Raw genomic sequence first — 66,506 nt, 5'->3', positions numbered from 1 at the left:
CTACTGGGCTGTGGAGAGATCTCTCTTTAGCTCACGGGGCTAGGTCGCTGCAGAGAGACGTGGAAGTCCCGGGTTCGAGCCTCCAGTCGGGATGGGGCCGAACAGATGCGGCAAGGGCGCCCGCCTGAGCCCCCGTTGCGTTACAGTATTTTTTTTTTTAACGGAGAGCGACTTTAAAAAGGTTTCCGCAGCCACCTCGCACTCCGTGTTAGATTATAGGAGGAATGCGGCGGTAGCGAGCTCGCTTTTGGCATGGCCGAGTGGTTAAGGCGATGGACTCGAAATGCGTTGGGGCTTCCCCGCGCAGGTTCGGAACTTGCCGACTCCGGCGTCTGCCGCACGTCGCCTTGTGCCTGCGCGGCAAAGGCAAAGTGCCGCTTCTCCTTTCCCGGTACTATAAAAACGCTAAATCGCTTGGACCCGCTGCCATGGAAAGCAGTTCTTCAGATTACCACACATTCTGCGTTCGCACCTCTGGTGCTCTACTTATGCCTTTGAAAACCTAATGAATAAAGCTGAAAGAACCGACACGATATGTAGGTGCTCGTAAAGCACGCAGTAAAGAACTGTTAACAGCAAGGGTTTCAGTGGGTTAACTGAGGCGAAGGCGTGATCGCTAATTGTTGACTTTTTATTTGGTGTTAGAAACACTCTTACTGTGCATGACGTGCAACAAATGTAGCCACAGAAATTGCATCACGCTTTCATGTATGCTATTGCAGACACCAACGTTGCCTGGATAGAAAACCGAAATAGCCGTGGGTTTGCTTGCTGGTCTGAAGGATCTCTCTTCGAATCTCTATCATTTGTCAATGGAAGTAAAAGGCGCTGCAATCTCATACGTTCAGAATCAAACCCGCAGCTGTTCGACTTTATTTCTTGACTAATTACAACTGAGTGTCGCATGAGCAGTTACGTAAACTTGTCTGGTATATTTGAACACAAATGCCGTTCTTCAATTAAAACTAACAGTACATTGTCAGTGACATTCAGTTCTATACAAACAAGAGACAGACAAGAGAATATTTCTACCTTTCATGTGGACTACGTGTTGACTTACTGATCGGAATAATTGAAAAGTTCGGGTTCATAGCCGATGCAGTGCGTGCTAATTAGAACAACAGCAACGCTGAGCTCTCAGCACCGTACTGAGCCCAGGTGTTTTTCTAAAGCTGTCAGGTGCAGTTCATTTACATGAAGGAAATCTCTTATTGGGTACGATTACAATACAGTTAGTAGCACAGGCTACTTAGGGAGTAGCCTGAAGCGTTTAAAAACGACCCGAGCCAGGCAGAAGTCGAACCTACTATCTCCTGATCCGTAGTCAGACGTGTTATCCATTGCACCACTGACCCTGGTGCAACACTGCAGGACTGCAACCCGGTGAGCTCAGCACTGCAACTAGTAAAATACCCCCGGTCCATTCTTTTCCAAAAGTGAGAAACACCTGTTTTCTACATTTTCTGTTTTAAAACCATATCTCTTTAAACCAAACCAAGAGTTTGTCTTTTGCTCTGATATTCTGATTCATTTCGATTTCAAAGAAAAAAAAACTACCTTCCAAAGCATCATAAAATTGTCCCTTCTTCCAGACTCTACTTCTCTCTTGTAGTAGTACAGCAGACCTTTCCAGGTGAGCAGATCACAGAGTCCGAAATGAGCTTCCTCCATCAAGCAAAGTACCTGAACATGAATCTGTCATCATAAAAGCGCCCCTGTAATAAAGAAATTCAATCTGAAATCAAGAGGGCAGTTGCCTACTGAAATACAAGAAGTCATCAATTTTAACCTAGCAACACATTAAAGGCTGCATCTATACAAGTACGATTCTAGAAATGCTCACCAGATTACGTTTTAAGAAGGAACTGCGCTTCAGGTTCTGCCGAGATCTTAACTCGGATGGCAGGATTCAGAGTCCGGAGTGCGGACTGATTGCGCACGGAGGGTCCATATACTGTGGATCCCTCAGTGATCTTCCGCGTATTCAAACCACCAGCGTGTGACTCCCCTGTCCCCGTGAACTCATTGCTCTGCTCTCTCCTCTGTGCAGCCGAGCCCGATTCACGGTAAAGTGAAAAAAAATATGCCCTCAACGTGAGATTTACTCTGGAGCGAGGATAGATGTTACCTTTTTATCATTGAACAGGATGTATGTGATGTGGCGACTAGGTTCAATTTTGTATCCTCTTTAAAAGATTAAGGACTGGGGTGAGCGTGATTTACCACCCTTTCAGCTAAGAACCCGACGTGCGCACCGTTTAAGCTGCATAGACTCGGTCGTTTAACTCGTCTCCATTAGGAGGGTTAAGGTTAAAGAAAAAAAAAATTGCTGACTTCTTTTTTTTTGCCAGCTGCTAGCGCTGATTAGCAAGGTTTGTATTTCATGTTTTGCAAGTTGCATCCATTTTAAGAAAAACAAGTCGTGTTAAAGACAGGAAATGAATACTTGCATTTAATTAAGTCTAGCCGTAGGCGGTTGTCCATAATGACCAGTTCTGTTCGAGAAGACAGAACAAAAAAAGGCACTGCTGGGATTCAGACCCAGGGGCTCCTGTTTACTAGACAGCCGCTTTAACCAACTAAGCCACAGTGCCCCGGGAGTGCTGTCCTTTTGCAGCCACTTGGACACACCACTCAGACACATCTGCATTCGGTGTGTGCTCCGCCTGCTCGCTGAGCAAGTTGCCACCTTTACATACAATAGCAACATCGACACCAAGAGAAAGGATGACAAATGGCTTTTATCTGGAACTTTTCATGTCCAAGGAGCTCAATGTGCTTTCTGTGTACAACAGGGCCACTGAACTCCACGCTGGCCACTGAACCACAGCAGTGGGTTGCTGGCTTCACATCTCCCAAGGAAAATGTTGAAATCGCATGTGGAACAGGAAAATGACCCTCGAGTACGAGGGAAAAAAAAGAAAAAGATCATCTGGAGCGCGCCAACCCAGTTGGGACAGCCCAGTTTTGTTAACGAGGTGGCCGAGTGGTTAAGGCGATGGATTGCTAATCCATTGTGCTTTGCACGCATGGGTTCAAATCCCATCCTCGTTGGTTTCCATGTCTGTTTCCATTCTGTTTTTGATCCCTATTGCTCAATGCACAGTGAAAGCATTGCATACATGTGTCTGACAATGAGAAATGGGCCCCTGAGACAGTCATTTGCCTGTTTCACAAATGATCGTATTTTACTAGAGATTCTGTTTGGGATTCAGATGTGCATTCGGACAGCAATCCCTTTCAAGAAATGATACGTTCTGGATGAGGTCAAAGGTGCATCATTTGGACACTTTGTGGGCTTGAAATACAAAGAAAATCATGTTCTATGGTACAAGATAAATACAAAACTTAAGCTTTTATTATAATTAGATTTGTTTATAAAGCATAAGCAATCATTTATTACATTAATATATGTAAAAATAACATTTTAGCATCATACATTTAGTATATTTAGTCCCTAATGCTGAAAGAAATGATCATAGAACATGACTTCTAACTCTACCTGCGGTGTTTTTGATCCCTATTGCTCAATGCACAGTGAAAGCATTGCATACATGTGTCTGACAATGAGAAATGGGCCCCTGAGACAGTCATTTGCCTGTTTCACAAATGATCGTATTTTACTAGAGATTCTGTTTGGGATTCAGATGTGCATTCGGACAGCAATCCCTTTCAAGAAATGATACGTTCTGGATGAGGTCAAAGGTGCTGGAACACTGTATTTAGGATGTGTTTGCAGTTATTCTGTGTTTCTAGCTTCAACCCAGTGATATATATATATATGCTCACTGATTTTTTGGTACATGCCCAGGGCAATAATCATTATGAGGATTTATTTCCATATGTGCTAGAGGTAGTGTTGTGAAATTCTTCAACACACTGGATCGCAGGTTTAAACCTGCACTCTTACTCCTTAAATACCAACAAATGCAGATATGTAGCAATCATATTAATAATAATAATAATAATTGCTTACACTTATATAGCGCTTTTCTGGACACTCCACTCAAAGCGCTTTATATTGTAGCGGACACTCATTTGCCTGTTTCACAAATGATCGTATTTTACTAGAGATTCTGTTTGGGATACGGATGTGCATTCTGACAACAATCTCTTTCAAAAAATGATTTTACCTTATCGCAGCTTTGCCCCTCTTGCCTCTTTGGAAAATATCTCCATCTTGTGGTCGTTGCTGGTAATGTCTAGACAATATCTCCATCTTGTGGTCGTTGTTGGTAATGTCTAGACAATATCTCCATCATGTGGTCGTTGTTGGTAATGTCTTCTTATGCCCTTTTTTTATTTCAATTCTTTATTAGTTGATTCTAGAATCTCTACAATAGAGCTGAAAATATCAGTTTTGTAGCAGACAATATGACATTAGTTATAGTCCAATTAAGACTTTATTACCCTGTTCGTAACATAACAAATTAAAATTGATTAAAACTAAGTTTGGAACACCAGGGAACATAAAAAATGATTTTTAGGAAAACCATGAGGTTCTCTGTGTCCGATGCCTGCAAGGGGAGAAAGCTAGAATCCTTTGCTTTTTCAAAATTTGAAAATAAACATCATATAACAACAGCTTTCATTCCTAGGAGTGAAAAATAACCATTTTTGAAGACATATTAGTTTCTAAAACACTACAATAAAGTTAAAAACATCCGTTTTATATTACTTTTAGTATTTTTAGTGAAATTAGTCATTTATTGCACTATTTTTAATATAATCTCTAATTAAAAGTGAATAGAATTAAGTTTGGAGCAACAAGGAACACAAAAAAAAAAGATTTTAAGGAAAAAAATGATGTCTTCTGTGCCAGGTGCCTGCAAGGGGAGAAAGCTAGAATCCTACCCAGGCTCCTGGAGCTCTGTCCTGGCTAAAGGAGGGTGAATCCATCCCCTTCAAAGCTCCATGAAAAAATGATCATTTAAAATTTGAAAAAAAAAACATCATATAACAACAGTTTTCATTCATAGGAGTGAAAAACAACCATTTTTGAAGACATATTAGTTTCTAAAACACTACAATAAAGTTGAAAACATCCGTTTTATATTACATTAATTTTTGTGAAATTAGTCATTTATTGCACTATTTTTAATAAAATCTCTAATTAAATGTGATTAAAATTAAGTTTGGAACAACAAGGAACACAAAAAAAAAGATTTTAAGGAAAAAAATATTGTCTTCTGTGCCAGGTGCCTGCAAGGGGAGAAAGCTAGAATCCTACCCAGGCTCCTGGAGCTCTGTCCTGGCTAAAGGAGGGTGAATCCATTCCATTCAAAGCTCCATGAAAAAATGATATTTTTAAATTTGAAAAAAAAAAACATTGTAGAACAACATCTCTTGGTCCACAGAGTGCAAAAATCCAACTTTGAAGAAAATCCATTGACTGATCCACGAATCCTGAAGTTTCTTCGCATGATATCGGGCTTGAAACCACTTTCTGGAAAATGATGAAAAATGCCAAAAATGAAAAAAAAGTTATCAATTCTAGAGCCTAAGGGGAAAATAAGACAAATGTATATCTCCAAATAATTTTATGTGCTTCAGAAGAGCCCAGGAAAGTTTTTTGCATACATGAAACCACGCCCGTTTGCACGTAAGCAGACATGGTTGCACACACGACTGCATGAAAGCACGCGTGCATGCAAAATCATCCTGTTAAGCATTTGAAAAGCCGCACCACGGCGCACTTGAAATAGCTCTTACATTAGAGGTCGACGCAGGAATCGCCTTTTTATTTACGCTCTTACCAACGCGATGGAAAGCAAAACAAAGCAAAGCAGAGCAAAACAAAATGAACAAACGCAAAACCCTCACGTCCCGCACTTGCATATAACGCCGTTACGTGCCCAAGCGGTATTGTACGTCATCCTAGCACTGCACCCCGGGGCGTACGGTATATGGGAATGAGCACACGCCACGAATCGTCTCAAATCACTCCCTACAACTGTAAGGTGCCTTGAAGCGTGCACCCCCAACATTCTTCTTTGCGCATCTGTGAAAGGTAAACTCTTGAGCAAACTCTGAACCAGCTCTAAGGAAACTAATCCGATTAGACGTTACTTTGACTCATCCTTTAACAGTTTTCAGTCTCTGTCTTTAAACACCTTGCTCAGTCACATTCAAGCCACAAGTACTCTTCTCGGATGTTGCACAAACAAATCCTAATGTCTTGAAAGCATTGCAGCATGTTTGTGTCCCACTTCCCGTGGCTGCAGGACGACTGACACGAACGGACAAACACAATCTGTGGCGTTTAGCGTGACATAGTCTTGCAGGCATCGTGCTGTCTTACTGCAATACTATACCACTTGAGGAAACAGTCCATCTGGCCATGAAACTCATTTGAACGTCTAGCTACAGCAACTAACAATAACATGATTTATTCAGGATGTGTGGAATCAGCACGTCCCGGAGACAGCTTCTGAAATCGTGAGCATTCTCTGGTGGTGTCCTGGAGGGCTCCCCCGGGCATGTGTTGGTGGTATAGTGGTGAGCATAGCTACCTTCCAAGCAGGTGACCCGGGTTCGATTCCCGGCCAACGCAGTGGCAAGTGTTTTCAAATGCTGTCACAAGCCTTTGGTAAGCAAAGCGAAGCCTTTTGAAAGAGCTAAAGCACTGCAAAATGGAATTGAAGGAGAATCTTACAGGGGATTCTGAGCAGTGTCTAAATAAATAAATTCACAGCGTCCGCGGATGGCATTTTGCAGCTGGAAGTAGATGTCGACGCTTTTTTCACACAGCACCAAAAAAGCGTCTTTTTTGAAGGTACAGGCATTGAGCATTGGTGGTTCATTGTTAGAACTCTCGCCTGCCACGCAGGAGGCTTGGTTTCGATTCCTGGCCAATGCAGTGGCTTTTGCAGCGAAGAGCTCCATCACTTGCATCCCAACTTTTGCAACTCGCAACTGAAAACCCACTGAAGCTAAGCAGGTGTGAGCCAGGTCAGTACCTGGATGAGGGTGAGCTACAGGGAAAAACAAAGCTTCCAGCTGGAAGCGGTGTTAATGGGGCCAGCGGGGAGGCGCTCACCCTGAGGTCTGTGCGGGTCCCAATCTCCCAATATAGTGACGGAGAAGCTGTGTTGTAAAGGGGCGCTGTCTTTTGGATGAGATGTAAAACCGAGGTCATAGTGCTCTGTGGTCATTAGAAATGACCACCAAAACCTTTGACAAAAGCTCTTGGTAATTGATGGTCTTCAATAATGTTTCTCCTTTAGGTACATTTAAAATCAGCTGAATAATGCTGTGAAATCATGAAACTGCATGAGAAAGCCCGTACACTGAATTACACGGCTTTCTATTCAAAGGAGGACAAAAGAAATTCCCTGAGTTCGATTTTTTGCAGCACAGAGAGGGGCACTGTCACGAGGCCGGTTAGCTCAGTTGGTTAGAGCGTGGTGCTAATAATGCCAAGGTCGCGGGTTCGAGCCCCGTACGGGCCATGTCCTTTTCTCCTCTCTTACCAAAGCTGTTAGGTTCCTTTCCGTGGTGAGAGGGGTTGTCATGCAACACTGCCACATAGTGCCGACAGACAAGAGTGTTGCGGGAGAAGAGAAAAGTGTTTGAAGATTTAAGAGTGTCTTAGGTGGAGCCAAAATCAAGTGTCACAAATGCAAGTGGGAAGATTTCCAATGTTTAATATGGTCAAAATAAGCGGAAGTTACCAGCTGGTCCGGCACAGTCTGCCATGCTTTTGTCATATACTGTAAAGTGGTGTCGAACTGGAGCCTCACCATTTGCATATGTGAGGCTCCAGTTATACATCGATTGTCACATTAAATGACAAAAATGAAGAGAGGTAAAGCAGCTGGAGAGGTTTTCTTACAACTTCTGAGCTGACACAGTTTTGGAAAATGTTTCCTTCACGCTGCACTGTACAATATAGGCAGCCAAGAGTCTCCAAAACAAAACAGAATTGACAGATAGGAGAAAATTCCCACTCCTCCTGAAGTTCCCAAAATCCAGCACTGAGCGTAAACAAAGTGTCTAAGTAGTGTGGGAATGTTAAACCTAACCCTAGCTGGAGTTTGAGCAATCCAGCACTGAGAGTAAAAAGATGAGTCAAAGTAACGTCTAATCAGATTAGTTTCCTTAGAGCTGGTTCAGAGTTTGCTCAAGAGTTTACCTTTCACAGATGCGCAAAGAAGAATGTTGGGGGTGCAGGCTTCAAGGCGCCTTACAGCTGTAGGGAGTGATTCGAGACGATTCGTGGCGTGTGCTCGTTCCCATATACCTTACGCCCCGGGGTGCAGTGCTAGGATGACGTAGAATACCTCTTGGGCACGTAACGGCGTTATATGCAAGTGCGGGACGTGAGGGTTTTCGTTTGTTCGTTTTGTTTTGCTCTGCTTTGCTTTGTTTTGCTTTCCATCGCGTTGGTAAGAGCGTAAATAAAAAGGCGATTCCTGCATCTATCACTAATGTAAGAGCTATTTCAAGTGCGGCGTGGTGCGGCTTTTCAAATGCTCAACAGGATGACTTCGCTTGCACGTGTGCTTTCATGCAGTCGTGTGTGCAACCATGTCTGCTTATGTGCAAACGGGCGTGGTTTCATGTATGCAAAAAACTTTCCTGGGCTCTTCTGAAGCACATAAAATTATTTGGAGATATACATTTGTCTTGTTTTCCTCTTAGGCTCTAGAATTGATAACTTTTTTTTAGGATTCTAGCTTTCTCCCCTTGCAGGCATCGGGCACAGAGGACCTCATGGTTTTCCTGAAAATCTTTTTTTTTTGTGTTCCTTGTTGTTCCAAACTTAATTTTAATCACTTTTAATTAGATATTTTATTAAAAATAGTGCAAAAAATGACTAATTTCACTAAAAATAATGTAATATAAAACTGATGTTTTTAACTTTATTGTAGTGTTTTAGAAACTACTATGTCTTCAAAAATGGTTATTTTTCACTCCTAGGAATGAAAGCTGTTGTTATATGATGTTTATTTTCAAATTTTGAAAAAATCAAAGGATTCTAGCTTTCTCCCCTTGCAGGCATCGGACACAGAGAACCTCATGGTTTTCCTAAAAATCATTTGTTATGTTCCCTGGTGTTCCAAACTTAGTTTTAATCAATTTTAATTTGTTATTATGTTAAAAACAGGGTAATAAGTTTCTAATTGGACTATAAATAATGTCATATTGTCTGCTATAAAACTGATGTTTTCATCTCCATTGTAGAGATTCTAGAATCAACTAATAGAGAATTAAAATAAAAAAGGGCATAAGAAGACATTACCAACAACGACCACAAGATGGAGATGTTGTCTAGACATTACCAACAACGACCACAAGATGGAGATATTGTCCAAAGAGGCAAGAAGGGCAAAGCCGCGATAAGGAGATTGCTGTCAGAATGCACATCCGGATCCCAAACAGAATCTCTAGTAAATTATGATCATTTGTGAAACAGGCAAATGAGTGTCTGCTACAATATGATTGCTACATATCTGCATTTGTTGGTTTTTAAGGAGTAAGAGTGCAGGCGGTTTAAACCTGCGATCCAGTGTGTTGAAGTATTTCACAACACTACCCCTAGCACATCTGGAAATAAATCCTCATAATGATTATTGCCCTGGGCATGTACCAAAAAATCACTGAGCATATACATATATCGCTGTGTTGAAGCTAGAGACACAGAATAAGTGCAAACACATCCTAAATACAGTGTTCCTGCACCTTGACCTCATCCAGAATGTATCGTTTTTTGAAAGCGATTGCTGTCAGAATGCACAACTGAATCCCAAACAGAATCTATAGTCAAATATGATCATTTGTGAAACAGGCAAATGAGTCTCTCAGGTGCCCATTGCTCATTTTCAGACACATTTATGCAATACTTTCACCATGCGTTGAGCAATAGGGATTAAAGATACCAGAGGTAAGGTTTAAAAGTGATTCTGAGGTGCAACACATCAGCGATACAGCTAGGCATCTGAAATGCGGGGTTTGAGAGCCCTTCAGGGAACACCGTACCCTAAAGGTACCAGAAGTCCACTAGTATAAGCATTAAGTCACTGTCAGCCCTGTTGCAATGTGATTGCTACATATCTTCATTTCTTTGGTTTTTAAGGAGTAAGAGTGCAGGGGGTCTAAAACTGCGATCCAGTGTGTTGAAGTATTTCACAACACTACCTGTAGCCCGTCTGGAAATAAATCCTCATTCTGATTATTGACCTGGGCATGTACCAATAAATCACTGAGTATATATATATATCACTGTGTTGAAGCTAGAGACCTGTATGTAATAATATGATGCTAAAATGTTATTTTCACATGTAAGAAAACCGGCTCAGGGACGCCAAATATGTAATGTTGCCATAGCAAAATTAAATGTAGTGGCTCTCTGAAGGCACCAGTTCTGTAGGGTTTGGGCATTTACTGAGACAATTATTAATTGTAGCAGTAAATCACAAAGTTGATTCTTTTGATGGCTTTAGAATCCAACCATGTGACATAACTCAAACAACGCGCACACACAGGTACTAATACACGAGGATACATTTATTAATACATAAAATATGCATGTAAACCTAACAGATCTTATCGAGAGGGTTATCAGAATACAAAAGATATATATTCAGTCAGTTACGAAGTGTTACACATATCAAGAGGACATACGTTCAGTATATCATTCATTAAGACCGTTTCGTTAATGAACTTGGTTATAACTTCTACATTAGATACTCAAACAAGTACATAACTCTTAGGAATTAAATTGATATCAACTGGTTGGGATAACAATTGAATTCTCGAGCTGTAATGCAGTGAAGTTGAATACTCATCCAATCTTTGGGGATTCAGATCTTCCTGCGGGCACAAAGAAACAGTTGCAGGCTGTTGCTGTCCAATCCGCGCTCTCTGGCTCCGTGCCAGGCTGTGCTGTGCGGCTTGCGACGGTGCGCTGCTGATGCTCACTGTGGGCTTTAACTAGCAAAGTTTGTGCACAGGAGAAAAGATGACTGTGGGTCCCAGCAAGTCAGGAAGAGGACCGGTTCGTTTCTGATGAAGAGCTAGTTCTGAATAGTGATTCAGCTGTCCACAGTTCCGACCTGTTCACAAGGCAGGCCTGCTGCTGGTGCTAACCTCGGGTGGATCCTCTGGTTATTCTCTGGCAACCTCCGCTCTAGACTCTTAGAACAAAGGAAAGTTCTGGCACTCGGACACACTGGCCGTTCCGTGGTTGTCCGGGCTGAGTCTCAGGATGGTCAGGAGGCGTGCTGCGAGAATGTCCTGCCCTTGGGAGCCTTCTGCTCCTGGGCCGTCCTGCTCTGGAATTCTCCTTTGAATTCCCTTTAGAATTGTCCACAGAATCCTCTGAATCCTCCCTTCTGAATCTTACTGAATCTCACAGGCTCTCTGTGTTGCCTGTTTTTACCTGGAGGAACTTCAGCTCATTGATTGGCTGAAAGTTCCATAGGCATCAGAGTCCCACGTGGGTTACTCGGCCCTACCAGTCCCTGATTGATTGATCAAGGTGAGATATGAGTCACTTAGTCCTGACACTTAGTAATGCAGTCCAGATGTCCAACTGGCACTCCCTAGACAGATAGGCGCCAATGGATGACCATTGATCATGATAGCCAGGCTTAGCTAAGTGCATCCCCCTTTGGGAGCTGTCCTAGGACCTTAAATCACCCTGCAGAACAGTTTCTCTGTGGCTGCACCACAGAGATGAACAGAGAAATGGGGCCTCATTTGGGAAGGCTCAGAACACTTAATTCTGCCTTATTAATAAGCCTCGCCGCTACATATCCCCCCTTTTTGAAGGTCACGAGGTCCTGAGGCGTTGTTGCCTTCAAAACAAAACAGAGTTAAGTGATGTCCCTTGCCATTAGAACATTAATCTTAAATGTCCACATTACTCCTCGAGAATTCATACCGGAACCAGTGTTGGATACAAACAGGATGAATAACATCTGGAGTATGTATAAACACGGTAGGAGACATTATCTAGGTCTAGGAATTACACATCAGGAAGTTCACTGTCAATATCTGATACCTCTGTAGTAGATATTTGGGGAGAAATCACTTCCTTTCTTTTGACATGCTACCTTTGACTCATTCATGCTACCCAGATTACATTTTGATGCAAGAGTACAGCATTCAGAGTACACTGTCAGTCATGATCCAGCTTCCCAGCAGCAGTGTTAAAATATAACCAGTTCCTGTTCCCAGCCCCGCGATAAACCACAACACCTGTGTTGGGTATCTGCTAGGGTGGTTTGGAGGTTTGTTCCATTAAAGCAAACTAACTACCTGTACCTCTTCAGGGCTTACTGTTTCTTGGATTTCTATCCAATTCAATAGTGTGGCACCTGAAGGCATCCATGACCTCAAGTTTGGTCTTATGTTGTCTGGTTCCAGACCGTACAGTGTTAAGTTACCATGCTGTACTATGGCCTCCTCGGGAACTTGCAGGAAAACTGTTTGATTAGGTAGCTGCATTGTGGTAGCTGTATCATGCCTGTCACAAGTCATAGTGTCAGTTAAATGTGGTGTGCTGACCAGCCATTTACTTCCTACCTGCTCTTCATGGGGTTCATTAACCTCCCTCTGCTCGATAGTAGCTTTACACCCTTCATTGGTGAATCGTTTAGACACAGCCAATGGATAGCTTTGGTAGCCATACCCATCTCAAGATTTGGAACCAAATTCAATCTTGGATTGCCTTCTGGGTGAGCTATGAGCGATGGGGTTAATGTCACATACTCCTCTACTGAGAAGAGTGGAATCAAGTGGGTTGGGAATCGTGCCGTGGTTAGACTGGCTACAGTGGCACTAAGCTCCCTTAATAGGTCTTGTGTCAACATTCTGGCCTGTTGCACACAAGCATAAACCCACTGTATAACACCAACAATCATGTCCACTGGTTGGGGAATAAGGTTTAACCCTGTTGCATAGGAAATTGCCTGTAGGGTTTTCCCTAAGCTTTCCAACTTTTGCTGCTGTCGATACAGTCTGTCACTACCCTCCGGCATCTCTGACCCCTGCCTTCTTGGGGCAGTCAGGGTGAGAGTGCCAGTAGCACACAAACCTACCAGAAAAAAGCAAACGTGCAACAGTGGCGGCAGCAATCAGTCCTCCCAAAAGTCTTTTCGGGTGGCTGATCCCAGTCATCTCCTTCTGAATGACTGTCGCCTTTCTAAGCTGGCGCAGCGTGTACATGGTGTCTTTCTCAGTATGCCCTGTGGCATCTTGGGCACCAACATCCTGGAAATATGGGGAGATCTGACGCAGCTGCTGATGCTGCTCCTCCTTTTCCAGGGCATCTGCTTTTTCGATTTGTTCATGCCTGTGCTCTAGGAACCCTGCAGGGGGCGGTGCAGCGGTGGAGCATGCCTGACCCTCGGCTGAGTGGTCATCTGGAGCACCTGAGTGATCTGGGATTGTTACCCCATTCTCACTGTTCAGGTCCACCCTGCACACTTCCTGATTGAGGAATCCCTCTATCGGCATGTTTACAATCGTTCGCTGGGCTTGGGTGTAGGACACCTGCTCACTCCCCCCTTCCCTTGCTAGGGGTTCGGGGAGCTGCCCCAGTACTGGGATAGCTAGTTCACTGTCTTTGAACTTACTATCACTCACCAGGCCCATGTCAGTGCAGGCGGGGATTCTGACACCCCTCTTTGCGATGTCCTGCACTGGCAGGCGGGTGACTTGACCATCCAGCTCCAGTCTGGCTGAACCACTGTTGGTCAGACTCAGACTGACAGACTGAGCTGGTGGCTGTAAGAAACCCGGCTCGGCTTTCATTCCCTGTCCCTTCTGGGGGACTGGGTGTGTTGGCAACCCTGCCGTTGAGGCAGGAACAATCAGGTCAGTCTCACTCACTACCTGGTAGTTGTGAGAAATAATGTTACCTGACTGCAGGTTCCCTGGGTCACAGCAGAGGGAATCGGCATCTGGGATCAGGTGTGTCCACAGTGCAGTAGTCTCAGCGTCCAGCTGGGCCTCCTGTCTAACCTGTGAATGTTGCACCAGGGGCACCTGGCGGTGGCCCTGTGACAGCTGCTCAAGCAGATCCTCACTAATAGAGGACCTCTCAGGGCTAAGGGTGAGGGCTACATCACCAACCTGCTCTCCTGCCATCTGGATCCCTTCCACCACTGCAGGGTGGTGTTCCTGACCCCTCTTGGGTGCCAGGGTGCACAGGGAAAGCTCCTTTTCATCGCCAGGTGGGGAGATCTGCTCCTCTTTAGGGATGTAAAAGGTGTGTGCTTTACCTGGTGGATCAGGCGGCTGCTTGGAGCACCGCTCCTGTGGCATGGAGGCTGTTGGGACCTTGGCCGGGACACGACTTCCCTGTATATCCGGGGAACAAGGAAATATTTTTATTTCTTGTCCAGAGGGAACAGAAGGAATCTCCACATAGGCTTATGTGTTCGGTGGGCACTGTGTGAGCACAGTCTGCCTCTTGGCCCCCCTTTCCTTCTGTACAGAAGGCTTAGGAGCCTTGACCTGTTTCCACACTTTGCCTTTCTGGTGATCCACCAAAGGTTCCTCTCTGAGTCGCATGCCCTTTTCTTTTTCAACCCGTTTGAGCTTGCCGTGTGACATCAAACACCTTTCAACCTCAGTGTCAATCAGTGTCTCACTGTGTAAGACATCTCCCATGGCAGCTTTGAGGTAAAAGCTACTTGCTTTTCCTCTGTGTTTTACTGCCTGCTCTGTGACTTCAGGGGTGGAGTCAGCACTGACTTGGGAGTGGCTGAATTCATCCAGGCAGGAACCCTTCCGCTCAATCAGATAGACTGAGGGAGGGAGAGGGGGCGGGTCTCCGCCTCCTCCAGTGGAGAGTATCAGCTCATTCACGCTTCCGGCAGCCTTGGGGAGCGGTTGTCCCTGTCCTAATAAAGCTTGTTCAAGCCTGGCCAGGTGGGCGGCTACTGAATCCTTTTGTTCAGCTTTATCTAGCCCTTTCCCTCCCCCGGTGTTCTCATGGCACTTAGGACGCTGGGTGCAGTCCTGTGTGCATGCTTTGGAACGGGGCTTAGCCAGCTCAGGAGCCTGTGCTCCTTCGAGCAGGGGGGAATTAACCCTGCTGGCTCTGACGGCAAACACAGTCACTTTAACAGCTTTTTGCTCAGAGCGACTTTGGACATCATACTCCCAGGCTTTCTGCACGAATCTCTTAATATCAGTCATTTTCATGGTCTGTGCATCTGTATGCATTAAGATCATCTTTCTGACTGACGGGTGGAGATTCGCAATGAATAAACCCTTGAAATGTGTGTTCTCTTCGCAACCCTCATCATTTCGCCCTGCAAAATAAGTTCGTCTAAGTCTCTCGTAATATTCGCGAGGGGACTCTGCTCTCTCGTGCTTAATGTTAAGAGCGGCGGCTATCGCAGCAGTCGGGTCAATAAACGCACTTTATTCTTCAATAAGTGCTTGACAAAGCTTCTCAAAATCATTACAGACTTCTTTCTTCTGCCTAGCCATCCACTCATGTACAGCTCTGCTGGTAGTTTTCCTGACCAGAAACACTTTCTCCTGTTCTGTGGCGTTTGGCAGATACTGCAGGGTATACCTGAGGTCCTGAATATAACTCTCGATATTATTCTCTGACACTGCGGGGTCAAATCTCTCTATGTCCTTCGCTAGCTCTCTCAGAGAATGGAGATTTATCCTTCTAGCTTCTCCGCTGACGGAGATATGGAAGAGATCGTGGTCAGACCTGTCGCTGCTAGAGAGAGTGCTAAATAGCGACTCGAATTCAGACCTTTTAGCAACCATCGTTAAACTTAAAGAGTATTACTTTTAAGTACGAAATCATAGTTTTACCACAGAAAACCACAAGATCAAGTATGCAATCAACCCGGTAGATCGCAAAAGATCACAAAACAATCAAGCACTGCTTAAAGAGCAAGGGGAACTTTTTTTTCTTTCGGCTTTCAGCACACCGTATTGTTGTGTATGAAACCAGCGGCGTTTTATATTGAATTATTCCGCTTGGTTGACTCATTTCAGTCTTGCCACGCCCACCCAGGGACGCCAAATAATGTAAGAAAACCGGCTCAGGGACGCCAAATATGTAATGTTGCCATAGCAAAATTAAATGTAGTGGCTCTCTGAAGGCACCAGTTCTGTAGGGTTTGGGCATTTACTGAGACAATTATTAATTGTAGCAGTAAATCACAAAGTTGATTCTTTTGATGGCTTTAGAATCCAACCATGCGACATAACTCAAACAACGCGCACACACAGGTACTAATACACGAGGATACATTTATTAATACATAAAATATGCATGTAAACCTAACAGATCTTATCGAGAGCGTTATCAGAATACAAAAGATATATATTCAGTCAGTTACGAAGTGTTACACATATCAAGAGGACATACGTTCAGTATATATTTCATTAAGACCGTTTCGTTAATGAACTTGGTTATAACTTCTACATTAGATACTCAAACAAGTACATAACTCTTAGGAATTAAATTGATATCAACTGGTTGGGATAACAATTGAATTCTCGAGCTGTAATGCATTGAAGTTGAATACTCATCCAATCTTTGGGGATTCAGATCTTCCTGCGGGCACAAAGAAACAGTTGCAGGCTGTTGCTGTCCAATCCGCGCTCTCTGGCTCCGTGCCAGGCTGTGCTGTGCGGCTTGCGACGGTGCGCTGCTGATGCTCACTGACCGGCTAGTTAGTGTTGGCTTTAACTAGCAAAGTTTGTGCACAGGAGAAAAGATGACTGTGGGTCCGAGCAAGTCAGGAAGAGGACCGGTTCGTTTCTGATGAAGAGCTAGTTCTGAATAGTGATTCAGCTGTCCACAGTTCCGACCTGTTCACAAGGCAGGCCTGCTGCTGGTGCTAACCTCGGGTGGATCCTCTGGTTATTCTCTGGCAACCTCCGCTCTAGACTCTTAGAACAAAGGAAAGTTCTGGCACTCGGACACACTGGCCGTTCCGTGGTTGTCCGGGCTGAGTCTCAGGATGGTCAGGAGGCGTGCTGCGAGAATGTCCTGCCCTTGGGAGCCTTCTGCTCCTGGGCCGTCCTGCTCTGGAATTCTCCTTTGAATTCCCTTTAGAATTGTCCACAGAATCCTCTGAATCCTCCCTTCTGAATCTTACTGAATCTCACAGGCTCTCTGTGTTGCCTGTTTTTACCTGGAGGAACTTCAGCTCATTGATTGGCTGAAAGTTCCATAGGCATCAGAGTCCCACGTGGGTTACTCGGCCCTACCAGTCCCTGATTGATTGATCAAGGTGAGATATGAGTCACTTAGTCCTGACACTTAGTAATGCAGTCCAGATGTCCAACTGGCACTCCCTAGACAGATAGGCGCCAATGGATGACCATTGATCATGATAGCCAGGCTTAGCTAAGTGCATCCCCCTTTGGGAGCTGTCCTAGGACCTTAAATCACCCTGCAGAACAGTTTCTCTGTGGCTGCACCACAGAGATGAACAGAGAAATGGGGCCTCATTTGGGAAGGCTCAGAACACTTAATTCTGCCTTATTAATAAGCCTCGCCGCTACATATCCCCCCTTTTTGAAGGTCACGAGGTCCTGAGGCGTTGTTGCCTTCAAAACAAAACAGAGTTAAGTGATGTCCCTTGCCATTAGAACATTAATCTTAAATGTCCACATTACTCCTCGAGAATTCATACCGGAACCAGTGTTGGATACAAACAGGATGAATAACATCTGGAGTATGTATAAACACGGTAGGAGACATTATCTAGGTCTAGGAATTACACATCAGGAAGTTCACTGTCAATATCTGATACCTCTGTAGTAGATATTTGGGGAGAAATCACTTCCTTTCTTTTGACATGCTACCTTTGACTCATTCATGCTACCCAGATTACATTTTGATGCAAGAGTACAGCATTCAGAGTACACTGTCAGTCATGATCCAGCTTCCCAGCAGCAGTGTTAAAATATAACCAGTTCCTGTTCCCAGCCCCGCGATAAACCACAACACCTGTGTTGGGTATCTGCTAGGGTGGTTTGGAGGTTTGTTCCATTAAAGCAAACTAACTACCTGTACCTCTTCAGGGCTTACTGTTTCTTGGATTTCTATCCAATTCAATAGTGTGGCACCTGAAGGCATCCATGACCTCAAGTTTGGTCTTATGTTGTCTGGTTCCAGACCGTACAGTGTTAAGTTACCATGCTGTACTATGGCCTCCTCGGGAACTTGCAGGAAAACTGTTTGATTAGGTAGCTGCATTGTGGTAGCTGTATCATGCCTGTCACAAGTCATAGTGTCAGTTAAATGTGGTGTGCTGACCAGCCATTTACTTCCTACCTGCTCTTCATGGGGTTCATTAACCTCCCTCTGCTCGATAGTAGCTTTACACCCTTCATTGGTGAATCGTTTAGACACAGCCAATGGATAGCTTTGGTAGCCATACCCATCTCAAGATTTGGAACCAAATTCAATCTTGGATTGCCTTCTGGGTGAGCTATGAGCGATGGGGTTAATGTCACATACTCCTCTACTGAGAAGAGTGGAATCAAGTGGGTTGGGAATCGTGCCGTGGTTAGACTGGCTACAGTGGCACTAAGCTCCCTTAATAGGTCTTGTGTCAACATTCTGGCCTGTTGCACACAAGCATAAACCCACTGTATAACACCAACAATCATGTCCACTGGTTGGGGAATAAGGTTTAACCCTGTTGCATAGGAAATTGCCTGTAGGGTTTTCCCTAAGCTTTCCAACTTTTGCTGCTGTCGATACAGTCTGTCACTACCCTCCGGCATCTCTGACCCCTGCCTTCTTGGGGCAGTCAGGGTGAGAGTGCCAGTAGCACACAAACCTACCAGAAAAAAGCAAACGTGCAACAGTGGCGGCAGCAATCAGTCCTCCCAAAAGTCTTTTCGGGTGGCTGATCCCAGTCATCTCCTTCTGAATGACTGTCGCCTTTCTAAGCTGGCGCAGCGTGTACATGGTGTCTTTCTCAGTATGCCCTGTGGCATCTTGGGCACCAACATCCTGGAAATATGGGGAGATCTGACGCAGCTGCTGATGCTGCTCCTCCTTTTCCAGGGCATCTGCTTTTTCGATTTGTTCATGCCTGTGCTCTAGGAACCCTGCAGGGGGCGGTGCAGCGGTGGAGCATGCCTGACCCTCGGCTGAGTGGTCATCTGGAGCACCTGAGTGATCTGGGATTGTTACCCCATTCTCACTGTTCAGGTCCACCCTGCACACTTCCTGATTGAGGAATCCCTCTATCGGCATGTTTACAATCGTTCGCTGGGCTTGGGTGTAGGACACCTGCTCACTCCCCCCTTCCCTTGCTAGGGGTTCGGGGAGCTGCCCCAGTACTGGGATAGCTAGTTCACTGTCTTTGAACTTACTATCACTCACCAGGCCCATGTCAGTGCAGGCGGGGAATCTGACACCCCTCTTTGCGATGTCCTGCACTGGCAGGCGGGTGACTTGACCATCCAGCTCCAGTCTGGCTGAACCACTGTTGGTCAGACTCAGACTGACAGACTGAGCTGGTGGCTGTAAGAAACCCGGCTCGGCTTTCATTCCCTGTCCCTTCTGGGGGACTGTGTGTGTTGGCAACCCTGCCGTTGAGGCAGGAACAATCAGGTCAGTCTCACTCACTACCTGGTAGTTGTGAGAAATAATGTTACCTGACTGCAGGTTCCCTGGGTCACAGCAGAGGGAATCGGCATCTGGGATCAGGTGTGTCCACAGTGCAGTAGTCTCAGCGTCCAGCTGGGCCTCCTGTCTAACCTGTGAATGTTGCACCAGGGGCACCTGGCGGTGGCCCTGTGACAGCTGCTCAAGCAGATCCTCACTAATAGAGGACCTCTCAGGGCTAAGGGTGAGGGCTACATCACCAACCTGCTCTCCTGCCATCTGGATCCCTTCCACCACTGCAGGGTGGTGTTCCTGACCCCTCTTGGGTGCCAGGGTGCACAGGGAAAGCTCCTTTTCATCGCCAGGTGGGGAGATCTGCTCCTCTTTAGGGATGTAAAAGGTGTGTGCTTTACCTGGTGGATCAGGCGGCTGCTTGGAGCACCGCTCCTGTGGCATGGAGGCTGTTGGGACCTTGGCCGGGACACGACTTCCCTGTATATCCGGGGAACAAGGAAATATTTTTATTTCTTGTCCAGAGGGAACAGAAGGAATCTCCACATAGGCTTATGTGTTCGGTGGGCACTGTGTGAGCACAGTCTGCCTCTTGGCCCCCCTTTCCTTCTGTACAGAAGGCTTAGGAGCCTTGACCTGTTTCCACACTTTGCCTTTCTGGTGATCCACCAAAGGTTCCTCTCTGAGTCGCATGCCCTTTTCTTTTTCAACCCGTTTGAGCTTGCCGTGTGACATCAAACACCTTTCAACCTCAGTGTCAATCAGTGTCTCACTGTGTAAGACATCTCCCATGGCAGCTTTGAGGTAAAAGCTACTTGCTTTTCCTCTGTGTTTTACTGCCTGCTCTGTGACTTCAGGGGTGGAGTCAGCACTGACTTGGGAGTGGCTGAATTCATCCAGGCAGGAACCCTTCCGCTCAATCAGATAGACTGAGGGAGGGAGAGGGGGCGGGTCTCCGCCTCCTCCAGTGGAGAGTATCAGCTCATTCACGCTTCCGGCAGCCTTGGGGAGCGGTTGTCCCTGTCCTAATAAAGCTTGTTCAAGCCTGGCCAGGTGGGCGGCTACTGAATCCTTTTGTTCAGCTTTATCTAGCCCTTTCCCTCCCCCGGTGTTCTCATGGCACTTAGGACGCTGGGTGCAGTCCTGTGTGCATGCTTTGGAACGGGGCTTAGCCAGCTCAGGAGCCTGTGCTCCTTCGAGCAGGGGGGAATTAACCCTGCTGGCTCTGACGGCAAACACAGTCACTTTAACAGCTTTTTGCTCAGAGCGACTTTGGACATCATACTCCCAGGCTTTCTGCACGAATCTCTTAATATCAGTCATTTTCATGGTCTGTGCATCTGTATGCATTAAGATCATCTTTCTGACTGACGGGTGGAGATTCGCAATGAATAAACCCTTGAAATGTGTGTTCTCTTCGCAACCCTCATCATTTCGCCCTGCAAAATAAGTTCGTCTAAGTCTCTCGTAATATTCGCGAGGGGACTCTGCTCTCTCGTGCTTAATGTTAAGAGCGGCGGCTATCGCAGCAGTCGGGTCAATAAACGCACTTTATTCTTCAATAAGTGCTTGACAAAGCTTCTCAAAATCATTACAGACTTCTTTCTTCTGCCTAGCCATCCACTCATGTACAGCTCTGCTGGTAGTTTTCCTGACCAGAAACACTTTCTCCTGTTCTGTGGCGTTTGGCAGATACTGCAGGGTATACCTGAGGTCCTGAATATAACTCTCGATATTATTCTCTGACACTGCGGGGTCAAATCTCTCTATGTCCTTCGCTAGCTCTCTCAGAGAATGGAGATTTATCCTTCTAGCTTCTCCGCTGACGGAGATATGGAAGAGATCGTGGTCAGACCTGTCGCTGCTAGAGAGAGTGCTAAATAGCGACTCGAATTCAGACCTTTTAGCAACCATCGTTAAACTTAAAGAGTATTACTTTTAAGTACGAAATCATAGTTTTACCACAGAAAACCACAAGATCAAGTATGCAATCAACCCGGTAGATCGCAAAAGATCACAAAACAATCAAGCACTGCTTAAAGAGCAAGGGGAACTTTTTTTTCTTTCGGCTTTCAGCACACCGTATTGTTGTGTATGAAACCAGCGGCGTTTTATATTGAATTATTCCGCTTGGTTGACTCATTTCAGTCTTGCCACGCCCACCCAGGGACGCCAAATAATGTAAGAAAACCGGCTCAGGGACGCCAAATATGTAATGTTGCCATAGCAAAATTAAATGTAGTGGCTCTCTGAAGGCACCAGTTCTGTAGGGTTTGGGCATTTACTGAGACAATTATTAATTGTAGCAGTAAATCACAAAGTTGATTCTTTTGATGGCTTTAGAATCCAACCATGCGACATAACTCAAACAACGCGCACACACAGGTACTAATACACGAGGATACATTTATTAATACATAAAATATGCATGTAAACCTAACAGATCTTATCGAGAGCGTTATCAGAATACAAAAGATATATATTCAGTCAGTTACGAAGTGTTACACATATCAAGAGGACATACGTTCAGTATATATTTCATTAAGACCGTTTCGTTAATGAACTTGGTTATAACTTCTACATTAGATACTCAAACAAGTACATAACTCTTAGGAATTAAATTGATATCAACTGGTTGGGATAACAATTGAATTCTCGAGCTGTAATGCATTGAAGTTGAATACTCATCCAATCTTTGGGGATTCAGATCTTCCTGCAGGCACAAAGAAACAGTTGCAGGCTGTTGCTGTCCAATCCGCGCTCTCTGGCTCCGTGCCAGGCTGTGCTGTGCGGCTTGCGACGGTGCGCTGCTGATGCTCACTGACCGGCTAGTTAGTGTTGGCTTTAACTAGCAAAGTTTGTGCACAGGAGAAAAGATGACTGTGGGTCCGAGCAAGTCAGGAAGAGGACCGGTTCGTTTCTGATGAAGAGCTAGTTCTGAATAGTGATTCAGCTGTCCACAGTTCCGACCTGTTCACGAGGCCTGCTGCTGGTGCTAACCTCGGGTGGATCCTCTGGTTATTCTCTGGCAACCTCCGCTCTAGACTCTTAGAACAAAGGAAAGTTCTGGCACTCGGACACACTGGCCGTTCCGTGGTTGTCCGGGCTGAGTCTCAGGATGGTCAGGAGGCGCGCTGCGAGAATGTCCTGCCCTTGGGAGCCTTCTGCTCCTGGGCCGTCCTGCCCTGGAATTCTCCTTTGAATTCCCTTTAGAATTGTCCACAGAATCCTCTGAATCCTCCCTTCTGAATCTTACTGAATCTCACAGGCTCTCTGTGTTGCCTGTTTTTACCTGGAGGAACTTCAACTCATTGATTGGCTGAAAGTTCCATGGGCATCAGAGTCCCACGTGGGTTACTCGGCCCTACCAGTCCCTGATTGATTGATCAAGGTGAGATATGAGTCACTTAGTCCTGACACTTAGTAATGCAGTCCAGATGTCCAACTGGCACTCCCTAGACAGATAGGCGCCAATGGATGACCATTGATCATGATAGCCAGGCTAAGCTAAGTGCATCCCCCTTTGGGAGCTGTCCTAGGACCTTAAATCACCCTGCATGAATAGTCTCTCTGTGGCTGCACCAGAGAGATGAACAGAGAAATGGGGCCTCATTTGGGAAGGCTCAGAACACTTAATTCTGCCTTATTAATAAGCCTCGCCGCTACACACATATATTAATATAATAAATGATTGCTTATGCTTTATAAACAAATCTAATTAAAATAAAAGCTTAAGTTTTGTATTTATCTTGTACCATAGAACATGATTTTCTTTGTATTTCAATCCCACAAAGTGTCCAAATGACGCACTACATGATATAAGGAAGATTATCACATGCATATCGGTATTATCTTTCTTACGAAAATGCATTCCTTTCATTACCTTTTACTTTTTAAAATGAACTCAAATTGTGTATAATGTAATAATTTAAGTAGAATAGATTCTAATAATATAATGATCCAGTGTGTGGCACTACTTCACTGCTTCACTGCTCTATGCCGTCTGGAAATAAATCCTCAGACTGCTTACTGCCCTGGGCATGTACCAATGAATTACAGGAGCACATCTATTTCTCACTGCGTTGAAGCAGGAGACACACAGTCTCTGCAAACACATCCTAAATACAGTGTTCCAGCACCTTTGACCTCATCCAGAACGTATCATTTCTTGAAAGGGATTGCTGTCCGAATGCACATCTGAATCCCAAACAGAATCTCTAGTAAAATACGATCATTTGTGAAACAGGCAAATGACTGTCTCAGGGGCCCATTCCTCATTGTCAGACATATGTATGCAATGCTTTCACCGTGCATTGAGCAATAGGGATTAAAAACACAGCAGGTAAGGTTAGATGTCATGTTCTATGATCATTTCTTTCAGCATTAGGGACTAAATATACTAAACGTATGATACTAAAATGTTATTTTCACATATATTAATGTAATAAATGATTGCTTATGCTTTATAAATAAATCTAATTAAAATAAAAGCTTAAGTTTTGTATTTATCTTGTCCCATAGAACATGATTTTCTTTGTATTTCAAGCCCACAAAGTGTCCTTTGATCTCTATTCTGTGGTAATCCACGATGATCCCGTTCTTCAGGTGATTCATCATGTCCTCCCTCGCCTGTTGAGAGGCCACCTGATCTCTTCTGCCGTGGCGTGCTTCATACACGCCCTCTTGAAGTGAGCAGGAAGCTGATCAAAAGTATTCAGGCACATCTTGCACACCAGGGGAATCCTCGCGGGTTTCCTTTGAAAATAAATAATACCATCTGTGTATAGAAACAAGCTAAGACTGATTTCTTAAATTATCCTTAAAATTCTCTCTCATAGTTTGAGCATAATGATTTTATTGCATTTATATAAGAATTGCTCATTGCTCCAAAATAAATAATGGTCTCAGTCACAGACTTTCCAATAGAAGCCATTGTGGAGTTCAGCAACTGCAGGTCCTAGAAGTGGGGAAGGAATTTTAAAAGAGAAATTGAATTACAATACAGAAGGAATGGCTGAGGGTTCACTGAAATGTATAAATATACAAATTCCAAAGACTGAGTCCATATAGAAACAACTACTTTTCATTTTCAGTATAAGAAAAAAAAAACATTATCTTCCAAAGCATCATAAAATTGTCCCTTCTTCCAGACCCTACTTCTCTCTTGTAGTAGTACAGCAGACCTTTCCAGGTGAGCAGATCACAGAGTCCGAAATGAGCTTCCTCCATCAAGCAAAGTACCTGAACATGACTCTGTCTTCATAAAAGCGCCCCTGTAATAAAGAAATTAAATCCAAAATCAAGAGGGCAGTTGCCTACTGAAATACAAGAAGTCATCAATTTTAACCTAGCAACAAATTAAAGGCTGCATCTATACAAGTGCGATTCTAGAAATGCTCACCAGATTACGTTTTAAGAAGGAACTGCGCCTCAGGTTCCGCCGAGATCTTAACTCGGATGGCAGGATTCAGAGTCCGGAGTGTGGACTGATGGCGAACGGAGGGTCCACATACTGTGGATCCCTCAGTGATCTTCCGCGTATTCAAACCGCCAGCGTGTGACTCCCCTGTCCCTATGATCTCATTGCTCTGCTCTCTCCTCTGTGCAGCCGAGCCCGACTCACGGTAAAGTGAAAAAAAAGATGCCCTCAACGTGAGATTTACTCTGGAGCGAGGATAGATGTTACCTTTTTATCACTGAACAGGATGTATGTGATGTGGCGACTAGGTTCAATTTTGTATCCTCTTTAAAAGATTAAGGACTGGGGTGAGCGTGATTTACCACCCTTTCAGCTAAGAACCCGACTTGCGCACCGTTTAAGCTGCATAGACTCGGTCGTTTAACTCTTCTCCGTTAGCAGGGTTAAGGTTAAAGAAAAAAAAATAGCTGACTTCTTTTTTTTTTGCCAGCCGCTAGCGCTGATTAGCAAGGTTTGTATTTCATGTTTTGCAAGTTGCATCCATTTTAAGAAAAACAAGTCGCGTTAAAGACAGGAAATGAATACTTGCATTTAATTAAGTCTAGCCGTAGGCGGTTGTCTGTAAGGACCAGTTCTGTTTGAGAAGACACAACAAAGAAGGCACCACTGGGATTTGGACCCAGGATCTCCTGTTTACTAGACAGGCGCTTTAACCAACTAAGCCACGGTGCCCCAGGAGTGCTGTCCTTTTGCAGCCACTTGGACACACCACTCAGACACATCTGCATTCGGTGTGTGCTCCGCCTGCTTGCTGAGCAAGTTGCCACCTTTACATACAATAGCAACATCGACACCAAGAGAAAGGATGACAAATGGCTTTTATCTGGAACTTTTCATGTCCAAGGAGCTCAATGTGCTTTCTGTGTACAACAGGGCCACTGAACTCCACACTGGCCACTGAACCACAGCAGTGGCTTGCTGGCTTGACATCTCCCAAGGAAAATGTTGAAATCACATGTGGAACAGGAAAATGACCCTCGAGTACGTGGGGAAAAAAAGAAAAAGATCATCTGGAGCGCGCCAACCCATGTCCGGACAGCCCAGTTTCGTCGATAAGGTGGCTGAGTGGTTAAGGTGATGGACTGCTAATCCATTGTGCTCTGCAGGCATGGGTTCGAATCCCATTCTCATCGCTCTCCATGTCTGACATGTGTGCCTGTTTGACGTCGGCCCTCCTGTTGTTTGCTCCGGTGCTAGAGCCGTACATTTTCTAGCAGTGGCTGAACATGGTATAGTAGGCCAACGTCGGTATCGAGCAGTGACAGTAACAGTACTTACTGCACCCTATAAGAAATCGTTTGTCCCTGTTCAAAAGAGATTGTGCGATGTCCTGCGGCGTTCGTAAAGCAAACCTTTGACAGTTTGAAAAGAGGAATTTATTCTGCTTCCTGTGCGTGCAGTAGTTACAAAGTTGAACGTCTTTACACGATCTGCTGCAGTTTTCAGTGGGCGGGCTTTGTCAGATGGCTTGAAAAAACGCACTGTGTTTCGGCTCGGGAAACATCATGAGCAGTGTCCTGCATGTTTTCTGTGTATAGCTGTCTTTTAACGCATACAGAATTCATTCGAAATCATTGATTTCTCCAATTAACAAGGGTCCCTTAAAGGATGAGTCAAAGTAACGTCTAATCGGATTAGTTTCCTTAGAGCTGGTTCAGAGTTTGCTCAAGAGTTTACCTTTCACAGATGCGCAAAGAAGAATGTTGGGGGTGCACGCTTCAAGGCGCCTTACAGCTGTAGGGAGTGATTCGAGGCGATTCATGGCGTGTGCTCGTTCCCTTATACCGTACGCCCCGGGGTGCAGTGCTATGACGATTGCTGTAGTCGTGGCCGAGTGGTTAAGGCGATGAACTAGAAATCCATTGGGGTCTCTCCGCGCCTGTTCGAATCCTGCCGACTACATTGTCCGCCTCCAGTTGGTGTGTTCCGGCGCAAGCAAAGAAGCGCGCCTCTTTGCTGTTTCTGGTGGTTTTAAAACACCCAATCGCTTGTACCCGCTGCCTTAGAAATAAATTCTTCAGCGTCCGTGAATGGCATTTTGCAGCTGGAAGCAGATGTCGACGCGTTTTGCACAGAGCACCAAAAAAGCGTCTTTTTTGAAGGCCCAGGCACTAAGCATTGGTGGTTCAGTGGTAGAATTCTCGCCTGCCATGCGGGAGGCTCGGGTTCGATTCCCGGCCAATGCAGTGGCTTTTGAAGCGAACGGCTCCATCACTTGCATCCCCTTGCAACTTGCAACTGAAAACCCACTGAAGCTAAGCAGGTGTGAGCCAGGTCAGTACCCGGATGAGGATGAGCTACAGGGAAAAACAACGCTTTCAGCTGGAAGCGGTGTTAATGGTGCCGGCGGGGGGGGCGCTCACCCTGAGGTCTGTGCGGTTCCCAATTCCCCAGTATAGTGACGGAGATGCTGTGTTGTAAGAGGGCGCTGTCTTTTGGATGAGATGTAAAACCGAGATCACAGCGCTCTGTGGTCATTAAAAATGACCACCAAAACCTTTGACAAAAGCTCTTGGTAATTGATGGTCTTCAAAAATGCTTCTCCTTTAGGTACATTTTAAATCAGCTGAAAAATGCCGTGAAATGGGGGGGCACTTCACGCCAGTGTAGGATTTGGATTACAAGAACCATGAAACTGCACGAGAAAGGCCGTACACTGAATTACACGGCTTTCTATTCAAAGGAGGACAAAAGAAATTCCCTGAGTTTGATTTTTTGCAGCACAGAGAGAAGCATTGTTGTGAGGCCGGTTAGCTCAGTTGGTTAGAGCGTGGTGCTAATAACGCCAAGGTCACAGGTTCGAGTCCCATACGGGCCAGGTCCTTTTCTCCTCTCTTACCAAAGCTGTTAGGTTCCTTTCCGTGGTGAGAGGGGTTGTCATGCAACGCTGCCACATAGTGCCGACAGACAAGAGTGTTGCGGGAGAAGAGAAAAGTGTTTGAAGATTTAAGAGTGTCTTAGGTGGAGCCAAAATCAAGTGTCACAAATGCAAGTGGTTGGATTTCCAATGTTTAATATGGTAAAAATAAGCGGAAGTTATTTGCCGGTCCGGCACAGTCTGCCATGCTTTTGTCAGATACTGTAAAGTGGTGTCGAACTGGGTGTCGAACTGGAGCCTCACCATTTGCATATGTGAGGCTCCAGTTATACATCGAGTGTCACATTAAATGACAAAAATGAAGAGAGTTAAAGCAGCTGGAGAGGTTTTCTTATAACTTTTGAGCTGACACAGTTTTGGAAAATGTTTCCTTCACGCTGCACTGTACAACATAGGCAGCCAAGAGTCTCCAAAACAAAACAGAATTGACAGATAGGAGAAAATTCCCACCCGTCCTGAAGTTCCCAAAATCCAGCACTGAGCGTAAACAAAGTGTCTAACTAGTGTGGGAATGCTAACCCTAACCCTAGCTGGAGTTTGAGCAATCCAGCACTGAGCGTAAAAAGATGAGTCAAAGTAACGTCTAATCGGATTAGTTTCCTTAGAGCTGGTTCAGAGTTTGCTCAAGAGTTTACCTTTCACAGATGCGCAAAGAAGAATGTTGGGGGTGCACGCTTCAAGGCGCCTTACAGCTGTAGGGAGTGATTCGAGACGATTCGTGGCGTGTGCTCGTTCCCATATACCTTACGCCCCGGGGTGCAGTGCTAGGATGACGTACAATAACGCTTGGGCACATAACGGCGTTATATGCGAGTGCGGGACGTGAGGGTTTTCGTTTGTTCGTTTTGTTTTGCTCTGCTCTGCTTTGCTTTGTTTTGCTTTCCATCACGTTGGTAAGAGCGTAAATAAAAAGGCGATTCCTGCGTCTACCACTAATGTAAGAGCTATTTCAAGTGCGACGTGGTGCGGCTTTTCAAATGCTTGTGGGCATTTCTCTGTTGTTGATTCTTTTTTTGTGTGTAACAAAGTGGCATTTTCATGTCCGGACGGGGAGACTTTATCATTCCGACATGAAGCCACCCTTAAGTCCTCTGAGGCGTGTCTGTCTGCAAGGCTTGTATTTTGGAAATGTTTTTTTGAAACAGAGAACGACTTTGAAATAGGCTTCCGGATTGGGCACACCCGTACGGATTGGGCACGCCCGCAAGCCGAGAGCCACAGGCGATGAGCCCGGAGCTGAACGGGCCCCACTGGCTCGTTTGTAAGGCCAGGTGCATTGCCAACCACGACCGTCAGGGCAGAGGCTTTGAAGGCGGCCTGGGCTCCTGCAGCTGTGCAGCCACGCACTTTGGTTTCTCTTCATTTCGTACAAATCTTTCGCTTTTTACTAAAGATTTCCGTGGAGAGGAGCATGAATGAGCTCCATGCAATTTTTGTGCTTCCCTGCCTTCGGGTGGGGCGCAGCTGGGCTGGTCAAAGAGAGAAAACAACAACGCTCACAATCGCTCTTGTTATGGCGATTGTGGCCGTCTGCTCTGCGAGTCCTCGGTCTCCGCCCGTCTGATTGGCGCTCTCTTCTTTGGGGGGCGGGAAGTGTCCGGCCGCAGGGGATCTTCAGACCTCGCTTTGCATAGCGGCTTCCCAGAGTGCGTCGTTTCCGGCACAGTGTGGCCGGGTGTTTTCCGAGTTATCGCACGGATTGGGCAGGCCCGCAAGCCAAGAGCCGCAGGCGATGAGCCCGGAGCTGAACGGGCCCCACGGTGGAAAGAACGCATGGGTTCTAATCCCATTCTCGTTGCTCTCCATGTCTGACACGTGTGCCCGTTCGACGTTGGCCTTCCTGTCGTTTGCTCCGGTACTAGAGCCGTACATTTTCTAGCAGTGGCTGAACATGGTATAGTAGGTTAACGTCGGTATCGAGCAGTAACAGTAACAGTATTTACGTGCCGCTGCTGCCAAGTGGCTCTGGGTTGAGACTGCGTTTTCACTTACTTGCAACGCAAAAGGAGAAAGCGATTTTTGACAGTCTCTCGAGAGACTGCGCTAGGTGTTTAGGGATAGACTTTGTCAGTTCCCCCTGGGATGATGGCCTCTCAAATAGTTTGTGATTCCTATAGACGTTTATACAGTAGAAGCCTGCTTCGTGGCTTAAATCCAAGCTAAGGAAACGAGTTAGAGGTCTGATGCAGAACTGCAAATTCAATGAACAGGAACACTACAGTACATTGAACTGTATGTGTGAGGAAAGCTGCCCCCTTCTGTCCCTTGTCGACCGAACAGAGGACTGTAAAAGATACCGCCAAGAAACTTTAGGATGCCGGTTGGAATCCAGCTCCAAAGAAGCCCCTTTGGGTGTTATGTCATCAAAAAGTAAGGAACCCCCGCCACACACAGCTTCAAGTAGCGAGTCAGGCGCCTGGGCTTTCGCTTACGGCCACACCACCCTGAACACGCCCGATCTCGTCTGATCTCGGAAGCTAAGCAGCGTCGGGCCTGGTTAGTACTTGGATGGGAGACTGCCTGGGAATACCAGATGCTGTAACCTTTTGCTCTCCCGGCCAGCAGGGGTCGCCGTTGGTGCCGTAGGCTTTGGGAGGAAAACCTGCAGGATGGAAAGGTGATCTATAGCCTCATCTCTAGAGATGTTTTGTTGCTGTGGCATGTGTGTGACCCATATTCAAAAAAAAAAACCCGTCTGTAAAACGAATATCGAAGCTGCCTCTAAATCTGCAAATGAAGATGAGTCGATAAACCACTCGTTTTTCGTATAACTAGACATATATTCATTTGTTACCGATTTCATTCATTGAGCATGGATACAGTAGAGGTACAGCCATTCACTGTTTGACATGTCTGCACTGGTACAGAACCGAGCAATCAGAAAACGGGTGAAACTGTCTTTAGACTCAGCATACAGTACCGAGGCCCCCCATGACCAAATAAAGGCTAACCTCGATAATCAGCCTAAAGAACGCAGACTACAGCAAAACGACTGACTTTGAAAAGGGAATGAACGTCCGGAAGGAGTAGTGGAACTAGCTTGAGATGCTTCTCCGGACCCCTAACTAAAAGCCAGCGAGAACCAGCAGCGGCGTCCACTCCTGTCGAACCGGGATCCTTCCGCAGCCACGCAGCTCGTGGTGTCCTAACCCTCCCGTATCTGATTTTGGACCAAGCACATCAAGGGACAGCGCGAACGCAGTCCCCCACTACCAGAAATTATGCAGTCAAGATTCCCACATTTGGGGAATTCGCAGGGGTCAGCACAGCCGGAGTGCAATGGCCGAGCCTCGCCCTGGGTGAACCTCCTTCTTGATCAAGGTATCTCCCCTGCCAGGTAAATATGAGTTAAACAGGCCCCTGCAAGCGGCCCGCACCCACAGCACAAATCGCGCAGCCTAGGCCACCTCCTCGCCCCGCACGCCACCGCCTCCTGCTGGGCCCACTCTTTCACACACTCACACGCCACACTAACACTCAAAAGTGTGGGCAAAACGAGAAAACGAGCGCGCCGTTTCCTACACATCTGCAGTCGCCGTTGCGCATTCGCAGCATGTCCCGGGATGCAATTCGGCCTCATTTGCATAACTCCAGACCGGCAGATCGCCACGCAAGCTCGCGACGTGCGCCTGCCACACACCGAACAAACCTTTTCAGCAATTTCCAAAAAACGGGCCTGCTCGCCTGCCCACAAGGCTCCGTCTCTTACCTGCTCTCCAGAGCCTGCTGCCTTCTGTGCTTTTCTCTCGGCACCGCTGCAGTGCACACAACTCCTGCAGCGGGAGGGGGGGAGAAAGTTCCCACGCTCCGCCGCAGGGAAGGCTCGCTCCGTGCGCACACGTCCTTTCGATGCCAGTCCAACAAGTGCTCCGCATTAGCTGCGTCGGGGCTCCGGCGTGTCGCACCTCACCTCACCTCGCCCTACCCCCTCCTTGAATGTCTGCGCTGGGCATGCCCCGCTCTCCTCCGCCTTATCTTATCGCGTGTGAGCACCGACAATGGCCACAATGCCGGGGAATGGCACCTGTAAAGTGTTAATTGGGGCACAGGAACAGCCCGTCTCGTCTCGGGGGGGCCGGCTTCAGAGACAATACAGCAAACACAGCGGGGCGGGGGAAGAAGACGACACCACACATGCGGGTACATTCAGCTCCGGCGGGAACGAGACATTTGTCGGTCTTTTCAAGTGCCGAGAGCCGAGCAATCCTTCACTTGTATCGTTTCTCCCCGGTGACTAGATCTGGCCCTGCGACTCTCGACTGGGCTCACCCCCGGGGCAGCCCAGCAGGTGTGAGCCTGCCCGGCACCCGGATAGGAGATTCCACCCCGGAAAAGCTCCGGTTGCTGCTGCTCCTGCAAGAGGTGTGACTGGGACCAGAAGGGAGCGCTCACCCTGCGGGCTGTGTGGCTCTCTTACGCCCCAGCCTCCTGATGGCGACACTCTGCTGCACAAACAGAGGTCAAACCGAGGTCCCGACCCTCCTTGGCCATTAGGAAACCCCAGGGCGTCTCTCAAAAAGAGACGCCGGGGGTGTCCCTCTGGTGTTAGTGCTCCCCTTTACCCATCACTCGGGGTCTCCTCCTAATCCCCGTCTCACCTGTAACAATCAATGACGAGGCCCCCCTGTCCGTGAGATTTAGTACTCGCGCAAGAGACCGGGGGCAGAGCGCGAACGCGGTCCCCCGCCCCCCACAAAGTGCGCGCTCCGGGTCCTGCAACACAGCGGAAGGGCAGCGAGAAGGAGCCTCTTGCTCTGACGCCGCAAGGCCACAAGAGGGCGGAGGCGCCGCGCGCCCGGCCGACGTGTTGGACCGGTGCGCTTTACGTGCTGAAATAAACACGCGAAAGCCCCGAAATGTTTCCAGAGTGCTGTGCACTGGAGGTTTTTGTCTGGTGAAGACTTGCCTGGTGCTCCTCCGTGCAGATTGTTTGTCCTCCTCCAGTGCGGGACGAGCCAACACAAGGGAGCGCATTCGCCAACATCCAGGCACGCAATGCGATTTGGAAAGCAGCTCCTTTCCAAAGAGTTGCACACGAACGATCCTTCAGTCCCGCTCGGGGGGCACGGAACCCCCGCCACACACAGCTTCAAGTAGCGAGTCAGGCGCCTGGACTTTCGCTTACGGCCACACCACCCTGAACACGCCCGATCTCGTCTGATCTCGGAAGCTAAGCAGCGTCGGGCCTGGTTAGTACTTGGATGGGAGACTGCCTGGGAATACCAGGTGCTGTAAGCTTTTGCTCTCCCGGCCAGCAGGGGTCGCCGTTGGTGCCGTAGGCTTTGGGAGGAAAACCTGCAGGATGGAAAGGTGATCTATAGCCTCATCTCTAGAGATGTTTTGTTGCTGTGGCATGTGTGTGACCCATATTCAAAAAAAAAAACCCGTCTGTAAAACGAATATCGAAGCTGCCTCTAAATCTGAAAATGAAGATGAGTCGATAAACCACTCGTTTTTCGTATAACTAGACATATATTCATTTGTTACCGATTTCATTCATTGAGCACGGATACAATAGAGGTACAGCCATTCACTGTTTGACATGTCTGCACTGGTACAGAACCGAGCAATCAGAAAACGGGTGAAACTGTCTTTAGACTCAGCATACAGTACCGAGGCCCCCCATGACCAAATAAAGGCTAACCTCGATAATCAGCCTAAAGAACGCAGACTACAGCAAAACGACTGACTTTGAAAAGGGAATGAACGTCCGGAAGGAGTAGTGGAACTAGCTTGAGATGCTTCTCCGGACCCCTAACTAAAAGCCAGCGAGAACCAGCAGCGGCGTCCACTCCTGTCGAACCGGGATCCTTCCGCAGCCACGCAGCTCGTGGTGTCCTAACCCTCCCGTATCTGATTTTGGACCAAGCACATCAGGGGAGAACGCGAACGCAGTCCCCCACTTCTAGAAATTATGCAGTTGAGATTCCCACATTTGGGGAATTCGCAGGGGTCAACACAGCCGGAGTGCAATGGCCGAGCCTCGCCCTGGGTGAACCTCCTTCTTGATCAAGGTATCTCCCCTGCCAGGTAAGTATGAGTTAAACAGGCCCCTGCAAGCGGCCCGCACCCACAGCACAAATCGCGCAGCCTAGGCCACCTCCTCGCCCCGCACGCCACCGCCTCCTGCTGGGCCCACTCTTTCACACACTCACACGCCACACTAACACTCAAAAGTGTGGGCAAAACGAGAAAACGAGCGCGCCGTTTCCTACACATCTGCAGTCGCCGTTGCGCATTCGCAGCATGTCCCGGGATGCAATTCGGCCTCATTTGCATAACTCCAGACCGGCAGATCGCCACGCAAGCTCGCGACGTGCGCCTGCCACACACCGAACAAACCTTTTCAGCAATTTCCAAAAAACGGGCCTGCTCGCCTGCCCACAAGGCTCCGTCTCTTACCTGTTCTCCAGAGCCTGCTGCCTTCTGTGCTTTTCTCTCGGCACCGCTGCAGTGCACACAACTCCTGCAGCGGGAGGGGGGGAGAAAGTTCCCGCGCTCCGCCGCAGGGAAGGCTCGCTCCGTGCGCACACGTCCTTTCGATGCCAGTCCAACAAGTGCTCCGCATTAGCTGCGTCGGGGCTCCGGCGTGTCGCACCTCACCTCACCTCGCACTGCCCCCTCCTTGAATGTCTGCCGCTGGGCATGCCCCGCTCTCCTCCGCCTTATCTTATCGCGTGTGAGCACCGACAATGGCCACAATGCCGGGGAATGGCACCTGTAAAGTGTTAATTGGGGCACAGGAACAGCCCGTCTCGTCTCGGGGGGGCCGGCTTCAGAGACAATACAGCAAACACAGCGGGGCGGGGGAAGAAGACGACACCACACATGCGGGTACATTCAGCTCCGGCGGGAACGAGACATTTGTCGGTCTTTTCAAGTGCCGAGAGCCGAGCAATCCTTCACTTGTATCGTTTCTCCCCGGTGACTAGATCTGGCCCTGCGACTCTCGACTGGGCTCACCCCCGGGGCAGCCCAGCAGGTGTGAGCCTGGCCGGCACCCGGATGGGAGATTCCACCCCGGAAAAGCTCCGGTTGCTGCTGCTCCTGCAAGAGGTGTGACTGGGACCAGTAGGGAGCGCTCACCCTGCGGGCTGTGTGGCTCTCTTACGCCCCAGCCTCCTGATGGCGACACTGCTGCACAAACAGGCGCCGTCCTTCGGGGGAGGCGTCAAACCGAGGTCCCGACCCTCCTTGGCCATTAGGAAACCCCAGGGCGTCTCTCAAAAAGAGACGCCGGGGGTGTCCCTCTGGTGTTAGTGCTCCCCTTTACCCATCAGTCGGGGTCTCCTCCTAATCCCCGTCTCACCTGTAACAATCAATGACGAGGCCCCCCTGTCCGTGAGATTTAGTACTCGCGCAAGAGACCGGGGGCAGAGCGCGAACGCGGTCCCCCGCCCCCCACAAAGTGCGCGCTCCGGGTTCCCTCTCGGGGCCCTGCAACACAGCGGAAGGGCAGCGAGAAGGAGCCTCTTGCTCTGACGCCGCAAGGCCACAAGAGGGCGGAGGCGCCGCGCGCCCGGCCGACGTGTTGGACCGGTGCGCTTTACGTGCTGAAATAAACACGCGAAAGCCCCGAAATGTTTCCAGAGTGCTGTGCACTGGAGGTTTTTGTCTGGTGAAGACTTGCCTGGTGCTCCTCCGTGCAGATTGTTTGTCCTCCTCCAGTGCGGGACGAGCCAACACAAGGGAGCGCATTCGCCAACATCCAGGCATGCAATGCGATTTGGAAAGCAGCTCCTTTCCAAAGAGTTGCACACGAACGATCCTTCAGTCCCGCTCGGGGGGCACGGAACCCCCGCCACACACAGCTTCAAGTAGCGAGTCAGGCGCCGGGGCTTTCGCTTACGGCCACACCACCCTGAACACGCCCGATCTCATCTGATCTCGGAAGCTAAGCAGTGTCGGGCCTGGTTAGTACTTGGATGGGAGACTGCCTGGGAATACCAGGTGCTGTAAGCTTTTGCTCTCCCGGCCAGCAGGGGTCGCCGTTGGTGCCGTAGGCTTTGGGAGGAAAACCTGCAGGATGGAAAGGTGATCTATAGCCTCATCTCTAGAGATGTTTTGTTGCTGTGGCATGTGTGTGACCCATATTCCAAAAAAAAAACCCGTCTGTAAAACGAATATCGAAGCTGCCTCTAAATCTGCAAATGAAGATGAGTCGATAAACCACTCGTTTTTCGTATAACTAGACATATATTCATTTGTTACCGATTTCATTCATTGAGCACGGATACAATAGAGGTACAGCCATTCACTGTTTGACATGTCTGCACTGGTACAGAACCGAGCAATCAGAAAACGGGTGAAACTGTCTTTAGACTCAGCATACAGTACCGAGGCCCCCCATGACCAAATAAAGGCTAACCTCGATAATCAGCCTAAAGAACGCAGACTATAGCAAAACGACTGACTTTGAAAAGGGAATGAACGTCCGGAAGGAGTAGTGGAACTAGCTTGAGATGCTTCTCCGGACCCCTAACTAAAAGCCAGCGAGAACCAGCAGCGGCGTCGACTCCTTTCGAACCGGGATCCTTCCGCAGCCACGCAGCTCGTGGTGTCCTAACCCTCCCGTATCTGATTTTGGACCAAGCACATCAGGGGAGAGCGCGAACGCAGTCCCCCACTACCAGAAATTATGCAGTCGAGATTCCCACATTTGGGGAATTCGCAGGGGTCAGCACAGCCGGAGTGCAATGGCCGAGCCTCGCCCTGGGTGAACCGATTTCGATTTTTAAGAACTTTATTTTCTTTTCACAAAAAAATACAGGACATCACAAATCAGAAAGCTTTACATTCATATACATACTTAAAACAGTATATATGATCATATATGATCTCATTACATTTTGACATGGTAACAGTTACATAGCAACAATTTTCTTTTTTTCTGGTGCAAATCACATTCTTTACTTAAACTTGATAATGTTTTTCACAGTTTCTTGAGATATTGACCTATGCTCTCTATTTCCCACAGATTTTCTGCTTCCTCCCTCCCTTCTCTCCACAGATCTCTGAGGTAATAGTTCTCTCGGGTGATGAACAGGGCCAGGCTACCTGCTGCCTTGACTGGGATCTCGATGCCTTTGAACAGCCCCATGTTCCTCACTCTCCACAGGGCAACTTTCCCACTGTTCACCACGGCCCAGATCCTGTCAAACACGTCAGGAGGAAGTTTGACAGGAGAGATGCCGTATATGACGAAAGCAGCGGTCAGGGTAAATTGGGGCGAGAGAGCCAGCAACCAATCTTCAAACTGTGCCCAGAAGGCCTTAGCAAAAAAGCAGGACCACAGGAGATGGGATACAGTCTCCTCCTCGCCGCAGCCCACCCTAACGCAGCGAGGGCTGGGGGTGAGGCCCCTACGGTACAAGAAAGTTCGTACCGGTAAGCACTGGTGGACGACACTCCAGGCTAAATCTCTGTGAATGTTGCACAGAAACTTAGAGGATGTGTGTTTCCACACCTTCCTTGTTTGGGCTGATGTTAAAATGCCCACATGGGTCTGCCTATTGTTCTGGGGTGCAACGAAATCTTCCAGTTTTTGGACGCTGACATCTCGGAGGGGAATATGGCCAATTGGGTGAGATCTTAGAAAACTTTTAACTGTCCCATAAATTGCAGGGCATGTGTCAGAGAGTGGGACGTCCAGCTTGGGTCTGACACCCCACACTCTGAACACCTCCCTACCTACCCAGAGCCTGGAAAAATAAGTCCAGGTACGCGCTGCAAGTGCTGTTGCAAAGCCTCTCAGCACAGAGGCCAGGAAAATGCACAGCAGCTTCGTAGCAATATCTGGGACAGACTTCCCCCCTGAGGGTAGCGGCCTGTACATTATTTCCCTTCTGAGTCTTTCCTGCTTCCCACCCCATAGAAATTGAAACATCAATCTCCTCATCACCGCCGCAACACGGTGTGGGATTGGGAAGGTAGAAGCCAGAAAATTCAAGACAGGCAAGAGCTCGGCTTTGATGACCAGCACCTTCCCTGTCATGGTGAGGTCTCGGTCCTTCCATTGCATCAGTTTTTTGTTTAAGATTGGCAATTTGTTCTGCCAATTTACTGTTCCCATCTCTTCTCCAAAATACACCCCCAGGACCTTAATTCTCTTCTCTTGCAGCCTGAGATCATGTCCTTCTTTTGGCTCCCTCCAGTTCTGATAAAAAATCTCACTCTTAGATTTGTTAATTTTTGCGGAGGAAGCCAAAGAGAAACGATCACAGCACTGCAGAGCTCTGCTAATTGAGGCATTGTCAGAGAGGAGCAGGGTGACGTCATCCATGTATAGAGATGTCTTTACCTCTCCTCCCCCACTTCCAGGCACTGGTATCCCATTAATGGCCTGATCCTGGCGCAAGGCACAGGCTAAGGGCTCCATAGCCAAAACGCATAACAAGGGGGATAATGGGCAGCCCTGCCTCACCCCTGAACAGACTTCAAAGGGGCGTGATCTATTGCCATTAACCATGACTCTGCTGTTGCTACCTGTGTACAGCAGGTTAATCCACTTTCTCATGATGGGGCCAAACTTCATGTGCTCAAGTCCCGATGTTAAGTACTGCCGGTTTAGGCGGTCAAAGGCCTTTTCTAGGTCTACACCTAAAATGCAAAGAGGGAGGGAGCGATCCTCAGAGTACAGACAGACATCCCTCAACAAGGCCAGGTTGTCGCTCATCAGGCGTCCTGCTATCCCACAAGTCTGTTCTTTCCCTACCAGTGAGGCCACTACATTTTGTAGGTGCAGGAAAAGGGCTTTGGACAGGATCTTAGTGTCCACGCCTAACAGGCTGAGGGGTCTCCAGTTCTTTATGTCATTTTTTGCTCCTTTCTTAAACAAGAGAGAGATAGTGCCTTCTCTTAAGGAGTCAGGCAGCAATTCTGTCTTATATCTTTCCTCGAATAGGACCAGTAGCGGATCCTGAAGCAGATCCCAAAAGGTGCAATAAAATTATTTAGGGAGCCCGTCAGCACCTGGAGTTTTCCCCTTCTGTAAGCTCTCCATAGCCTGTCTCAGCTCTTCTACTGTCAAATCCCTCTCAAGTACTTCCCTATCTTCTTCACTCAAAACGTTTTCTAGCTTTGAGGTAAAAAAATGAATTTCTTCATCCTTTACCTCTGTAGAGCTGTACAGTCTTGAGTAGAAGGCCTTGGTGCAGGAGAGGATAGCACTCGGCTCTGTTCTCTCTCGTCCCTCCTCATCAACTACACTTTCCATGACAGACTTGGAGCCTACCACTTTCCTGAAAAAGAAGCGAGTACACTTCTCATTTTCTTCCAAGAACTGCACTCTGCCTCTTAACAGCACTCCTCGACTACTTTCTTCGGCTATGCTCCGGATGTCCTTTTTTAAAAGGGTGATATCCTCGAGCACATCGAAGCCACTGTGCAGCATCGTGTAGAGACGCTGCAGCTGCCTCTGTTTCCTGGCTAGCACTCCTCTCCGTCTGGCAGCAGCCTTCCTTCCCTCAGCCATGAAAAAGGTCTTTGTCCTCATCTTCACCTCCTCCCACCACTCTCCTACTGACCCGTACAGACACTGCAAGGACAGCCACTGTGATAGTTTCTCCTTGTAGCGGGATACTACCCCCTCGTTCTCTAGCAGCTTTGTGTTGAGTTTCCAGAGGCCTGGGCCAAAGACAGTCCCGCCCTGGAGTTCCACTCTACACCCTAAAGCCTGATGATCTGAGAAGAAGACAGGCTGAAGAGTGACCCCAACAACTTTCACTCTCTCTGAGACAAAGCAATAGTCAATTCTGGAGCTGCTATTCCTCCCTGACCATGCATATCCTGCTGTTGTGGGATATATACATCTATATGTGTCTGAGAGTTTAAAGTCTTGAACTAAGTTTTGCAGGGCCAGTGAGCTGGAATCCAATTTTATCGGAGAGCTAGACTGCCTGTCTGTGTGCTCTAAGATACAATTAAAATCCCCTCCCACTATCACGTCTGTGCTACTTAACAATAGGGGAGAGAGTGCCTTGAGTAGCTCCACCCTTCCTCCCACGTCAGTAGGACAATACACATTGATTAGCCGCAGGTTAACGGTCCCCCATTCCACATCCACACACAGCAACCTGCCATCTATGACCCTCTGAATACTTTTCAATTTGAAAGCCCATCCTTTGAAAAGAATGGCCACGCCAGAGGCTCTGTTGTTATTGTCCCCTGACCAAACAGAAGGCCCTTTATCCCACCTATCTTCAAAGCTTTTATACCTCTCTTGATAGGCTAAAGCACACTCCTGCAACATCAACACATCTCCCTCTCTCTGCTGGAGGTAATCAAAGACACACTGACATTTAACTCCGTCATTGATACCTCTGGTGTTAAGAGAAATTATGTTTAGAGCCATATTACATAAGAAAGTGGAACCAGTCTTTACAAAACACATTTCTCTTCGGTCTCACCTGTTACCTTCTTCTTTTTCTTTTTCTTCTTACCAATTTCCTGCCAGCCATCCTCTGAATGAGCCTTCATCAGGGTGGCAGCAGTAAAAGCATTCACGGAGTCCATTTCAAGGAAGGGGGTAGAGGGAGGGGTGGAGGGGTTCCAGCTGTCCCCATCGCCATTCTCTCCTTCCTCCTCGCTCGGGGAGAAAACAGAGTCATTTTTCCTTTTCCTCAAGTCCAGCTCCTGGGAGCACTGAGGGGAAAGGGGTGCAGCCGATGCACCAGTCTCCTCTTCCCCCTCACCCACCAGCTGTTGCAGATCCTCCGTGATGGACTGGATGGAGGAGAGGAGGGCATCTGTAGCACTTGCAGAGTCTGAGAAAAGCAGCTCCGCTGAATCCTGGGTATCGTCGCTGGACCCGCTCCACCGGGGGGCCCCACACTGGCCCTCGTTCTGAGGAGCAGGAGTGGGGGAGGGGTCCTCGCTGTTCTCGGGGGTTTTCAAACCCTCGTGCTTGTCTGGTGCAGTCTGCGGTTGTGGGAGCGTAGTGGATTTCTCTTCCACCGGCCCCGGAGCCACAGCAGGACTGATCCTGGCTGGAGGCTGAGACTCTTTGTCCAACAAGGGTTCTTTGTTTGACTTGTTGTTTGCTTTGGCTTTTCGGGCCGGTTTGGCTGAAACAAGCACTGCCTCATCCTTTCTCATTTTGAGTTTATTGGCGTAGGCGTGAGGGCAGTTCTTAAAAACGTGTCCTTCCGAGCCACATAAATTGCACTTTGGCAGCATTGAACAGTCAGAGGCTAAATGTCCCTGTTTGCCACAGGTCTTGCAGCATTTCACAGTGCAGGAAGATGCCAGGTGTCCCACAGCACCACAGCGCCGACACACCTTTGGTTGTCCCACATAAAAAACATAGCCATTGCAGGCGCCCAGCCGGATTGTAGAGGGCAGGTGCCTTAAGCCTCCATTTACATTGTCCGGTAGTAAGCGAACCTCGAATTTCCTTGCTCCTGTTTTTATACCGTCAACATCTCTAACCTCAGTTCCATGGTGGACGGTGCAGTACTGGTTAAGCCAGGTGTGAATGTCCTCCGTCTTTGCCAGTTCCGAGAACATAACAACATGCACCGTTTTCCTCTCTCTCTGTGTCAGAGGCTGCAAGTTGATCTTCTCAAGTGCAGGAACTTTCCCTCTTTTTGCCTCAAACACATCCACGCATTGTTCAAACAGAGGATAGGTACCAAATACAACCTCAAATGCTTTCTGACCTGGGAGAGCAAAGATGAAATCCAAGTGCCGAGGTTCAAAGCCAAGTTCCTTCTGTAACACTTTTCTGCTGAACTGCATACGATCCATGAACAGGTCATCCAAAAGCTCAAAACGTACAGCATTCTTGCGGGATCCAAAGGTTGCCATCTCAAACTGCAAAACAAACACTGCTTCCACAAAACAAGAAAACAATCCAACTACTCCAACTACAGGCTGATCAAGGTATCTCCCCTGCCAGGTAAGCCGAGAGCCGCAGGCGATGAGCCCGGAGCTGAACGGGCCCCACTGGCTCGTTTGTAAGGCCAGGTGCATTGCCAACCACGACCGGCAGGGCAGAGGCCTTGAAGGCAGCCTGGGCTCCTGCAGCTGTCCAGCCACGCACTCTGGTTTCTCTTCATCTCGTACAAATCTTTTGCCTTTTACTAAAGATTTCCATGAAGAGGAGCATGAATGAGTTCCATACAATTTTTGTGCTTTCCTGCCTTCGGGTGGGGCGCAGCTGGGCTGGTCAAAGAGAGAAAACAAAACCGCTCACAATCACTCTTATTACTGCGACTGTGGCCGTCTGCTCTGCGAGTCCTCGGTCTCCGCCTGTCTGATTGGTGCTCTTTTCTTTGGGGGGCGGGAAGTGTCCGGCCGCAAATATGAAGCGTTACAGCAACGACATGCCATGAGACGATTGATAACGATTTCCATAGGATCCACGCGGTTGCCTGGCAACCGTCAGCTTTGCGCAGTGGCAGTATCGTAGCCTGTGAGGTTTAGCCGATGCGCGATTATTGCTAGTTGAAAACTTTTCCCAATACCCCGCTTCCGCCGGTTTGCAATACAATCGGCGAAAGCAATGCTTGACAGTCTCGTCAGAGACTGAGCAAGGTGTTTAAAGACAGATTTTGTCATGGTAACATCATGGTAGAAAGAAACAAGCTTGTTACGTCTCAACAGAAACACTCTTTAGCTCTTTCAGCGTTATGCAGAGAACAGCGTCTGTCGAGATCACTTTTGAGTCAGCGCGAAACGCCGTGTGCTGTCAGTTTGATTTCATATTGCTCGTAGCGGCGCCCGGCTTTTGTCTGTCAAACGTTAGGTTGCCCTTCTTCATGCTGCATCGTCGGCATGAGTGGAGCTTTTTAAACGTCTGTATTTACTGCGCCTCATAAGAAATCGTTTGTCCCCGTTCAAAACAGATTGTGCGATGTCCTGCAGTGTTCGCAAAGCAAACCTTTGACAGTTTGAAAGAGGAATTTATTCTGCTTCCTGTGCGTGCAGTAGTTACAAAGTTGAACGTCTTTATACGATCTGCCGCAGATCTTACAAACGAGCCAGTGGGGCCCGTTCAGCTCCGGGCTCATCGCCTGCGGCTCACGGCTTGCGAGCGTGCCCAATCCGTGCGATAACTCGGAAAACACCCGGCCACACTGTGCCGGAAACGACGCACTCTGGGAAGCCGCTATGCAAAGCGAGGTCCCAAGATCCCCTGCGGCCGGACACTTCCTGCCCCCCAAAGAAAAGAGCGCCAATCAGACGGCCGGAGATCGAGGACTCGCGGAGCAGACGGCCACAATCACCATTACAAGAGCGATTGCGAACGTGCTTGTTTTCTCTCTTTGACCAGCCCAGCTGCCCGCGACCCGAAAGCAGGAAATCACAAAAATTGCAGGGAACTCATTCGTGCTCCTCTCCACGGAAATCTTTAGTAAAAGGCGAAAGAGTTGTACGAGATGAAGAGAAACCAGAGTGCATGGCTGCACAGCTGCAGGAGCCCAGGCCGCCTTCAAGGCCTCTGCCCTGCCGGTCGTGGTTGGCAATACACCTGGCCTTACAAACGAGCCAGTGGGGCCCGTTCAGCTCCGGGCTCATCGCCTGCGGCTCACGGTTTGCGAGCGTGCCCAATCCGTGCGATAACTCGGAAAACACCCGGCCACACTGTGCCGGAAACGACGCACTCTGGGAAGCCGCTATGCAGGCAAGGTCCCAAGATCCCCTGCGGCCGGACACTTGCCGCCCACCAAAGAAAAGAGCGCCAATCAGACGGCCGGAGACCAAGGACTCGCGGAGCAGACGGCCACAATCACCATTACAAGAGCGATTGCGAACGTGCTTGTTTTCTCTCTTTGACCAACCCAGCTGCGCCCCACCCGAAGGCAGAGAAGCACAAAAATTGCATGGAACTCATTCATGCGCCTCTCCACGGAAATCTTTAGTAAAAGGCGAAAGATTCGTATGAGATGAAGAGAAACCAGAGTGCGTGGCTGCACAGCTGCAGGAGCCCAGGCCGCCCTCAAAGCCTCTGCGCTGCCGGTCATGGTTGGCAATGCACCTGGCCTTACAAACTAGCCAGTGGGGCCCGTTCAGCTCCGGGCTCATCGCCTGCGGCTCTCAGCTTGCGGCCGTGCCCAATCCGTGCGATAAGTCGGAAAACACCCAGCCACACTGTGCCGGAAACGACGCACTCTGGGAAGCCGCTATGAAAAGCGAGGTCCCAAGATCCCCTGCGGCCGGACACTTCCCGCCCCCCAAAGAAAAGAGCGCCAATCAGACGGCCGGAGACCGAGGACTCGCGGAGCAGACGGCCACAATCACCATTACAAGAGCGATTGCAAACGTGCTTGTTTTCTCTCTTTGACCAGCCCAGCTGCCCGCCACCCGAAAGCAGGGAAGCACAAAAACTGCAGGGAACTCATTCGTGCTCCTCTCCATGGAAATTTTTAGTAAAAGGCGAAAGATTTGTACGAGATGAAGAGAAACCAGAGTGCGTGGCTGCACAGCTGCAGGAGCCCAGGCCGCCTTCAAGGCCTCTGCCCTGCCGGTCGTGGTTGGCAATACACCTGGCCTTACAAACGAGCCAGTGGGGCCCGTTCAGCTCCGGGCTCATCGCCTGCGGCTCACGGCTTGCGAGCGTGCCCAATCCGTGCGATAACTCGGAAAACACCCGGCCACACTGTGCCGGAAACGACGCACTCTGGGAAGCCGCTATGCAAAGCGAGGTCCCAAGATCCCCTGCGGCCGGACACTTCCCGCCCCCCAAAGAAAAGAGCGCCAATCAGACGGCCGGAGACCGAGGACTCGCGGAGCAGACGGCCACAATCGCCATAACAAGACCGATTGCGAGCGTTTTTGTTTTCTCTCTTTGACCAGCCCAGCTGCGCCCCACCCGAAAGCAGAGAAGCACAAATATTGCATGGAACTCATTCATGCTTCTCTCCGCGGGAATCTTTAGTAAAAGGCGAAAGATTTGTACGAAATGAAGAGAAACCAGAGTGCGTGGCTGCACAGCTGCAGGAGCCCAGTCCGCCTTCAAAGCCTCTGCGCTGCCGGTCGTGGTTTGCAATGCACCTGGCCTTACAAACGAGCCAGTGGGGCCCGTTCAGCTCCGGGCTCATCGCCTGCGGCTCACGGCTTGCGAGCGTGCCCAATCCGTGCGATAACTCGGAAAACACCCGGCCACACTGTGCCGGAAACGACGCACTCTGGGAAGCCGCTATGCAAAGCGAGGTCCCAAGATCCCCTGCGGCCGGACACTTCCCACCCCCCAAAGAAAAGAGCGCCAATCAGACGGCCGGAGACCGAGGACTCGCGGAGCAGACTGCCACAATCGCCATAACAAGACCGATTGCGAGCGTTTTTGTTTTCTCTCTTTGACCAGCCAGGCTGCGCCCCACCCGAAGGCAGGGAAGCACAAAAATTGCATGGAACTCATTCATGCTCCTCTCCACGGAAATTTTTAGCAAAAGGCGAAAGATTTGTACGAGATGAAGAGAAACCAGAGTGCGTGGCTGCACAGCTGCAGGAGCCCAGGCCGCCTTCAAAGCCTCTGCGCTGCCGGTCATGGTTGGCAATACACCTGGCCTTACAAACGAGCCAGTGGGGCCCGTTCAGCTCCGGGCTCATCGCCTGCGGCTCTCAGCTTGCGGCCGTGCCCAATCTGTGCGATAAGTCGGAAAACACCCAGCCACACTGTGCCGGAAACGACGCACTGTAAGGCACCTTGAAGCGTGCACCCCCAACATTCTTCTTTGCACATCTGTGAAAGGTAAACTCTTGAGCAAACTCTGAACCAGCTCTAAGGAAACTAATCCGATTAGACGTTACTTTGACTCATCCTTTAAGGGACCCTTGATAATTGGAGAAATCAATGATTTCGAATGAATTCTGTATGCGTCAAAAGACAGCTATACACAGAAAACATGCAGGACACTGCTCATGATGTTTCCCGAGCCGAAACACAGTGCGTTTTTCCAAGCCATCTGACAAAGCCCGCCCACTGAAAACTGCAGCAGATCGTGTAAAGACGTTCAACTTTGTAACTACTGCACGCACAGGAAGCAGAATAAATTCCTCTTTTCAAACTGTCAAAGGTTTGCTTTGCGAACGCTGCAGGACATCGCAAAATCTCTTTTGAACGGGGACAAACGATTTCTTATGGGGCGCAGTAAGTACAGACGTTTAAAAAGCTCCACTCATGCCGACGATGCAGCATGAAGAAGCGCAACCTAACGTTTGACAGACAAAAGCCGGGCGCCGCTACGAGCAATATGAAATCAAACTGACAGCACACGGCGTTTCGCGCTGACTCAAAAGTGATCTCGACAGACGCTGTTCTCTGCATAACACTGAAAGAGCTAAAGAGCGTTTCTGTTGAGACGTAACCCAGTGGGCAAAAGACGTATAATATACGTCTATTAAACGCATACCTTAGACGTCTAAATGTGGTCTGCAATTCGTCTAGAATGAAATTCTAATATATGTCTATTGTTATACGTCAATTATACGTCTATGATTAGATGTTCATTATACGTAAATGGTTGGAGTTCTATTATACGGATAAATTTAGAGGACTATTATACATATATGGTAGGAGTTCCGGATAACTTTAGAGGACTATTCTACGTATATGGTTGGAGGTCTATTATACGGATAACTTTAGAGGTCTATTATACGTATATGGGTAGAGGTCTATTATACGGATAACTTTAGAGGTCTATTATATGTATATGGTTAGAGGTCTATTATACGGATAACTTTAGAGGTCTATTATACGTATATGGGTAGAGGTCTATTATACATCAAAGTTAGGTTTTACAGGTGTAGAAACTAGTAAATCAACCCAATGATTTGGTTTAGAAATTTATTCTGAAAATACACATTCACACCTGAAAAATATGTATTTCAAATTATACATTGTATACAATCAATCAACAATCAACATATGGGCAATAATCATAAAAAACACAACTAGTCTTAAACTTCAGCTACAAATTCTGGTAATATGGCAATATACAGTATAGTAACGGCAAACACAAACTAATTACATTAACACACTAACTCAAAACCACATTTTGATTCAAATATACATTTTAAAATGTACAACTTCTATATTTCCAAGAAAAAAAATATTACAATGGAAGTTAAGACGATTTTTGTCCACTATTTGCAAACCCTGTGTAATTGTCCTAACAGTTAGAACCAAAAACCTAGTATTTTCAGTGTCCAGATCTCCTGGCCCCCTGCCTTGCATATGCATTCTTCAAGTAACACATTGCGTGCTCCTTTATTTCTTTTTCTGCTGATTTAGGGCGGGACTTCAGCACCGCAGCTAGGAGAAAATTATATAATATTACTTCCCAAATTAATGATGATTAATATCTTCTTTAGTATAATCTAAAAAATGAACGGTTTACTAAGCTCAAAGCTGAAATAAATGTATAAAATTTGGCTTGCATCATAGAAGTTGAGCAATAAAGTCTGTCCTAATTAAAGAGTACCCAAAGTTTGAAAGTACAACATAGAATAAGAATAGAGAAACGGCAAAACGATTTAGTGTCATCTTCCCCATTCACACCATTCCCCATTTCGAATGAATTCTGTATGCGTTAAAAGACAGCTATACACAGAAAACATGCAGGACACTGCTCACGATGTTTGCCGAGCCGAAACACAGTGCGTTTTTCCAAGCCATTTGACAACGCCCGCCCACTGAAAACTGCAGCAGATCGTGTAAAGACGTTCAACTTTGTAACTACTGCACGCACAGGAAGCAGAATAAATTCCTCTTTTCAAACTGTCAAAGGTTTGCTTTGCGAACGCTGCAGGACATCGCACAACCTCTTTTGAACGGGGACAAACGATTTCTTATGGGGCGCAGTAAGTACAGACGTTTAAAAAGCTCCACTATTTTTATGTGCCATTTTTTGCTTATTCACTTACTATTTTAATCAAAATAATATTAAGAAAGATCTGTATGTATTCAGATAGTATTATTATTGTTCATACTTACTCGTCAAAAGAGGATTGCTGAGATGTTTGAAAAACGTGTCCAAAATGGTGACCAACGAATACTAGCAATGCATTGTGGTATATAACCGGAAAATATGCTGGGTTCGATATTTTCTCAACGTATGCGTTTATTAATGTTGTCGATATTATGGTTGAAATTTAACATTGATAATACATCGCGGCTATGTGCCCCCTGCTATGAGCTGATGTGCAATTTTAACGCATGCAGTTAGTAAGGATCGGTCACTGTTGTATGGTATTATATACAGTATAATGACATTATGGAATAGGATGGGGACAGGCCTGGCATCACGGGGGGAGGGAGGAATGTCGCCCCTTCAGTTTTGGGCAAAAAGATGTACCTAACTTACCTAGGAGTATACGGCACTCTGCACAGTGTACGAAGTAATTTTCGCAGTAATTAATTTATTATATTTACTATATTTATTATACACGTGTAAATTAATTACTGCGAAAATAATTTACTTCGTACACTGTGCAGAGTGCCGTATACTCCTAGTTGCGGCACACACGATACATACAGTAAAAAGCCTCAGGCACTGTGTTAGATGTGTTTTCGACGTTATATATGCGTTTATTAATGTCGTCGATTTTACGGTTGCAATTCGACTTTGATTATACGTCGAGGCGACGTATATATACGTATAGCCGTATTTTCGCCGTGAATATACGTATATTCGACGAATCAGTGCCCACTGGGTAAACTCTTCAGCAAACTCTGAACCAGCTCTAAGGAAACTAATCCGATTAGACGTTACTTTGACTCATGTTTTTACGCTAGGGTTAGGGTTAGCATTCCCACGCTACTTAGACACTTTGTTTACGCTCAGTGCTTGATTTTGGGAACTTCAGGACGAGTGGGAATTTTCTCCTATCTGTCAATTCTGTTTTGTTTTGGAGACTCTTGGCTGCCTATGTTGTACAGTGCAGCGTGAAGGAAACATTTTCCAAAACTGTCAGCTCAAAAGTTGTAAGAAAACCTCTCCAGCTGCTTTAACTCTCTTCATTTTTGTCATTTAATGTGACACTCGATGTATAACTGGAGCCTCACATATGCAAATGGTGAGGCTCCAGTTCGACACCCAGTTCAATACCACTTTACAGTAAATGACAAAAGCATGGCAGACTGTGCCGGACCGGCAGATTACTTCCGCTTATTTTTACCACATTAAACAATGGAAATCCAACCACTTGCATTTGTGACACTTGATTTTGGCTGCACCTAAGACACTCTTAAATCTTCAAACACATTTCTCTTCTCCCGCAACACTCTTGTCTGTCGGCGCTATGTGGCAGCGTTGCATGACAACCCATCTCACCACGGAAAGGAACCTAACAGCTTTGGTAAGAGAGGAGAAAAGGACCTGGCCCGTACGCGGCTCAAACCCGCAACCTTGGCGTTACTAGCACCACCATCTAACCAACTGAGCTAACCGACCTCACAACAGTGGTCCTCTCTGTGCTGCAAAAAATCAAGCTCAGGGAATTTCTTTTGTCCTTTGAATAGAAAGCCGTGTAATTCAGTGTACGGGCTTTCTCGTGCAGTTTCATAGTTCTTGTAACCCAAATCCTACACTGGCCTGAAGTGCCCCCCCATTTCACAGCATTTTTCAGCTGATTTAAAATGTACCTAAAGGAGAAGCATTATTGAAGACCATCAATTACCAAGAGCTTTTGTCAAAGGTTTTGGTGGTCATTTTTAATGACCACAGAGCACTATGACCTCGGTTTTACATCTCATCCAAAAGACAGCGCCCTTTTTCCAACACAGCTTCTCCGTCACTATATTGGGACATTGGGACCCGTACAGACCTCAGAGTGAGCGCCCATTAACACCACTTCCAGCTGGAAGCTTTGTTTTTCCCTGTAGCTCACCCTCATCCTGGTACTGACATGGCTCACACCTGCTTAGCTTCAGTGGGTTTTCAGTTGCGAGTTGCAAAAGTTGGGATACAAGTGTAGCGGCAATGCTTGTTAATAAGACAGAATTAAGCGTTGGTATGCTGTCCTAAATGAAGCCCCATCTCACCCCCCATCTCTGTGGTGCAGCCACAGAGAAAGTATTCATGCAGACTGATTTAAGTTGTTTTCTTTTGATAGGGAACAGCTCCCAGACAGGGATGCACTTAGCTAAGCCTGGCTATCATGATCAATGGTCATCCATTGGCGCCTATCTGTCTAGGGAGTGCTGAATGGACATCTGGACTGCATTCTTAAGTGTCAAGAGTAAGTGACTTATATCTCACCTTGACCAACCAATCAGGGACTGGCAGGGCGTGGTAATACCACGTGGGTCTCCAATGCCCGCCAAACTCTCAACCAATCAGCACACATCTGTGTCTTGGTCAAAAAGGGAGCGCAAGCTCAGATCGGGGCTCTCCTTGGCCATTTTCGCGCATCCTCAGAGACAATCACGTGACAACTGCTGTTGTCTGCATAGGGACTTGGACTTTGTTCTAAGCGCGAGGCCAAGCATCCCGTACGTACTCAGAATTCTACTAACGTGAATGCTCCGTTTGATCAACGGCAGCCTACAGTTGGACCCTCGTCGACAACCTGAATAGCTTATTCAGAAGCAGCGCTGGACCGGGAACGAACCAGTTTCTTCCCAGGCAAAAGAGTGACTTGTGAGGACTCGCGGTCACACTCTGTGCATAGAGACTTTCTACTAGCCAGCCGGACTGCTGGTAGATCCCCTCGGAGCAACGACTGCCCTGCGCGCCGCAGTCAGATTCCTCCGCCCGTCCTACTCCGAGCTGCACCTTGACTGGTTGGCTGGTAGCCAGAGGACGCCGACACAACGCCCATTGGACAACCGCTGGAACAGAGGCTGCAACAGAGCTTGTCAGCTGGTTTGGTGTTCGTGCCGGGAAATTCCAAATCCATACACAGTGGATAAGTTAACCCCATGTTCTACATTGCGTCTCGAGAATTCAATTGTACCTCAACACAAGTTGTTATCAATTTAATTCATGAGTAATGTATTTACTTCCGAGTTTAGAGTAACAATGGGTAATAACACTGATTAGCGATTTGGTAACCGAACGATATATATTGACATATATTCTCTGTTGTGTATCTCTTTGTGTTTGCACCTCTTCGAGATTATATATCTTGTATATTGATAACCCTCACAGTAAGGTCTGCCGCTCGTATCCAGGCAGACTAGTATATGTTTGGTGCACAATTTATATTAATAAATGTATCTCGTGTATTGAACCCGTGTGTGTGCGTTGTTAGTTGTTCTGGCGATTGATTTTCTAAAAGCCCCAACGAACAACCTCGTGATTACTGCTACAATTAATAAGTGTCTCAGTAAACCCATCAAACCACTACATTTAATGGCGTCCCTGGGTGGGCGAGTTTAGAATGAAATGAGACTCAATCGCACAGAATAACTGATGTTGCTGTGAGTTCAAGTTCAGCACAGCACCGTGGCTTTTATACGCGAATACCGGGTGTGCTGATAACTGCGTAAAGAAATCCCCCTGTTTTCTAGCGTTTAGTGTAACGTGTGCTGATTGGAAATCCATCTGCTCGGGTGTTTAGATTCCATACTGTATTTTGGTAAAAGGAAAAAAAGTAATACTCTTAAAGTTTCTCTGACGTAATGACAATGGCTGCTAAAATGTCTGAAGTGGAGTCGCTTATAAGTACTATTTCTAGCGACGACAATCCTGGTTACTGGAGCGGTATCGAAAAGTTGAACTTTGATGATATTGAGAAGCTGCAAGTAGATTTAGTAGCTAAGGTAGCGAACCAGCTTAACACAGGAGGGTCTGTGAACGCAGTTCAGGTCCTATCTAGTTTCGCCTTAAATCTAGCTAAACAGCTGGAACTGTCTTTGTCCGAGCTGACAAAGTTTCAAACGCTTCAGGGAAAGCTAGAAAGATATAAGGCGGAGCGAGTTGAGTTGTTGGATATAATCAGAGAAAAGAGAGTGAAAAGTGAGGAAAGTGAAGACAGACTCAGGGAAGTTTTAGGTAAATTAGATGACCTGTCTGCTAGAGAAACTGCGGCTGAGGTAGCTAGGAGAGACCTAGAAGCGAGCTTGAAAGAAAAAGAAAAAGAAATCACGGCCGTCTCCCTGCCCACGGAGAAACTGTAAAAATTAACCTCCACTCCCTGAGGCAGTTAGCCAAAGATGTAGAAAGGTTTGACCCGACAGTGTCAGGGAATAATGTGGAGACCTACATTGATGAGCTGAGATATACTTTGCAGTTTATGCCCGAAGCGTCCGAACAGGAAAAGGCTATGTTAGTAAGGAAAACTACCAGCCGAGCGGTCCACGAGTGGATGTCTAGACAAGGACCTGAGGTCTGTAATAGCTTTGAGGAGCTGTGTCAGGCAATGATCGGAGAATTTTCGGCTTTTATAGATCCCATATCTGCCGTGGCCACAGCGCACCATATTAAGCACGAAAAAGCTGAAGCCCCTCGCGACTATTACCCCTATTATATAATATTTTACTATTATATAACTTGTAAAATATTACCCCCGGTCCATTCTCTTCCAAAAGTGAGAAACACCTGTTTTCTACATTTTGTCTGTTTTAAAACCATATCTCTTTAAACCAAACCAAGAGTTTGTCTTTTGCACTGATATTCTGATTCATTTCAATTTCAAAGAAAAAAAAAACATTATCTTCCAAAGCATCATAAAATTGTCTATTCTTCCAGACTCTACTTCTCTCTTGTAGTAGTACAGCAGACCTTTCCAGGTGAGCAGATCACAGAGTCCGAAATATGCTTCCTCCATCAAGCAAAGTACCTGAACATGACTCGGTCTTCATAAAAGCGCCCCTGTAATAAAGAAATTAAATCCAAAATCAAGAGGGCAGTTGCCTACTGAAGTTCAAGAAGTCATCAATTTTAACCTAGCAACACATTAAAGGCTGCATCTATACAAGTATGATTCTAGAAATGCTCACCAGATTACGTTTTAAGAAGGAACTGCGCCTCAGGTTTCGCCGAGATCTTAACTCGGATGGCAGGATTCAGAGTCCGGAGTGTGGACTGATGGAGCACGGAGGGTCCATATACTGTGGATCCCTCAGTGATCTTCCGCGTATTCAAACCGCCAGCGTGTAACTCCCCTGTCCCCGTGACCTCATTGCTCTGCTCTCACCTCTGTGCAGCCGAGCCCGACTCATGATAAAGTGGAAAAAAATATGCCCCCAACGTGAGATTTAATTTAGATTTCACAGATGCGCAAGGAAGAATGTTGGGGGTGCACACTTCAAGGTGCCTTACAGCTGTAGGGAGTGATTCGAGACGATTCGTGGCGTGCGCTCGTTCCCATATACCGTACGCCCCGGGCTGCAGTGCTAGGATGACATACAATACCGCTTGGGCACGTAACGGCCTTACATGCAAGTGTGGGACGTGAGGGTTTTCGTTTGTTCGTTTTGTTTTGCTCTGCTTTGCTTTGTTTTGCTTTCCATCGCGTTGGTAAGAGCGTAAATAAAAAGGCGATTCCTGCGTCTACCACTAATGTAAGAGCTATTTCAAGTGCGACGTGGTGCGGCTTTTCAAATGCTTGTGGGCATTTCTCTGTTGTTGATTCTTTTTTTGTGTGTAACAAAGTGGCATTTTCATGTCCGGACGGGGAGACTTTATCATTCCGACATGAAGCCACCCTTAAGTCCTCTGAGGCGTGTCTGTCTGCAAGGCTTGTATTTTGGAAATGTTTTTTTTAAACGGAGAATGACTTTGAAATAGGCTTCCGCCGGCGCCTCGCGATCCAGGTAAGATTGTAGCAAGAACGCAGCGGCAGTGGGGCTTGCTGTAGTCGTGGCCGAGTGATTAAAGCGATGGATTGGAAATCCATTGGGGTCTCCCCGCGCAAGTTCGAATCCTGCCGACTAGGTTGTCCGCCTCCAGTCCTTGTGTTCCGGCGCAAGGAAAGAAGCGTGCCTCTTTGCTGTTCCTGGTGGTTTTAAAACGCCAAATCGCTTGTACCCGCTGCCTTGGAAATAAATTCTTCAGCATCCGCGAATGCCTTTTTGCAGCTAAATGACGGTGTAAGTGTGTTTAGCCAGCGGGACTGGCTAGAGACGTAACTAAAGAGACTTGACGAAAATCAACTTAAGGAGATTGGAAAATATAAGAGCGTCTGAAAGTATAAGTACAGTACAGGTGGACGTAAAAGTAGTTAGATAAACAGTGTTTGTATTTTTATACAATTAGTTGCAATAGAGGAAACAATTTGGGTTTATTCGAATGTCTCAGACATGCTGAAACGCTGTAGGTTTAGAATCGAGACTGGGGAGAATAACGTCTTGTGAGAAGATCTGTTTACCTAACGATTAGATCCTGTAAATCCCTTGTACCCTCCCTAAGTCTGTCCCAGTCCAGTGGATAAAAATGTACTGTTAATGGAGTGTTGGTTTCTCTGTTATGGGATACTGGAGCACTACTGTCATGCTTGTTTCACTCCTCTGTTCAACAGTGTGCTATAGAGTAATGTATATGGGGAGACGGCAGGAGGCCACAGGAGTATTGGGGCAGCAAGTTTTACTTGCCGAGTACCAGATTTTAATGGGTGGTTTTATCCCAGATCTATTGGGTTGGAATATTATGCATTACAAAGAATGACTATCCAGAACAGGGTATCACGTGGCTTCAACTGACTGTGATCACTCAGTATGTTGATAGTATTCTGAGTGCTTCCCCTGACGAGGAAACCCACAAGTCTGAGTTGCTTCAGCTTTAGAGTGTCTAATAGAAGCAGTTATGATAAGGCCCTTTTGTGTCTAGCATTGTGAAATTTTAACAGGGCTTGGGTGCAATGTTTTTACAGGGTGAGCACAACTCTTAACAGATCTGCTTAAGGGGGGAGTGCAGTACAAGGACAAGATTGCCTTGGTTCCCGCAACAAAAGCCGCCTATAATAATTTGAAACAAGCTCTCTTACAGGTGCTGAGACTGGGGTTTCCTCAGATGGATCAACCATTCCTTTGTATGTAAGTGTGGACAAAGGGTTACTGTATATGTATATAATGTATGTATTTGTTGCATGTAGGCCACAATTCTGGATGGCTATGGAGAAATAGGATTCTCTCACAACGGCAGGGACTCCAGTTAAGAATACTAGGCTTGTCTCTGAACTGATTTGTAGTTTTACAGCTGCCGACAGAAGCAGCTTGAGTAAGGTGTAAATAACACAATAAATAAAGAATTCCAGTAACTCAAGGTAACAACCATGCAGATGCAGATGCCAGATGAGCTGCACTGGGAGAGCGGGAGTCTGAGACCCCTGTGAAACCTCTATTGGGGAAAGGGGAGAATTCAGGTTGAGGCCTTTAATAGATGTTTAATAGTGGTTAGAACAAATGTGTAAAGAATGTGGGGTTGTATGATGATGTGATGTGGGCTGGCACATACCCAAGTGTATGACAAAGATGATCCCAGGGTATGGACTGCCCTGCCCCTTGGATACTGATCTAGGGGCAGACTACACTGGGAAGGTGTGCCAGGCTGTAATTGCCTCACTAGGGGTAAGTTGGAAGTCACATTGCCCCAATCACCCACAGTCTGAAAGACCAACTAAGGAAATATCAACTGAAGGGACACCGTGGGTAGATAACTCTCTATTAAAGTGTTGTAGGTTTGTTAACTGAAGCGGTGCACAGGGCTTGTGAACAGGTGCCGGACGCTTGGGGACCTCCAGCAGAGGGGAGACACGACCGGATACCTGGCGAGTGGGTGTAGGTGAAGAAGAGATACCCTGCCAGATGTTGCAATCCTGCTGGGAGGGACCATATCAACTGCCACCAATTACTGATTGTGCCATCTGAGTGACAGGATGAGATCGCTGGATCCGCGCATCGCACTTTCACTGACCCACGGCACCAGAGACTGAGTGAACAGAAAGAAGGATGTTGTTACCGTTTCTGTGTCTGATGCTTCCTAAGACCAACAGTGTGCTTGTTAGGCCTGAGGAGCATTACTGGGGATATGGTATCAATACATTCCGGGTGTTGGGATATCTATCAGGGTAATACATTTCTAATTGGACTATAAATAATGTCATATAGTCTGCTTTAAAACTGATGTTTTCAACTCTATTGTAGAGATTCTAGAATCAACTAATAGAGAATTGAAATAAAAAAGGGCATAAGAAGACATTACCAAGAACGACCACAAGATGGAGATATTGTCTAGACATTACCAACAACGACCACAAGATGGAGATATTGTCCAAAGAGGCAAGAAGGGCAAAGCCGCGAAAAGGTAAAAGCATTTTTTGAAAGAGATTGCTGTCAGAATGCACATCCGTATCCCAAACAGAATCTCTAGTAGAATATGATCATTTGTGAAACAGGCAAATGAGTGTCTGCTACAATATGATTGCTACATATCTGCATTTGTTGGTTTTTAAGGAGTAAGAGTGCAGGGGGTTTAAACCTGCGATCCAGTGTGTTGAAGTATTTCACAACACTACCCCTAGCACATCTGGAAATAAATCCTCATAAGTGCAAACACATCCTAAATACAGTGTTCCTGCACCTTTGACCTCATCCAGAATGTATCGTTTTTTGAAAGGGATTGCTGTCAGAATGCACAACTGAATCCCAAACAGAATCTCTAGTCAAATATGATCATTTGTGAAACAGGCAAATGAGTCTCTCAGGTGCCCATTGCTCATTTTCAGACACATTTATGCAATACTTTCACCATGCGTTGAGCAATAGGGATTAAAGATACCAGAGGTAAGGTTTAAAAGTGATTCTGAGGTGCAACACATCAGCGATACAGCTAGGCATCTGAAATGCGGGGTTTGAGAGCCCTTCAGGGAACACCTTACCCTAAAGGTACCAGAAGTCCACTAGTATAAGCATTAAGTCACTGTCACCCCTGTTACAATGTGATTGCTACATATCTTCATTTCTTTGGTTTTTAAGTAGTAAGAGTGCAGGGGGTCTAAATCTGCGATCCAGTGTGTTGAAGTATTTCACAACACTACCTGTAGCCCGTCTGGAAATAAATCCTCATTCTGATTATTGACCTGGGCATGTACCAATAAATCACTGAGCATATATATATCACTGTGTTGAAGCTAGAGACCTGTATGTAATAATATGATGCTAAAATGTTATTTTCACATATATTAATGTAATAAATGATTGCTTATGCTTTATAAACAAATCTAATTAAAATAAAAGCTAAAGTTTTGTATTTATCTTGTACCATAGAACATGATTTTCTTTGTATTTCAAGCCCACAAAGTGTCCAAATGACGCACTACATGATATAAAGAAGATTATCACATGCATATCAGTATTATCTTTCTTATGAAAATGCATTCCTTTCATTATCTTTTACTTTTTAAAATGAACTCAAGTTGTGTATAATGTAATAATTTAAGTAGAATAGATTCTAATAATAAAATGATCCAGTGTGTTGCTCTACTACACTACTTCACTGCTCTATGCCGTCTGGAAATAAATCCTCAGACTGCTTACTGCCCTGGGCATGTACCAATGAATTACAGGAGCACATCTATTTATCACTGCGTTGAAGCAGGAGACACATAGTCTCTGCAAACACATCCTAAATACAGTGTTCCAGCACCTTTGACCTCATCCAGAACGTATCATTTCTTGAAAGGGATTGCTGTCCGAATGCACATCTGAATCCCAAACAGAATCTCTAGTAAAATACGATCATTTGTGAAACAGGCAAATTACTGTCTCAGGGGCCCATTCCTCATTCTCAAGACACATGTATGCAGTATGTACACCATGCATTGAGCAATAGGGATTAAAGACACCACAGGTAAGGTTAGATGTCATGTTCTATGATCATTTCTTTCAGCATTAGGGACTAAATATACCAAACGTATGATGCTAAAATCCTGAAAAAAGGATGTGCTCCATCTCGGCAGTAGATTGGATTCCAAAACTGATTTGGGTCAATATACATTACCTTTGAAGATAAGGTACAGTCTACTGTAGGGAACCATCAACTTAGAAAGCATTGGCCTTCCCTGGGGGTCAGGTAGGTGCAAAAGATAAACCTTTATCCTATCTTTATCTTAAGATAAGTGGCCAAGCAGTATTTTTCCAAGTTTCACCAAGCTCATCATGTTGCCATAGTAGAAAAAGTTCTATAAAATGTTAAATAACTTTAAAAAAAGCATCTTGGTCTTTCAGTACTGTACAAGGTGAATTAAACTGTCCCTGGTAATAAAAAGTAATTAGAAGCATCCCAGAAACTTTATCTCTAGAAACATTAGCTGTTTTATATCATGTAATTTAGTGTGATGTTGTCAGAATTCAAGGACATTATCACACACAGAAATTGGTTCAGTTAAATCTAAAAAACGCAGCTAAACATGGGTTTAAATGTAAAATAGAAGTCTTACCTCTTGTCAAAAGATTTAATTCAAGAAGCGATGTAATAAATGATTGCTTATGCTTTATAAACAAATCTAATTAAAATAAAAGCTTAAGTTTTGTATTTATCTTGTACCATAGAACATGATTTTCTTTGTATTTCAAGCCCACAAAGTGTCCAAATGACGCACTACATGATATAAGGAAGATTATCACATGCATATCGGTATTATCTTTCTTTTAAAAATGCATTCCTTTCATTACCTTTTACTTTTTAAAATGAACTCAAATTGTGTATAATGTAATAATTTAAGTAGAATAGATTCAGGTAGGAAATATAGAGTCATGATGTTTATGGCTGACATCATTTCACATGGGTGAATTTTAAGCTAAGAAATAAAAACATTTACAATGAAGATACCATTGCTTAATTTTTAATGCGTTTAAAAAATAAATACCTCCTGAGAATAATTTGCCACTCCCAGATCCTTGGTAAGGTACTGTTTGAATCCAATCAGGAGAGGAGCATCCAGGGAGTGCTTTCTATAGAGTCCAGCTTGGGCCACTCTCTTCCGGCCTGCTGATACTTTTTAACTACTCAGGGCCTGTAAGGATATAAAACACCGGTTTAAACATTTTATACCTATAAGACAAATTAGAATTTTAGTAAAAAATAGATACATCTGAAAAATAAAAAGTCTTACTGCTGATAGAGTTCTTCAGAGCTCACATCTTCCCCTTCCTTATCCGCTTCTGTTTCAGTTTCTAGAGCAGCCTCTGGCATCTCTTCCTCCTGGACTGCGGCCTCTTGCTCAGGGCCGCTGGAATGCAGGTATATTCTTTTCAACATGCTTTTACATAATATGTTGTAACAATGATTTCAAAAAGAAACTACAGAAGCCTTACAGATTAAAAATATCTCACCTTGCCAATGTGTCTTCAGGCTTCCCATGTACAAAAAGGCCCAAGGACTCTAGCAGTCTTACAACCACTATCCTGTTTGCCTCACCAGACACGATCTCTATTCTGTGGTAATCCACGATAACCCCATTCTTCAGGTGATTCATCATGTCCTCCCTCGCCTGTTGAGAGGCCATCCTGATCTCTTCTGCCGTGGCGTGCTTCATACACGCCCTCTTCAAGTGAACAGGAAGCTGATCAAGAGTATTCAGGCACATCTTGCACACCAGGGGAATCCTCGCGGGTTTCCTTTGAAAATAAATAATACCATCTGTGTATAGAAACAAGCTAAGACTGATTTCTTAAATTATCCTTAATTTTCTCTCTCATAGTTTGAGCATAATGATTTTATTGCATTTATATAAGAATTGCTCATTGCTCCAAAATAAATAATGGTTTCATAAAAAAGTGAGCACTTACTTGGTCTCAGTCACAGACTTTCCAATAGAAGCCATTGTGGAGTTCAGCAACTGCAGGTCCTAGAAGTGGGGAAGGAATTTTAAAAGAGAAATTGAATTACAATACAGAAGGAATGGCTGAGGGATCACTGAAATATATATATACAAATTCCAAAGACTGAGTCCATATAGAAACAACTACCTTTCATTTTCAGTATAAGAAAAAAAAAACATTATCTTCCAAAGCATCATAAAATTGTCCCTTCTTCCCCGTGACCTCATTGCTCTGCTCTCTCCTCTGTGCAGCTGAGCCCGACTCACGGTAAAATGGAAAAAAATATGCCCTCGACGTGAAATTTACTCTGGAGCGAGCCAGTGTTGCGCATAGCTGCCTTCAAAGCAGTTGACCCAGGTTCGATTCCCGGCCAATGCAGTTGCAAATGTTTTCAAATGCTGTCATGAGCCTTGGATTGTGACTAGCAAAGCGAAGCCTTTTGAAAGAGCTAAAGCACTGCAAAACGGAATTGAAGGAGAATCTTACAGGGGATTCTGAGCAGTGTCTGCATACATGCAGTCAGATAAAGGTGCTGAAAGCTTGAGCTACTCTCAATGTCATGCTGCCCTTCCCCGGAGTAAATCTGTTACATTGAAAGAATGCTTCTGGCAGGTTCAAAAAGGGACCCTTGTTAATTGGAGAAATCAATGATTTCGAATGAATTCTGTACGCGTTAAAAGACAGCTATACACAGAAAACATGCAGGACACTGCTCATGATGTTTCCCGAGCCGAAACAGAGTGCGTTTTTCCAAGCCATTTGACAAAGCCCACCCACTGAAAACTGCAGCAGATCGTGTAAAGACGTTCAACTTTGTAACTACTGCACGCACAGGAAGCAGAATAAATTCCTCTTTTCAAACTGTCAAAGGTTTGCTTTGCGAACGCTGCAGGACATCGCACAATCTCTTTTGAACAGGGACAAACGATTTCTTATGGGGCGCAGTAAGTACAGACGTTTAAAATGCTCCACTCATGCCGACGATGCAGCATGAAGAAGCGCAACCTAACGTTTGACAGACAAAAGCCAGGCGCCGCTACGAGCAATATGAAATCATACTGACAGCACACGGCGTTTCGCGCTGACACAAAAGTAATCTCGACAGACGCTGTTCTCTGCATAAAGCTGAAAGAGCTAAAGAGCGTTTCTGTTGACACGTAACAAGCTCGTTTCTTTCTACCATGATATCACCATGACCAAATCTGTCTTTAAACACCTTGCTCAGTCTCTGACGAGACTGTCAAAAATTGCTTTCGCCGATTGTATTGCAAACCGGCGGAAGCGGGGTATTGGGAAAAGTTTTCAACTAGCAATAATCGCGCCTCGGCTAAACCTCACAGGCTACGATACTGCCACTGCGCAAAGCTGACGGTTGCCAAGCAACCGCGGGGATTCTATGGAAATCGTTATCGATCGTCTCATGGCATGTCGTTGCTATAACGCTTCATATTTGTCGTCTTCTTCTTCTTCTAGCTTGAGGTTTTGAAGAATTTCATGACAGACAAGGGCTCCGTTGGGAACAAAGGGCGTTGTGAGAAAACCGTTGCTTATTTTCAGCAGCAGAAATACAACCCTTTAAATAAAAGATGACAGAACAATGACGAAGGTCATGCCGGGAGGAACTCATGCACTATAGAGGAAAGGGGGCGGGCACGTACAGTTCACATTCAAGCCACAAGTACTCTTCTTGGATGTTGCACAAACAAATCCTAACGTCTTGAAAGCATTGCAGCATGTTTGTGTCCCACTTCCCGTGGCTGCGGGACGACTGACAAGAACGGACAAACAATCTGTGGCGTTTAGCGTGACATAGTCTTGCAGGCATCGTGCTGTCTCACTGCAATACTATACCGCTGGAGGAAACAGTCCATCTGGCCATGAAACTCATTTGAACGTCTAGCTACAGCAACTAACAATATCATGATTTATTCAGGATGTGTGGAATCAGCACGTCCCGGAGACAGCTTCCGAAATCGTGAGCATTCTCTGGTGGTAGGGGCGTTCAAGATGGCGCTCAGGTGGGAGGTAAAGTTTAGTTGTTGGGGAGTTTTTTTGAGTTTTTCATGACCTGAATGTTAATTTTTGCTTTTTTTGACTACAGAAAAATAAGGACTTAACACTAGTTGTTTAAACTTCAGTTATAATTGAAAGAAAAAAAAAACGATTTTTTTAGGGTTAACCCTTTTATGTTTAAAAAGTCCGATATGAGTAACACTGGGAAAAGAAAAGAGAGTGCTGGGTCTTCGAAGGAGAACTCTAAGATACCTCAATCGTATATGTATAGCACTACAAAAAAATCGATGGCAACTAAAGGGAAAAGTGAAGCAGCTGCAGGGGCAGCAAGAGGGCGGAGGCGCCGCGCGCCCGGCCGACGTGTTGGACCGGTGCGCTTTACGTGCTGAAATAAACACGCGACAGCCCCGAAATGTTTCCAGAGTGCTGTGCACTGAAGACTTGCCTGGTGCTCCTCCGTGCAGATTGTTTGTCCTCCTCCAGTGCGGGACGAGCCAACACAAGGGAGCGCATTCGCCAACATCCAGGCACGCAATGCGATTTGGAAAGCAGCTCCTTTCCAAAGAGTTGCACACGAACGATCCTTCAGTCCCGCTCGGGGGGCACGGAACCCCCGCCACACACAGCTTCAAGTAGCGAGTCAGGCGCCGGGGCTTTCGCTTACGGCCACACCACCCTGAACACGCCCGATCTCGTCTGATCTCGGAAGCTAAGCAGCGTCGGGCCTGGTTAGTACTTGGATGGGAGACCGCCTGGGAATACCAGGTGCTGTAAGCTTTTGCTCTCCCGGCCAGCAGGGGTCGCCGTTGGTGCCGTAGGCTTTGGGAGGAAAACCTGCAGGATGGAAAGGTGATCTATAGCCTCATCTCTAGAGATGTTTTGTTGCTGTGGCATGTGTGTGACCCATATTCAAAAAAAAAAAACCCGTCTGTAAAACGAATATCGAAGCTGCCTCTAAATCTGCAAATGAGTCGATAAACCACTCGTTTTTCGTATAACTAGACATTTATTCATTTGTTACCGATTTCATTCATTGAGCCCTGGGGTTTCCTAATGGCCAAGGAGGGTCGGGACCTCGGTTTGACGCCTCCCCCGAAGGACGGCGCCTGTTTGTGCAGCAGAGTGTCGCCATCAGGAGGCTGGGGCGTAAGAGAGCCACACAGCCCGCAGGGTGAGCGCTCCCTACTGGTCCCAGTCACACCTCTTGCAGGAGCAGCAGCAACCGGAGCTTTTCCGGGGTGGAATCTCCCATCCGGGTGCCGGCCAGGCTCACACCTGCTGGGCTGCCCCGGGGGTGAGCCCAGTCGAGAGTCGCAGGGCCAGATCTAGTCACCGGGGAGAAACGATACAAGTGAAGGATTGCTCGGCTCTCGGCACTTGAAAAGACCGACAAATGTCTCGTTCCCGCCGGAGCTGAATGTACCCGCATGTGTGGTGTCGTCTTCTTCCCCCGCCCCTCTGTGTTTGCTGTATTGTCTCTGAAGCCGGCCCCCCCGAGACGAGACGGGCTGTTCCTGTGCCCCAATTAACACTTTACAGGTGCCATTCCCCGGCATTGTGGCCATTGGAGCCCCGACGCAGCTAATGCGGAGCACTTGTTGGACTGGCATCGAAAGGACGTGTGCGCACGGAGCGAGCCTTCCCTGCGGCAGAGCGCGGGAACTTTCTCCCCCCCTCCCGCTGCAGGAGTTGTGTGCACTGCAGCGGTGCCGAGAGAAAAGCACAGAAGGCAGCAGGCTCTGGAGAGCAGGTAAGAGACGGAGCCTTGTGGGCAGGCAAGCAGGCCCGTTTTTTGGAAATTGCTGAAAAGGTTTGTTCGGTGTGTGGCAGGCGCACGTCGCAATGAGGCCGAATTGCATCCCGGGACATGCTGCGAATGCGCAACGGCGACTGCAGATGTGTAGTTAACGGCGCGCTCGTTTTCTCGTTTTGCCCACACTTTTGAGTGTTAGTGTGGCGTGTGAGTGTGTGAAAGAGTGGGCCCAGCAGGAGGCGGTGGCGTGCAGGGCGAGGAGGTGGCCTAGGCTGCGCGATTTGTGCTGTGGGTGCGGGCCGCTTGCAGGGGCCTGTTTAACTCATACTTACCTGGCAGGGGAGATACCTTGATCAAGAAGGAGGTTCACCCAGGGCGAGGCTCGGCCATTGCACTCCGGCTGTGCTGACCCCTGCGAATTCCCCAAATGTGGGAATCTCGACTGCATAATTTCTGGTAGTGGGGGACTGCGTTCGCGCTCTCCCCTGATGTGCTTGGTCCAAAATCAGATACGGGAGGGTTAGGACACCACGAGCTGCGTGGCTGCGGAAGGATCCCGGTTCGACAGGAGTGGACGCCGCTGCTGGTTCTCGCTGGCTTTTAGTTAGGGGTCCGGAGAAGCATCTCAAGCTAGTTCCACTACTCCTTCCGGACGTTCATTCCCTTTTCAAAGTCAGTCGTTTTGCTGTAGTCTGCGTTCTTTAGGCTGATTATCGAGGTTAGCCTTTATTTGGTCATGGGGGGCCTCGGTACTGTATGCTGAGTCTAAAGACAGTTTCACCCGTTTTCTGATTGCTCGGTTCTGTACCAGTGCAGACATGTCAAACAGTGAATGGCTGTACCTCTATTGTATTCGTGCTCAATGAATGAAATCGGTAACAAATGAATATATGTCTAGTTATACGAAAAACGAGTGGTTTATCGACTCATCTTCATTTGCAGATTTAGAGGCAGCTTCGATATTCGTTTTACAGACGGGTTTTTTTTTTCGAATATGGGTCACACACATGCCACAGCAACAAAACATCTCTAGAGATGAGGCTATAGATCACCTTTCCATTCTGCAGGTTTTCCTCCCAAAGCCTACGGCACCAACGGCGACCCCTGCTGGCCGGGAGAGCAAGAGCTTACAGCACCTGGTATTCCCAGGCAGTCTTCCATCCAAGTACTAACCAGGCCCGACGCTGCTTAGCTTCCGAGATCAGACGAGATCAGGCGTGTTCAGGGTGGTGTGGCCGTAAGCGAAAGTCCCGGCGCCTGACTCGCTACTTGAAGCTGTGTGTGGCGGGGGTTCCGTGCCCCCCGAGCGGGACTGAAGGATCGTTCGTGTGCAACTCTTTGGAAAGGAGCTGCTTTCCAAATCGCATTGCGTGCCTGGATGTTGGCGAATGCGCTCCCTTGTGTTGGCTCGTCCCGCACTGGAGGAGGACAAACAATCTGCACGGAGGAGCACCAGGCAAGTCTTCAGTGCACAGCACTCTGGAAACATTTCGGGGCTGTCGCGTGTTTATTTCAGCACGTAAAGCACACCGGTCCAACACGTCGGCCGGGCGCGCGGCACCTCCGCCCTCTTGCTGCCCCTGCAGCTGCTTCACTTTTCCCTTTAGTTGCCATCGATTTTTTTGTAGTGCTATACATATACGATTGAGGTATCTTAGAGTTCTCCTTCGAAGACCCAGCACTCTCTTTTCTTTTCCCAGTGTTACTCATATCGGACTTTTTAAACCTAAAAAAAAATCGTTTTTTTTTTCTTTCAATTATAACTGAAGTTTAAACAACTAGTGTTAAGTCCTTATTTTTCTGTAGTCAAAAAAAGCAAAAATTAACATTCAGGTCATGAAAAACTCAAAAAAACTCCCCAACCACTAAACTTTACCTCCCACCTGAGCGGCATCTTGAACGCCCCTACCACCAGAGAATGCTCACGATTTCGGAAGCTGTCTCCGGGACGTGCTGATTCCACACATCCTGAATAAATCATGATATTGTTAGTTGCTGTAGCTAGACGTTCAAATGAGTTTCATGGCCAGATGGACTGTTTCCTCCAGTGGTATAATATTGCAGTGAGACAGCACGATGCCTGCAAGACTATGTCACGCTAAACGCCACAGATTGTGTTTGTCCGTTCGTGTCAGTCGTCCCGCAGCCACGGGAAGTGGGACACAAACATGCTGCAATGCTTTCAAGACGTTAGGATTTGTTTGTGCAACATCCAAGAAGAGTACTTGTGGCTTGAATGTGAACTGTACGTGCCCGCCCCCTTTCCTCTGTAGTGCATGAGTTCCTCCCGGCATGCCCTTCCTCATTGTTCTGTCATCTTGTATTTAAAGGGTTGTATTTCTGCTGCTGAAAATAAGCAACGGTTTTCTCACAACGCCCTTTGTTCCCAACGGAGCCCTTGTCTGTCATGAAATTCTTCAAAACCTCAAGCTAGAAGAAGAAGAAGACGACAAATATGAAGCCTTATAGCAACGACATGCCATGAGACGATCGATAACGATTTCCATAGGATCCCCGCGGTTGCCTGGCAACCGTCAGCTTTGCGCAGTGGCAGTATCGTAGCCTGTGAGGTTTAGCCGAGGCGCGATTATTGCTAGTTGAAAACTTTTCCCAATACCCCGCTTCCGCCGGTTTGCAATACAATCGGCGAAAGCAATTTTTGACAGTCTCGTCAGAGACTGAGCAAGGTGTTTAAAGACAGATTTTGTCATGGTAACATCATGGTAGAAAGAAACAAGCTTGTTACGTCTCAACAGAAACGCTCTTTAGCTCTTTCAGCGTTATGCAGAGAACAGCGTCTGTCGAGATCACTTTTGAGTCAGCGCGAAACGCCGTGTGCTGTCAGTTTGATTTCATATTGCTCGTAGCGGCGCCCGGCTTTTGTCTGTCGAACGTTAGGTTGCGCTTCTTCATGCTGCATCGTCGGCATGAGTGGAGCTTTTTAAACGTCTGTACTTACTGCGCCCCATAATAAATCGTTTGTCCCCATTCAAAAGAGATTGTGCGATGTCCTGCAGCGTTCGCAAAGCAAACCTTTGACAGTTTGAAAAGAGGAATTTATTCTGCTTCCTGTGCGTGCAGTAGTTACAAAGTTGAACGTCT

At 46.8% G+C, this 66,506-nt stretch overlaps 23 non-coding genes and 1 pseudogene across 23 annotated transcripts; 13 read left to right on the top strand and 11 right to left on the bottom strand.

The window, feature by feature from the left end:
• The first annotated feature begins 2,972 nt into the window (after nucleotides 1–2,972).
• Nucleotides 2,973–3,054, top strand: trnas-gcu (transfer RNA serine (anticodon GCU)). The gene has a single exon. It is a non-coding gene; the product is annotated as a tRNA-Ser (tRNA).
• A 4,323-nt stretch (nucleotides 3,055–7,377) lies between these two features.
• trnai-aau (transfer RNA isoleucine (anticodon AAU)) lies at nucleotides 7,378–7,451 on the top strand. The gene has a single exon. It is a non-coding gene; the product is annotated as a tRNA-Ile (tRNA).
• An 18,199-nt stretch (nucleotides 7,452–25,650) lies between these two features.
• trnat-agu (transfer RNA threonine (anticodon AGU)) lies at nucleotides 25,651–25,724 on the bottom strand. The gene has a single exon. It is a non-coding gene; the product is annotated as a tRNA-Thr (tRNA).
• A 1,443-nt stretch (nucleotides 25,725–27,167) lies between these two features.
• trnag-gcc (transfer RNA glycine (anticodon GCC)) lies at nucleotides 27,168–27,238 on the top strand. The gene has a single exon. It is a non-coding gene; the product is annotated as a tRNA-Gly (tRNA).
• A 2,035-nt stretch (nucleotides 27,239–29,273) lies between these two features.
• Nucleotides 29,274–29,390, top strand: LOC148636666 (U5 spliceosomal RNA). The gene has a single exon (XR_015932060.1). It is a non-coding gene; the product is annotated as a U5 spliceosomal RNA (small nuclear RNA).
• A 966-nt stretch (nucleotides 29,391–30,356) lies between these two features.
• On the top strand, nucleotides 30,357–30,475 carry LOC148636665 (5S ribosomal RNA; annotated as a pseudogene).
• A 636-nt stretch (nucleotides 30,476–31,111) lies between these two features.
• LOC148636664 (U1 spliceosomal RNA) lies at nucleotides 31,112–31,275 on the bottom strand. The gene has a single exon (XR_015932064.1). It is a non-coding gene; the product is annotated as a U1 spliceosomal RNA (small nuclear RNA).
• Nucleotides 31,276–33,049: 1,774 nt separating this feature from the next.
• On the top strand, nucleotides 33,050–33,168 carry LOC148636663 (5S ribosomal RNA). The gene has a single exon (XR_015932056.1). It is a non-coding gene; the product is annotated as a 5S ribosomal RNA (ribosomal RNA).
• A 636-nt stretch (nucleotides 33,169–33,804) lies between these two features.
• LOC148636662 (U1 spliceosomal RNA) lies at nucleotides 33,805–33,968 on the bottom strand. Its single transcript, XR_015932069.1, has one exon. It is a non-coding gene; the product is annotated as a U1 spliceosomal RNA (small nuclear RNA).
• A 1,805-nt stretch (nucleotides 33,969–35,773) lies between these two features.
• LOC148636661 (5S ribosomal RNA) lies at nucleotides 35,774–35,892 on the top strand. The gene has a single exon (XR_015932055.1). It is a non-coding gene; the product is annotated as a 5S ribosomal RNA (ribosomal RNA).
• Nucleotides 35,893–36,528: 636 nt separating this feature from the next.
• On the bottom strand, nucleotides 36,529–36,698 carry LOC148636660 (U1 spliceosomal RNA). Its single transcript, XR_015932070.1, has one exon. It is a non-coding gene; the product is annotated as a U1 spliceosomal RNA (small nuclear RNA).
• Nucleotides 36,699–41,967: 5,269 nt separating this feature from the next.
• Nucleotides 41,968–42,081, top strand: LOC148636659 (U5 spliceosomal RNA). Its single transcript, XR_015932058.1, has one exon. It is a non-coding gene; the product is annotated as a U5 spliceosomal RNA (small nuclear RNA).
• A 233-nt stretch (nucleotides 42,082–42,314) lies between these two features.
• Nucleotides 42,315–42,456, top strand: LOC148636658 (U4 spliceosomal RNA). Its single transcript, XR_015932068.1, has one exon. It is a non-coding gene; the product is annotated as a U4 spliceosomal RNA (small nuclear RNA).
• Nucleotides 42,457–43,215: 759 nt separating this feature from the next.
• LOC148636657 (U5 spliceosomal RNA) lies at nucleotides 43,216–43,330 on the bottom strand. Its single transcript, XR_015932061.1, has one exon. It is a non-coding gene; the product is annotated as a U5 spliceosomal RNA (small nuclear RNA).
• Nucleotides 43,331–43,720: 390 nt separating this feature from the next.
• LOC148636656 (U5 spliceosomal RNA) lies at nucleotides 43,721–43,837 on the bottom strand. The gene has a single exon (XR_015932062.1). It is a non-coding gene; the product is annotated as a U5 spliceosomal RNA (small nuclear RNA).
• A 393-nt stretch (nucleotides 43,838–44,230) lies between these two features.
• On the bottom strand, nucleotides 44,231–44,345 carry LOC148636655 (U5 spliceosomal RNA). The gene has a single exon (XR_015932063.1). It is a non-coding gene; the product is annotated as a U5 spliceosomal RNA (small nuclear RNA).
• A 391-nt stretch (nucleotides 44,346–44,736) lies between these two features.
• On the bottom strand, nucleotides 44,737–44,853 carry LOC148636654 (U5 spliceosomal RNA). Its single transcript, XR_015932065.1, has one exon. It is a non-coding gene; the product is annotated as a U5 spliceosomal RNA (small nuclear RNA).
• A 391-nt stretch (nucleotides 44,854–45,244) lies between these two features.
• Nucleotides 45,245–45,361, bottom strand: LOC148636653 (U5 spliceosomal RNA). The gene has a single exon (XR_015932059.1). It is a non-coding gene; the product is annotated as a U5 spliceosomal RNA (small nuclear RNA).
• Nucleotides 45,362–53,672: 8,311 nt separating this feature from the next.
• Nucleotides 53,673–53,754, top strand: trnas-gga (transfer RNA serine (anticodon GGA)). The gene has a single exon. It is a non-coding gene; the product is annotated as a tRNA-Ser (tRNA).
• Nucleotides 53,755–60,863: 7,109 nt separating this feature from the next.
• Nucleotides 60,864–61,005, bottom strand: LOC148636651 (U4 spliceosomal RNA). The gene has a single exon (XR_015932067.1). It is a non-coding gene; the product is annotated as a U4 spliceosomal RNA (small nuclear RNA).
• Nucleotides 61,006–62,309: 1,304 nt separating this feature from the next.
• LOC148636650 (5S ribosomal RNA) lies at nucleotides 62,310–62,428 on the top strand. The gene has a single exon (XR_015932071.1). It is a non-coding gene; the product is annotated as a 5S ribosomal RNA (ribosomal RNA).
• A 1,300-nt stretch (nucleotides 62,429–63,728) lies between these two features.
• Nucleotides 63,729–63,892, top strand: LOC148636649 (U1 spliceosomal RNA). Its single transcript, XR_015932054.1, has one exon. It is a non-coding gene; the product is annotated as a U1 spliceosomal RNA (small nuclear RNA).
• A 636-nt stretch (nucleotides 63,893–64,528) lies between these two features.
• LOC148636648 (5S ribosomal RNA) lies at nucleotides 64,529–64,647 on the bottom strand. Its single transcript, XR_015932057.1, has one exon. It is a non-coding gene; the product is annotated as a 5S ribosomal RNA (ribosomal RNA).
• A 1,293-nt stretch (nucleotides 64,648–65,940) lies between these two features.
• LOC148636647 (U4 spliceosomal RNA) lies at nucleotides 65,941–66,082 on the top strand. Its single transcript, XR_015932066.1, has one exon. It is a non-coding gene; the product is annotated as a U4 spliceosomal RNA (small nuclear RNA).
• The last annotated feature ends 424 nt before the right edge of the window (nucleotides 66,083–66,506 follow it).

This window comes from Lepisosteus platostomus, unplaced genomic scaffold, assembly GCF_059453375.1.
Source record: "Lepisosteus platostomus isolate fLepPlt1 unplaced genomic scaffold, fLepPlt1.hap1 Scaffold_160_H1, whole genome shotgun sequence".
Classification (NCBI taxonomy): Eukaryota; Metazoa; Chordata; class Actinopteri; order Semionotiformes; family Lepisosteidae; genus Lepisosteus; species Lepisosteus platostomus.
The sequence above is the reverse complement of the archived record's forward strand: the minus strand, read 5'-3'. Positions and strand labels throughout refer to the sequence as shown.